Here is a 72,089-nt window from a genome sequence, read left to right as displayed (position 1 = left end):
TAAGCCTTATTAGGCTCTATTTTTGTGCCATTTTGGTGAGCTCCGGGACCATTGTGTTTGGGCCTCCTCACCACTGAAATCTTGAGGGATTTCAGTGGTGAGGATGGTGCCTTGAGGTCCTAAGAAGGAGAGGTCCACCCCCCTCTCCTTGTTGTCCTTAAAAAGGGCCATTTTTGTCTCATGTGTGAGCATCTAATTTAAGTGCATGTTGGCCATGTCTTAAGTGCTATTTGGTAGTATTTTGCCATGTATTACCTCTATTTTTAGTTGGTTTAGACACACCATGCATGCTTAGCATACTTGTCTTGTAATGCCATGTTTTGGCCTAAACATGCTTTAAGTGTTGACCCTTGTTTTAGCATGATTTTGGCCAAGCTTTGTTAAGCTTTTGTGTATGTTTTAGTGTGCTTTAGCTCTGTTTTCAGTTGCTTTGGTCATGCTTAACATATTTTGTATAGTCTCTTTGCATTCTAGCTTGTAGGCCTTGAATGTGTGATGTCATGAGCATGCTTTACTTGCTTTAATTAGTTGGTTTGGCACCTCTATTTTATGCAATTTCAGAGTTTGGTATGCTTCCCATGATCATCCCTTTTAAGTGTGCTTAAAAGTTGCCTTTTGGTGTTTAGGAATTGGATCATCAATGCATGCATGCTTGTATGTGCATTCGGCCCCATTTCCATAGTTTATGGCCACTGTTTTAGGCCTGTTTGAGGGCTGCCTAAATTAGTTTAAGTTTATCCTTCATGTGTTATAACATGCCTTGCATGCTCATTTTGCATACTTAGCCTCCATACCTAGGATGCATTGCATTGGCATGCATGTTTTACCTCTTGAGTTGAGTATGATAAAGGTGGAGCCCTGTAACAAGTCCGCAGGGGACCTCGCTACAGTTCAGACTCGATTTGTGTCACGGTTCTTAATCTGAACCAAAGAGTCCAAATCCGGCAAATCATTTTGAGAAACAGATTTTTGAAAAGAAGTGCCAAACATGGACTGATTTGCCAGATACAGAGTCGCCACCTAAATATTTTAAAATGAGAGAATTTAGGAAACCCTGACTCGGTGCCAAAGGCCACGCGTCCGTCATTACCAAAGTTGCCTCGGCTCGGGAGCTAGGGTACGATCAGGGAAGGTCAGCTATGAGCACCCCCTCTCGCCCGATCCGAAGATCGGCCTCTACTAACCGTGATATCCGTTTTTGAAAACTTTATGTGTTCTTATTCCATTTATTAGCCTAGAATTACTATGTTATGCGCACAGCACACAAGTATAGACTAGATTGCCTAATTTAGAAATAAACATTGCATATCCGTTTGTCTTGAAAAGCACTTTGGAATTTGCTATTCGCAAGTAGGCTAAAATGCGGATTTCAACGAGTTTTTCCAACTCAGACAATCCAACCTTCACCCACAGGCATTTAAACAGTTTATCACATAAGCATCTAGCCACATGGTAAGCATGCTGTGATGATAGCATTCACACTCATGCGAGATGCTAAAGCATAAATACTTACATCGTACACCGTGCCAAAACAATAAACTAGTTAGCCAACATGCATGGTCCTAGTTCATGTCAAATTGCCTAATGCAACACATACAGGATGCACTTAGAATAGGCTCGGCTAACCTAAGCATGGCATGTGAAATGCAGTCAATTGATGCACGTATTCAATTTGGAATTGAAATACAGATGCAGTTAGAATGATGCGCCGAGCCCGGTGCATGCAAGACAAATGTATGGATGCACGCATGCATAGCATAAGGTATGCTAATTTAAACATGACCTATTACTAACCATCAAAGCAGGTAAGTAAAAGGGAAGAAAGAAGTGGGGATTGGAAGACATGCACACATACGCACCCACACTTATTACAGATTCGCCCTCGCTCGGAGGGACCGAAAGAAAATTACAAATAATTAACCTACAAGCTAATTAAATATTACAGATTACCTAATTAGTTAACAAACTAACTAAGCTAGGAAAAACAGTAAATCGCCTCGAGAAAAGAGCTCAATGCAATGCGTGCTCGGGTCTTGCTCGGAAGTGCACCGCTATGCATAGGCTGCCTCTGTTTTCCCTGCTTTGCCCCTCTGGAGACTTCCAAAGTCTCAGAATTGCTTCCCTGGACATTGGGGGACATCACCGGCTGAGTAGGATTTCCACCGGCAGTGGTATGTGGTCACCGGCCATTTGTGAAGCTATCGGCATAGGGAGGATTGCCGGTCGGCACTTAGCACTGCCGGTCGGCAGAGAGTTCCTGCAGAACCTGCAATTGACAGCAACAGAGGGCAAGGCAGAGCATGGCAATGCAATTCAAGCAATGTATGCACCAATCATGTCCCTTATCATGTTAGTGACTCAAGGGGACATGCTTCTTGGTTCTCGGACCAACAATCGCGCATTTCCATGCGTGATGGCCCAAGGGACCAATCTATGCATGTTGATTTCAAAATGCAATGCAAACCAACAAACAAATGAGGAACTCAACCTCAATCATGGATAATCAAGAGGCAAAGCATGCAAGTATGCAACCTAAGCATGTTGGCTAGGCATGCAACATGGTAATGCAAACAAGCATACAAAGCATGTGACAACTATGCTAGTTACTCAAGCATGCAAGTATGCAAAGCATGCAACATGTTAAGTAAGCATGTCACAACATGCAAGAATGGACTTAGACTAATTTAGGCAGCCCTCAAACTAACCTAAAACAGTGGCCAAAGTGCTATGAAATGAGAGCTAAATGACATGCAAACATGCATGCACACAAGGACTAACACTTAAGCATTAAAGAGCAATTCTCAAGCACACTCAAGAGGGTACAAGCATGGACAAATGACATGCATTAAGCTCTGAAAATCATGCGAGAACATGGTGCCAAACCAAGCAAGCAAGATAGGCTAAACATGCAACAAATGGCCCAAGCATTCAAAGCAAACTAATGGAGTATTGAACTACACTTAACAGGACCAAACATGGCATGAATCAAATGACTAAAAACAGAATTTTAGCATATTAAGACAAGGCCTAAAGATCACTTAGATGGCATCCAAATGTCCTAAATTCAAAGGCATGCACAAATGCCAAAACATGGAGCATGCTACACAACCTTCCAAAGCTTCAAAGAGGCATCCAAGGCAAGCATACAAGCATGTTAAAGGGACTGAAATAACATGGCAAATGGTCCCAAATCACTAAATTAAGGCAATGATGCATGCTACACATTCACACACTTAAGGCCAACAAGCCGGAATGCAAAGGGGCTATACGAAGCATGCCAAAATCGACCCAAACAACTATGGACAGACCTTTAGCATGGCAAAATAAGCACAAAAGCTTCACAAAGCTAGACCTAAAACATGCTCGAACAATGGTTTACAACCTAAGGCATGTTAAGGCCTAAACATGGCATTACAAGGTAGGTATGCTAAGCGTGCATGGTGTACCAAAACCAATTAAAAACAGAGGCATATTATGACATAATAAGCACAAAAAAAAAACTAAGGCATGGTCAACATGAAGCTTAGCTAGGTGCTCCCTCAAGAAGCCAAAAATGGTCCTTTTCAAGGACAACAAGGAGAGGGGGTGGCCCTCTCCTCCCTAGGACCTCAAGGCACCATCCTCACCTCTGAAATCCCTCAAGATTTCAGTGGTGAGGAGGCCCAAACACCAAGGTCCCGGAGCTCACTCAAAATGGCTCAAAATGGAGCCTCTCAAGGTCTAAGAGGGGTCAAACACCTCCAAACCACAAAACACTCTAAACAAACTATTTAGAGGCCTATAAACAGAACTTTTTTATGTTATATACTAAGCTCAAAAACAGTTCAAAGATAGGAAAAAATACAATGCAAAAATGAGGAATAAAAGGGCAAGATTGTTACCCTTGTAGACTTTCTTCAAAAATGGTGGACCAGCTGGTTCTCCAAGCTCAAAACCACCCAAGAACACCAAGAACAACCTCTTAGAACCTCAGTAGCCAAGGGAAGGTGCAATACTATGTGTTTGTGTGCAATAGTAAGACACAAATGAACCTAGACACACACAAAGGCCAAATGAGAGAGAGGTATAGAGATAGAATGTGTATCAATCCTAACCCTAGAACTCGAAACCCTAATATGGCTGTCTAAAATCTCTCTAACCTAAACAAGGGAGAGGAGGGCTCCTCTTATAGAGCTTTTTGTCTTGTAAAGCTTACAAGACAAGCTTCTAAAGAGAGAGATCCCTCCATACACGTGTATGGAGGGGAGCCAAATGCAAGACAGCTGTATTAAAATATCTGCAAAAGCAGATGAACAGTAGTCGGCTGCTCAAAAATGTCATTTTGACAAAATTGACTGCCGACCGGCAACAAGGAATGCCGACCGACAATATACATTGCCGATGGCAACAAAACACCAGCCGGTGGCCTCTGGCCATGGCCGGTGATGTGTGGGGATGCCTCACAAGGCATTCCCTGCCCCTCCAAGGCAAAACACAAGTGTTTGGTGCAAAACACAAGTGTTTGGTGCAAAACCAGACACAAACAGTCGAGTTCAGAGATCCTGAGGCAAGGCGCGTAGCCGAGACCTCCGGGAACTCCAAACGAACACAAACATGGATGATCACCGGGTGTTCAAACGGTGACGTCCAAGTCTTGAGGACGGTAAAAAATGGGGTGTCTACAGTTGCCCCTCTTTGACAGAACTCGAAAGTCATAACAATGATGGGACTGAATGTCAAAGCCCAGAGACGACCCATTTTTGACAAGGCCGAAGACTTAGACAAACATGCAAGACAAACAAGGTATGCGCCCGAAGGCAGGGGCAAAATGCAAGACAATGCACAGAGCCGGACATGACTTATGATCATGCAAAGAAAACTGTGATGAAGCATACATGCGACAATTTTAAGCTAGCATACACCAAACTACACTACAATGCAGAAAGGATGTAAGAGAATTATGCAATTCTCAATACATCTCACTCGGAGGATACAATACCTGTGCGGTTCGTCTGGTTGCACCAGCTGCAAATGAACCGTACATACAATATCGTTCCTGTAAAGAAAACAACTCAACAAGTACGATGTTATTAGCAACATGCATGACAATGCAAAAATGGATGCAAAATGATATGCAATATATACAAAACTATGTATAAACAATGCAAATGAAGATGCAATGTAATTGAAACAATGAAAACTATATGCAAAGCAATTGAATCATGATCCAATCATGAGCGGTTCGAAACCACACCAATGTCAAATAGATTGATGGAGGTAACAAGTCCGTCTACCATAGAACGGTCAACTGAACTATGAGTAATGTAGACGGACGCAAGAACAAGTATTTGGGTGGGATTGACATAAGTGGGGAAACGACCCTCTGGGGAAAGGACAACGATCCTAATGCCGGATGCAAAAATTACACTACAATGCAATATATAACGAAAATGTTGGGGAAATGGAAATGGATATGGCACGCGGGCCAAACCAAATCTTGTCTAGGCAAGGCATGTACGCATACAAGCCACGTCTAACATAGAACGGTCCACTGAACTATGCTTCGACACGAGAAGTATGGGCGCATACCAGACCAAGCTCAACATGGAAAGGCGCAAGCCATAAATGGAAGGTGATGCAATGAATGCATGCCAATTACAATGCAATATCTACAAATATGCAATGGAATAGAAATGCAATATAATGGATATGGCCTGCGGGCCAAACCAAATCTTGCCTAGGAAAGGCATGTACGCATACAAGCCGCGGCTAACATAGAACGGTCCACTGAACTATGCTTTGACACGAGAAGTAAGGGCACATACCAAACCAAGCTCGACATGGAAAGGCGCAAGCCATAGATGGAAGGTGATGCGATGAATGCATGCGATCTACAATGCAATATGCACTATGTTCCAATGATGCATGACAATGCAACTATTTACGATGATGCATGACAATGCATGTTTTTTCTTTGAAATGCAAATGATGTATAAAATGCATGTTGCATGGAATGTGCGACAACACGCGGCTTTTGAGATGCACGTGAACTTGAAATACGCGACGACACGAGTCGCTTGAAATACATGTATAATGAAATTTACCGAAAGTCATTCGGGCACGACAAACACCGAAGGACTTTCACCTTCAGAGGATTTAGGGTCTCCTAGACCGTACAATACCTATGCGGTTTGTCTGGTTGCACCAGCTTCAAATGAACCGTACATACAATATCGTGCCTGCAAAGAAAACAAACTTAACAGGTACAATGAGATTAACAATATGCATATTAATGCATTTGAAAATGCGTGACAACGCAAAGCAAGTGGGAAGCATAACAATGCTGTGAAAGCACAGACATGTAAGTGGAGCGCGCGGTCTACGCAGGCAACGAAATTGATCATAAGCATGCGGTCTACGCAAGCAATGAAATTGAACATAAACATGCGGTCTACGCAAGCAATGAAATTGATCATAAACATGCGGTCTATGCAAGCAAAACATGCGGTCTACGCAAGTAGTGAAATTGATTGCAAACATGCGGTCTACGCAAGTAACGTAATTAATCATAAATGTGCGGTCTACGCAAGTAATGAATTGGTTATAAACATGCGGTCTATGCAAGCAAAACATGCGGTCTACGCAAGTAATGAATTTGAAAAATCATGCGGTCTACGCAAACAAAACATGCGGTCTACGCAAGTAATGAAATGATTACGAACATGTGGTCTACGCAAGCAAAACATGCGGTCTACGCAAGTAATGGAATTGATTATAAATATGCGGTCTACGCAAGCAAAACATGTGGTCTACGCAAGTAATGAAATGATTGCGAACATGCGGTCTACGCAAACAAAAATGCGGTCTACGCAAGTAATGAAATGATTGCGAACATGCGGTCTACGCAAGCAAAACATGCGGTCTACGCAAGTAATGGAATTGAACAATCATGCAGTCTACGCAAGCAAAACATGCGGTCTACGCAAGTAATGAAATGAACAAGCATGCGGTCTACGCAATCAGAACATGCGGTCTACACAAGTAATGAAATTGAATAATCATGCGGTCTACGCAAGTAAAACATGCGGTCTACGCAAGTAATGGAATTGAACAATTATGTGGTCTACGCAAGCAAAACATGCGGTCTACGCAAGTAATGAAATGAACAAGCATGCGGTCTACGCAATCAGAACATGCGGTCTACGCAAGTAATGAAATTTGAATAATCATGCGGTCTACGCAATCAGAACATGCGGTCTACGCAAGTAATGAAATTTGAATAAACATGCGGTCTACGCAGTCAGAACATGCGGTCTACGCAAGTAATGAAATTGAATAATCATGCGGTCTATGCAAACAAAACATGCGGTCTACGCAAGTAATGAAATTGAACAAATATGCAAAATGCAATGAGATGCGCAAAACCGCGCGATGCGTTCTAGACAACGCGAGTGCACAAGACAGTGCGATTGATATGCGATACGCATGGGGCAACTTTTGAGTTTTGTAAAAGCCAAAAGGATACGAAAAGGATACACCTTGCACGAATTCGAGTGCCACGCACAGAAGACACGACCCAAGGTCAAAACGGAGGCCGGTTGATCGTCGGAAATGCACTGTTTTGCACTGTTTTGAGCACTAAAGGCCCTGGACCCACACACAACTCAAACAAGGGTGTAGGAGGCTCCAAAATCATTGTAGGAGACCACCGGATGTCCACCGGCCATCAAAATGTATCACCGGCCGTCCACCGGCATTAAAAAAAATCCATCGGCAGAATTTTTTGCCGACCGGCAAAGAGTGTGGCCGACCGGCAAAAACTCCCTGTATCGGGGCAGTTTTGTCAATTGGCCACGGGTATTTTAAAATAGGGTTTCCAACCCTATTTTCTTCACCTCTCTTTGGTCGAAAAACCTTCCCCCTCCCCTCTAGGGCATTTTCCTCCCTCGATTCTCTCCTTTTCTTGCGTTCTAGCTCCCATTTCGTTGTTCGATTCGCGATCTCCTTCGCGTTTCAGACATTTTCAACCGAACGAAACTTTGTTTCGGTATTTCTTTCTTGATTTTCGCCACTCGAGGCTTGTTTCCCTCAAGTTTTCCTCGATACCCGTACCTTTTCCGTACTCCGATTTTTCCGACATTTTCTGACCCTCTCGGGGTTTGACTTTTTGTTGACTTTTCGCATTCTTGCCCGGTTTTTCATCTTTCGGTCATTTTCACATTCTCTTCGAGATGGCGGACGACCTTCCGTAGGGCGGGGCTCCTCCAGAGCACGAGATGGATCCCGAGGCCAAGCCCTTTCCACTTCATATCTGACCGTTCGATCCGGAGACCTACAGGCCTACGGTTCATGAGATGCTTCCTGACGGACTACGCCAGTTCAGGAGCTTTGATAGGCACGTGCCACCCGAGCTACTACTGCGTGAGCCTACCTCCCACCTGTCCTTCGGCGCTTCCGAGGTAACTTTCTCTCTCTGCTTTACTTTCTGCAATGTAGGATGCAAAACTGTCGTAGCTGGTTATGATCTTTAACTGCTTAATTCTGATATACTGTATACCGTAGTTGATCGTAAACACACGTGCAACTGATATCTGTTTGAGACTGACACATGCACACACGTTGTACTGATCCCGAATCACCCGAACACACGGCGCACATTGTATTTCACTACATACACACTGGTACCCGGTATCTGCTTGAGTCTGAAAACATGCACACATGCTATACCTGCCTTGAACCACCCAAACACGCTGACACATCACACGCTGTAGTTCACTGGCGAGCACACCGGCACCCGGTATCTGTTTGAATTTGTTAAAACTTGCACGCATGCTACATCTATATGCTTCTTAGAACTGCCTTTTGAATATTGCCTTGCAATTGTTGTTTTTGATTACAGGGGGATTCCCATACCATCTGCGGGTATGGGAACACCGGCACTCGGGACTGGTACCTCGAGCTGCCAGATGCAGTTCGTGACATCGTCGATGAGGCCGGCTTTGGCATCTTCTGCAGGGGGCTCTCTCGACTGACTACCTGCAGGCCCTTGCTCGCTACTCTAGCGGAGAGGTGGTGGGATACCACTGACTCCTTCCACTTCTCCGTCGCAGGGGACATGACGATGACCCCTTACGACTTCTCGATGCTTACTGGCATTGGGGTAGGGGTGATCCGATCCCCTTCGACACGGATATGGATGAGTGGGACGCTGCCCAGCTATACCTGCTTGGCACTCAGCCTCCTCTCGCTCGAGCGGGGTTCGTTAGGTACTCGTGGTTTGAGAGCCACTTCCGGATCCAGCCGGCCTTGGCAGAGGAGGCACAGATGTCCCCAGAGGAGGTGAACCAGTATACGCGGGGCTTTATCATGTTCCTCTTCAGGACGACTCTTTTCGCCGATCGGGCGAACACCGTGCCCTTATGCCTGTTGAGCGCGCTGGTGGACATCAGGCAGATCCGCCATTACGACTGGGGTGGCGCCGCTCTGGCCACTCTGTATGGTTATATGAGCTCTTCTTCCCGCCTCAGCGGACAGCTTCTTGGTGGCTACTGGCGAGCCTGGGAGGTACGTCTTCTTCCCTTTTTACATTTCTGCTTCCTGCTTTCTGTATTCTGCACACTGCACAGATACTGTACACTGCCCCACACTGACTGTACAATGCACACCCGGCACACATATACTCTACTTTACACTGACTGCACACTGCGCACACTGCACACTCTGCACAATACACTGCACAACACACGGTTCTGCTATTTTGCTTTATTCTGTATTTTGCCTTATCTGATAGTCATACTGATATCTATTCTGCAGTTGTGGGTGTATGCCTACTTTCCTAGGCTTGCCCCAGTACCTGATGAGGAGATCCCGTTCGGCGTCCCCTTCTCTCATCGCTTCGATGTGCGATGCGTGCGGAGACCACGGGAGTCTCTTACTTTCTTCCGCCGATACTTCGACACCATCACCGCAGCGGAGGTATGTTCAAATTTAAAGTTTATTTTTTGGCTTTGCTTCGCACCGTATGTTTTCAATAACGGTAGATGATAAACTGTATTTCATTTTCAGATCACCTGGCAACCCTGGGCTCCGTTGCCGGCCGTAGTGAGTGATCATTATGAGGGCTCAGGGGAGACTGCCCGTTGCCGGATCTTGTTGGAGGGCCCGGTCTGTCGGGCTTGGTACTTAGGCGAGCGCTTCTTGCGTCAAACCCTAGGTTTACCGGAGCAGATAGTGCCGGGTCCACCTCCTGGCCACATGAGAGATACAGAGAGGTTCACTGCCCGGGAGATGAGAGAGTACACCACCGGCTGGGGTGAGGAGCATCACAGAGGCGAGGGCGACTACACAGAGTACGTCCGGATCTACATCATGCGACCCTTGAGCGGTGGTCGCCGAGCTGAGGGGGGGAGGCCAGCGGCGCCGGCAGCTGGAGCGGGAGCTGGGGCTGGAGCGGGCACATCGAGGAGGGGTCGAGTGCATGGCAAGAGTGGAGCTCAGGGGGGACGGGGGACTGGCTGGCCCGCCCTGCCCACTGTACTGTCATATAGAGGGCAGGATGGGGCGACCTACCAGATCCCCTTTGCTCCACCCCCGGTTGGTCATGAGTTCGCCGGCATCCCCGACTTGCTTCCGGTATGTATTACTTCATTTTGCATCTTCCATTCGCATTTCATTTCAGTTTATTTGATATTCCGCAGAACACTGATGTATCTTATACTCTTGCAGGCGTCCTCCGGGTACACCCGGCAGTCCGTGGAGTTGAATACCTCCATGATGGGGATGCTGCAGCGGACCTTTGACCTCCTGGCCCTCTACAGTATTCCGGTATGTTCTTCTGACAATGGCCTCAAACCATTCATGCACTGCTTCACATAATCTGATGCACGACACAACACCTGATACACTGATCTCACAGCATCTGATACACTGCATACACTGCATTCTGCACTGTACTCTGCTCTGATATACTGCTCACGGCATTCACACACTGTACTCATACACTGCATTCTGCACTGATAAACTGCTCACGGTATTCACAAATTGTACACTGCATTCTGCACTGATACACTACTCATAGTATTATGATGTATTTGTCTTTTGTGCTTTTCAGCCTCCCTTCCAGATTCCTCCGGTGGGCGGTGCTCCAGCTGGGCCTTCTATTCTTGCTCGAGGAGGGCGTGGAGACACTGCACGTCCTCGTACCAGGGGAGGGCGTACTCATGTCGGGAGTAGTTCTCAGGCGCCGACCCCTGATGATGATGATGACGACGATGATGAGTCCGAGGCAGAGGCAGAGGCCGGGTCATCTGAGGAGGCTGGAGATGACTCAGACTCAGGCTCAGACGGCGATGCTGATGATGCTCCTGGACCTTCGTCCAGGAAGAGGGTGAGGGCAGACCCCCGGGCTCGAGACTACTGATGATGACCCAGATTGTTGTTTTTCTTCTTTTTTTTTGTACTTTTTCTTTTCTTTTTGTCTTTGCTGGTAGTTAGATTACCTTGTACTGCCGCAGGCAGATTTTTGTTTTCCTCAAAACTTTGTACTTGAAAAAAGATTATGAAATGAACAAACTTTTTGCTTAAAAAGTGTTACATTTACATATCTCATGTATTGCATCGCATCACATCATGTTACACCTCAATGTAAACGGAATTGATCTGTGGTCTGAATGTTGAACACTTGCATTGTAATAACAAGATAACCAAACCAAGTAACAGCAAAGCAACCCATACAAACCATTGCTTAACCTGAACACACGGTCCACATTCTGCTGAGGATTAATCTACATACAGCCCATAATCCAACACTTGGTTTATTCTGCACACGGCAAACTTTAAGCAAAACAGCCCAATCTGACAAGACGGCCTTCAAAGGCGAAACCGGCTAGGGTTGAAACATGCTCGGATGACCCCAAATTTTCCCTTCCTTCTTTTGGTTCGCCCAAATGTAGAGAATGGCACAGCACTCTGCGCATAAACGATTTTCGAAACTAAATAAGGGTTTTCAACCGGGGTATCGAGCCTACAACTGAACACAGCGGGAAAGACTCAACAAAGGTTCGTGACCTAAACACAACGAGACACGCTCGGGAAAGACCCAAAACAAAGGTTGAGGTAAACAACACAAAAGACACGACATACAGACGCGTTAAAGACGACGGGGGACCTCAGATCACGAGGAGCCAGTTTCTCTGGGTATTGTTTCCCACCCTTTTCTCATTTGTGATTCTCACATCACTCGACCCTCAGGCTCGGTTTTTCTCTCAAAACCCTTTGGCTCGCTTTTTCTCTCAACTTACACCTCTCTATTCTTTATTCTCTCATTTTCCGTCCCTCCCCAAGGTGATTAATGAGTGAATAGGAAGTTGCAGGTTCACGCCCGATGCCATTAGCTCACAGCTATTTCTTCTGGTGGGTAGAGTGCCCTCCTGGCAAGTATGTTCACGACGGGGGAAAGACAGAACGCCTGACTCAACTGTGCCCCTAGTTCATCATTTTGACCATTTTTTATTTTGGTTTTCTACTAAAACAGTTTTGATTAAGATGAGAGTCGGATTAATGTACTCGTTCGATTTTTGATTTGAAAACCATGCAAGTCAGGCTCTAAGCACTGAAAATTTTCCTTTTTGGGTCCAAGAAAATGGTCCAGTTTTGGAAAATGGAATAGTTTTCGAGAAAATAGTCAACCTCAGTAAATATTTTCAAAAACTATTTTTGCAAATAGTCAATGCTCAATGAGCATGGAGCTTACTCTTTGAGATGCGCAACCTCGGACCGGAGGCAATGGAAAATTGCCCCTGGCTTCAAGGATGCTGCACGGCAACGGAAAGTTGCCCCTGGTTTGAACGGCGACTCACGGCAACGGAAAGTTGCCCCTTGTTTGGATGATGCCGCAGCATATTGTGAACAGTCCTCACTAGTGATGATCATGACCGAACTTTCTCGGGTACAGAGAAGACGAAGATGGTCCAAACCAATATATGGACACAGTCACTTTGAAGGTGTTGGCGACTGGACTTTGGGATGAAATCGAAACCATTGTATGGACCGAGACGCTATGAAAGCGTTGGGGGCTGGACTTCAGGATGAAGTTGCCTACGTATCCCAAACATGGGAATCAAGCCTTACGTAGTTCCGGTTAAGGTACACTCGGGTATTTTAACCTTTACTTTTCAGGCTCTTACTTTTGCCAAGGTGCCCGATGCAGGTTTTCGACCTTGCGAGCTTCTTTTCATTTCCTTTTTTGTTCATTTATTTTTCTTTTCTTTTTCGCATTTTTTTTTTCTATTTTTTCTTTTCTTTTTTTGTATTTTTGTATTTTTCTTATTTTTCTCTTGCTCTAACTTTTGCCTGGGTCGCCCTTCCGGGTTTTCGGCCCAGTGAGCCTCTCAAAGGGTAAAAGTGTAACAAGTCCATACCAAATGGTCTTTGAAGTTGAAGCCTCTCTGTATCTAGGAGAACGGCTGTTGCAATGATTTGCAGAAGAATCCATCATGGCTGCTCCACGAGCTTCTTCTGGTGAGATCTACTCTTTTTGATTCGGCTTTGGTGCCTCTTGCTCGAGGGCTGCTTCAAAACTGGCCATACAGGCCTCCTCCGACAGTTGACCGTTGAATGTTTCGAATGAGTTCGAGGTTCAAAACAAAAGGTCGAATCTTGAGGCTGAGAGCGATCCTAGGCTGCACAATCTCAAGAGTGGTTCCACGCAGGTCTTCACAGGGCCGCGCAAAACATTTGTTTTTGAAAGTTTTTAAGAAAGCGACAAATCGCTCGCGCCGAAGATAGTGTGGAACCAATCTGGATCAAGCCAGGGTCCTTCCTAGTACTCACGCTGACAAGCATGGTTTCATTCGTTAAGGGCTTAGCATGCCTCTCTTTCTCTCAAGTTGATCAAAGTTTTGCAAAACCAGAGGAATTCTTTCCTCTTCGTTTTTATCACCGCAGTGTTCAAAAGGTTTTTGAAAAACTTAGGCTAATGCAATGAGTTTGGCGCGCAAGAGAGCAGGCGAGATGTACTGTCAGCCCATTCAAGTCCTCTGGCACAACTAACTTACACTGGAAGCAAGCATGAAAATGAGATAGCCACAATTGTTTCATTCAGATTTGTTGGTATAACTGGCCCCTCGGCAGAAACAGACTCAAAAAACAAAAACGGGTAATTACAAGACAAAACGGTGTTCGAGGCAACAACCCCGGAATCACCTGGTATTCTATACAAAGGGGACTGACTCGATACAACAAGAGAGACCCTCGGCAGAAACAGACTCAAAAAACAAAAACGGATAATTCGAATTGACCAAAACTCAAAGAACAAAAGTTGTATAGAATCAAATTTCCTAAACGACTAAGTGAACGAATTTAGTATAAACTAAGCAGGTTGAGAGAAAACTTGATAGAAGAACCTAGACAAAATTCAACCAAAAAAATCTGAAGTTGAAAATGAAAAGAAACTGCCCTAAGATGATTTTTTTTCAAAAAAGTTCAAAACACGAAAAGTGTTCAGAATAATGTTTTACTTCAGTTTATGCGAAATAAATAAAAATGAGCTCGCTTCGTGGGTTAAAACAGCATCTAAAATCTGCAATACTAAAATAAATAAAAAACTATTGTAACAAAGATCATTCGATTACAAGTTCTAATCGATCTTTATAGTAAAAAGTTAAAACACAAACGAGGTCTAGAATTACGTATACATACCTCTGCCAAATTTCGTAATTTATTGAGGTTGTTTACTATTTTTCAACATGTACAAATCAATACAATTCACACTATACCAATGAACTTATAATTAAATTCTTCATACCTTAACTCCACCACTTCGGCCCTTCACTTCTGGCCTACACATATATCCCATGTGCCTCCCGTATACCTAACATCACTCCGAAGCCAAACTTACACGGGGATATCCTCCCGAGTTTGATTCACACTCTCCAGATAGTTAGCATATACATACGCGCGTAAATCAAAACACTTGTCTACTCATGAGAACGAGACAACAATATATATATACATAATCTCTCATCTACTCATGAAAACAAACATAACAATGCCAAGCCTAAGGCATTTAAATAAATCTCATAATCCTCACTTTTTTTTTTATACACTCTTTCTCACCAACACTCAAATAAAACAACAATCCATGGAGTTGTGGTGGAGTACAAAGAATTTATCTATGGGTTCTAAGTTTATTTTAATTTCATATAACCATGAGCGTGATTACAACCATAAAAATAAATACATATAAAAACCCTAAACCTAACATACACAACAAATCAAAATAATTAAAATCAATCTATCATCTTGATGTAAATACAAAATCATACTAACATCAAATAAATAAAAATAACGAATTAAACATAAATCATGGGAAGTGGGTCTTGGACTCACAATATTTTTTTGAAGATCAAAGAATCACTTGGAGAATTAATGGAGCCACCAAAATAAAATCCTAACCCCCCTATTTTTTTTTTCTTCCTTTTCCTCCACCTACCGTCTCTCTTTTTCTTTTTTTCTATTTTTTTATATATTTTTTATTTTTTTTCTTTCTTTCTTTCTCTTCTTAACAACAGCCCCTGATCATAGTCTTTCTCTCTCTCTTTCGACTGCCACCTCTGTTTTTGTTTTTGTTTTGTTTTTTTTCAACACCTCTCTAAGTACTTATAACCTAATTGACATTTAGTATTATATTATATTTTATAAATACCACATAAGTAGAACATAAATAAATATGATATATATGTTTTATCAATATATAAAACACTTTTTTTTTAATAAAAAAATATAAATATATCAATATTCGAATTAATTACATAAAATTAACTATCACTTTAAATTAATTAAACGCCACATTAAATTCTCATGTAACCATACAATTAATAAAGCCAAAAATAAAATAATAATAGTAATAAATAAATAAATAAATAAATAAAAGTTTACGAAAAATTAGGGTCGCTACAATCTATTGATGAAAACGTTTGGCAATTTGTCATGTATGGGTGGACCGAGCCGACGATTACCATTGATGGAGTAACCTTCCCTAAACCAATTGATAAGTGGGACACAATCGATTACCAAAATAGTAGCTAGAATAGTAAAAATATCAATTCACTCTTTTGCACCATGACGCCTGAAGAGTTTAGTCGTATTTACAATTGCGAAGTCGCAAAAGAGGCTTGGGATATCTTACAAACTATTCATGAGGGCACTCCTTCGGTTAAATGCTCCAAACTTCAAAGGCTCACATCTAGTTTCGAAAACCTTTCAATGAAAAATAGTGAGACTTTTGATGAATTTTATGCGAAGTTGAGTGATATTGTAAATTCCAGCTTCAATTTAAGTGAAAAAAATACCGGAATTCAAGATTGTGGGAAAAAATTTGAGGTCCTTGCTCGATCGCTTCCAACCAAAAGTTACGGCTATTGAGGAGGCTCAAGATGTTGACAATCTGAAGCTGGATCATTTGGTTGGAAATCTCTAAACTTATGAGGCACATAGGAATTTCAAAAAGAAACAAAAAGATGATATTGCTTTGAGTAGTGCTCATAGAGTTGGAAAGGATTCTGATGAGGATTATGAGATTGATTCCAAGATTACGGAGGCATTCGTACAACAATTTAGAAAGTCTTTTATGAAAAAGAATCCTAATATTTCGGAATCAACTCATAAATCCAAAGGCAAAGATAAACTCAAAATTAATTCTATAACCAAGAAGGAGAAAGGAAAGATACAAGGGAAATATGAAAAAGTCCAATGTTATGAATGCCAAGGGTTTGGTCACTTTGCTTCAGAATTCCCTAATCAGTTGAGGAAGAAGAAAGCATTCACTATCACTTGGGATGATGAATCCAAGTTTGATAAAGATGAAAGTGACAATGAAGAACAAGGTGGAGAGGGGCATGAACAATTCCTTGCTTTCATGGCAGCTTCCGAAACTGAAGGACAAATAGAGTATCCGAAGAGGCCGATTGAGAGTGTCATAGATGATAAATCCTTGAGGAGTGATGATGAAGAGCTTGAACAAGCTTATGAAAAGTTGTATAAGGAATCTCTTAACTTATCTAAATTGAATGGCAAACTCACTATGAAACTCAAAGCATGTGAAATTGAGAATGTCAAACTAAAGAAAGAGATTTCTGAGGCTAGGAATGATGCCATCAAGATATCTAATGTTTGACAAGTCCTTTGTGCAAAACTCTTGACTTGTGAGACAGAGAAGAATGAGCTACAACAAATCTATGCAACGTATGAAGAAAAGATTGAAACTCTCCAGATGTCTCAAGTTGCCTTGGAAGAACTAATGATCGGAAGAGCTCAAGTGTGCTATGGCTACCATTGGTCTTTGGAACAAAGGATCAAAGACTTTGGACAGTATCATTGGCTCTCAACAAGTGCGTTATGACAAGAGTGACATTGGCTTTAGCGACAACAAAGAGCAAAAATCGAGAGCATCCACATCTCATGATACAGGAACTCAAGTGCATGGGGAGCACAAGATTTAACAAAAGGAAAGACTTCTCAATGTTCCTAGAGTTGGTAAGGTCACAGAAAAGAATGTACACCCTATTTTTGTTTGTCTTTATTGTGGTATGTATGGTCATATTCGCCCATTGTTATGAGTTGCATGGGAGAGTGTCTCATAGAGATGGAAGAAATTCCAACATCTCGTGGGATAGGAGAGATTTCATTCGTCGTAATGACGTTAAGGGTCATAATAGACCTTGCTATTTTGATTTGCTTGAGACCAAACATAGAGCGAGTTTGCATTTGCCTAGACCTAGGAATATTAAGTTGGAAACCAAGTCGAGATGGGTTCCCAATGAAGTTGAAGGGAACCACAACATCAAGACACCACCCAAGAACTGCAATTCTCATAACTTTGTTCATACTAAAGCGGTTTGGGTGAGAAAACTTGACTTGTGTCAATTTGTTTATTCGTTTTAGTTTTTGGATTTTTGTGTGTTTTTTCTTTTTGAGTCATTTAATGTGTGCCTGTTCATTTTCTGTCTTGCTTTGTTTTAAAAAAAATCCAAAAAGATTTTCTTAGTATGGTTTTGCAAGCTTGAAATTTTTGAGTAGTCATTGGTGCATATTGGAATTGATGAGAATATCCATTACATGTTAATATATGTGTGCTTTTTTGTGGTCATTACTTATTTTGGAGTGTTTGTACTTCGATTAGTATGTCTCATTCTGTACACACTCTTGGATTAGCAAATATCGGAGTCTTCCGCCTTAGTGATCATTTTTCTTTATGGACTTCTAGCATTGTATCTTTTGCTTTTCTAGAGAAATTGACCTATACTAGCATATCATGGGTGATGTTGAGCCTCTTAACCACCTTCCATCTTTTTGCATCTCTACAACTTTCCCCTATGTTCTTTGTAGTCCAGCTATGAGGAAAAGGCTACCTCAGAGTCACCAACCAGGCTATCCTTATTATATCTATGCTTCTCTGGTTCGGTTTCCATACTCTTGAGCATTTCAGCCGCCAATGAGTGTGCAAAAGAAAGGAAAAAATGTGCAAAAGAAAGAAAAGAAAAAAAATGTACAAAATAAAGAAAGAAAAAAAGGATTCATTGATTGAGGGGGAGCCTCCGCTTTTACTCACCAAATACCCTTGATTCCTAGTGGTTTGACTTTCCTTAGTTGTACTTAGATTCTCTTGCTGGAGGTCCAGCTTTCAGATCGCTACTAGGATTTGAATTTAGTGTTTGTCGAACTACAAGAGTCACAAACACACTTTTATCATGGGATCTATGCTTTTCATATAATGCATTAGTTTTTTGTATGAGGAATCTTCTAGAGGCTGTGCATATTATGTTTTCAAGTAATTGTGTTTCTTGGATAATCTTGTGTGTTTTAAGGTACAAATCTGAAATTCCTAACTTACTTTACCATATTATTTTTCTTCTTGTTCATTGTTTTTCAGTATTTGTGGTTGCTATTAGTGAGGGGAGTTTGGTTTGTAATTGCAAGGGTTTGTTTAGCATGCACTTAAATTGATTGGTTTCATAAGGGAGATTGACATTAATTGGTTGGTATATTGCTATCTACTGCTTGTTTATTGCTTACCTCTCACAGGTTATTAATTTTTACATCATCTTATCCTTGCTTGTGTGGTTTATGCTCTTGCTTTTGTTGATTAAGCTTCCTTTGACAATTCATGACAAAAAGGGGGAGAAGTTTGAGTGAAAATCAAAATGGTTTTTGAGCGTGTTTGCATGTTTTTTGAGCGTGTTTGCATGTTTCTTAGGATTGTCATCTATTCATGCTACATGTTCTTTAAATCTTCGATTGTCATCTATTCATGCTACATGTTACATGCGCATGTTCATAAAATCTCCAATTTACATGTATTCATATTTCCATCTCATGCTTCAAGATAATCTTATTGTATGTCTATTATTTTTTCATATACTTTTGTGGCACTAATAGTTGTTTTGGAGATTGTGGCACTAATAGCTATTTTGCAGATCATGATCTTGAGAAAGAAGTTTGCTTTTGTTGGTTATAATGGGTTGGGGTGATTAGGATTTTATTTGTTAGGTGTGTTTTGTCACGGTATTGCCAAAGAGGGAGATTGTTAGGTTTTTATTCTTAGCAATCCTGTTTGACAAAACTCCTTTCAGTTGTATTTTTATTCGATCTTTTATTTTAGCGAGGCTTTGAGTTTTAGATGCGAATCGAACCCGAATTGCTTGCAGAGATGTTTCAGAAGCTAATTGAACTCTATTCTTTCATGCTTGCCACTTCACTGACTATGTCGAGGATCGAACTGCCCGGTCAGCTCACGGGGGTCCATGGGGTAGCGTCCAGGCGAGGTCGAGGGGCAGTGCCCCTGAAGTAAAATGCAAAAATGCATTCGAAGGTACTTGTCCGCTCGAGCGACCGTTTGTGCGCTTAAGCGGAGAATGTTTGGTTCCAGAAGTTTGGCCTGTCTGCAAAAGTACTGGAAGTTGGGATTTTACACTTGAGTGAACTTTCCTGCGCTCGAGCTCCGCTCGAGCGGCCATTCCATTGCTCAAGCGGAGAGCACGATTCAGTTTTCTATAAATATGTGTTTCAGTCAGATTTTAGGATACAACTTCCAGATCTTTTTTGAGGGTTCTAGGCTTTTCCTCTAGGGCTATTTTGCTAGTTTTCTTTGATGTTTAATTGAGTATTTAACTCATGGTTTAAGAAGTATACATCAACGGATTGTTTGTTTAGTCTATACAAAAGAAAGAGTTGTTTCTCGGTGGATTCCGTGGAATTTGAGCCTGAAGCTTTGGTGGATTATGGAGTGACTCATCGTCGTGGATTCGATATCGACGTTATGGATTCAACGTTGGGCAAGACAATTCTAAGGTGAAGGCCGTGGTGGAAGAGGCATATAGGGGTCGGTTCAATTCGAGCGTGGATTCACTAGGTAATTTAGAGTACACTTGTGTAATTCCTTTTGTCTTCTTAGTGGATTATTTTGTGGCTTGGGCCCGTGGTTTTTTATCACAACTGTGTGAAAAATCTAGAAATCCCCTAGATATTGATTTGTGATCATGTATCAATTTTAGGCAGTAAATAACAATCCCAATCAAACAATCAAGACAAATCGACAAAACTGAAGGCACTCCAATTGTGGTTTTTCCATGTTAAAATTGTTGTGTCGATTTGTCTTAATTGTTTGATTGGGATTGTTATTTACTGCTTAAAATTGATACATAATCACAAATCAATATCTAGGGGATTTCTAGAATTTTCACTACCCACTCACAATTTTCTCTATAAATTATAACACAAGTTTTTATTTTTTATTTTTACAATTTTCATATTTACCTACCCACAATTTTCTTATCTTCTAAACTCTCTTTACCCACCCATAAGTTTTTCTATAATTTTCATATTCATCCACCTACAATGAACAATTTCACTAAAGCCGTCTTTAGTAGAGATTTTGATGAATTTTCATCATCTAATAATGATATAATGATGATGCAATTGTTAACAACACAACACCAAAGAATTCAAGCATTAACCCTAAACTAACCAACCAAACATATTGGTTCCACAAGTGGTCGTTGATACATTAATTGTGAAAGGGTCAAAGGTGACAGACAAATTTATAGAGATTACTTTGTAGATAATCTTGTCTACGCAAAAGAATACTTCCGAAGGCATTTTCAAATGGGGCGGTCATTATTTCTTAGTATCTTACATGATATTCAACAAGTCAATTAGTACTTCATCCAAACCCCTGATGCCACCGGTGCTTGTAACGCCCCAACTTCTAGGCTGTTAATAAATCATCTCAGCCTCAAATTTAAAATTCTAACTAATTAATGACCTTGAAAATACAAAATTGTCTCCAAATTAATTACACAAATGTCTCCAGAATATAACATATACAAGTCTCTAAAAACAATATATAGTAGTGAGCCCAAAAATCTCTAACTCAATAATCGCTTTAGAACTTCAAATCCAATCTCCACTAAATTTGCTCCACACTTGAAAAATAAATTAATTCGAGAAGTATACAATATGACAGGAATAACAAAGCTTGGATAAAGAATAAATTCACAGGGATCCAATAATCACACAAACGATTCAATTCGAGATACCAAACAATTTACCAAATTTCACAAACGAGTCACCTCGACATCTGATAATTTATCTAGGACCAAATACCCGGTCCTACTTAGTACATGACCAGTGGCCGGCCTCACCCCCCTCACCCAAGCACAACTGCTTATCCAGGCTATTGGTACAGAGCATATTGGCAAAGTCCACTCAATCCATGTACGAAGCATTTCCACGTCATTTAGCCAGACAGATCAACATTTCCAGCAACGAATAACTACATAGAGTTCATCAAATGACTAGAGTAATAAAACGAATCAACAATGAATAATTCCACAGAATTTATCAAATTATCAAATCATCAAGAGGAGTACAAATTGATGGTGATTAAAATAACACTGTTTGCAAAGAGATTTAAAGGAATCATATTGTATACCACCCAAATTACCTCAAATCAATTAACTCTGTCACCATAAATCTGAAATTGCTCCTTGGGTCTCAAAAATAACTCTGATCGTACGTTGATAAAATCTACAACTCTCATGTGCTATGGGGGTGTTTGGGACGAAAAGAAATAGCCTAATTTAGGCTAAAATTCACAAAAAGACAAAATAGGCTAAAATAGCTAATAAGACAAAATATCACATCAAACCCATAATCATTGCACTTTTTCTCTCACAAACATCACATCCAACTATAAAAAAATCCAATCATCTTCTCAAACACAAAAATTTTAGTCTACCAAAATAGCCAAAAATGAAAATAGCCTACTAAAATAGCAACTTCCCAAATGAAGCCTATATCACCATGGCGAAACAGAATTTCTAGATTCAAAATCACTTAAAGATTGAAATTAAAGGGACCACTTCAGATTTTTGTCGAGCTCGGTGTTCCTATGGTTCGTAGAGAATTTTCTCTAGTTTTCACAACATCTTTCAGAAATGGAATAGCTTTTCTAGATTTTTAGTTATTTAAGAAACACTTCAGCGATGTCCAAATTCGGCGACCGTGACGAAAATTTGATTTTCTTACAAACCGCTCACTCTTTTTCAATGAAAGCAATTTTCTTAAGGAAGATTTTGACATAAAATCGGGGTCCAGAAGATTTTTATACGTTTTTTTGGAATTTTTGCAAGTTGGCTGTAAAACAGACTTTTCTAGCACAGTTCTTGAAATAAGAACGTTGGTGAGAAAAGAGGTCAACTTGAGGAAATTTTCCACTTCTCATGTGATGAAAACATGATAAATAATATGTATTAAACTTAGAAATTGAAGGTGAAGGTGTGCCTTTTGAAATTTTGAGAGTTTGATATGGAAAAAGGTAGTCTTATACCGATTAAGAGAAATACAAGAAGGGTAGAATCAAGACTCAACTCCTTTCATTTTTAACACAAGAATACCATCAAAACACATCTGAAATGAATGTTTAAAACTTCTAAGAGCATGTAATTGAAAGGAAAAATAAGAGAGAATTGTGTTGTGGCTTACTTGAGGGTTGTTGGAATTGCTAGCAAACTTTTTGTTCCTCTCCTCTCTTCTACCAAGCTTACCCTCCTTCCTCTATTCTCTCTCAGCTGAATATAGTGTGTATGTGTGTGTTCTTGTGTGCAAAATGCTAGGGGAGAGGTTTCTTTTATAGGAAAATTGGTGCAAAAGGTCCATTTTGCCCATTGGTTGGAATTGAATTGGATATTTTGGATTTAGTTGGAATTCAATGGAATAGTGGAGGATTAGGGGCCCTAATTATGCAATTAATCATGATCTAGTTAGGATTTGGTTAGGATTGAACTTAGGTTAGAGGCATGGTTCCATGATTTGGGGGTACTAGCAAACTTTTTCCTTAATTTCATGGATATGGTTTGAAAAAGTGTATCCATTCCACTTCCCTAGGGTGGCTGGCCATGTGCTAGATTTGGGGAGATTTTTGTTGATTATATGTATATGAAGATATTTTGTGTACAAAATTATTTATTTGAGAAATGTACAAGTATATATATGTGTATATGTGTGTAATGGTTACTAGTTTGGGTCAAAATGTGATTCAAGAAAAATATGAGGGCTTAGGCCCAATTAAAGTATCTATTTCAAGTGTAGATTTAATAAATTAGTGTTAGGAAAAATAATTTAGTTTGTATTATCTTACTTTCAATTTAAAGGTGAATAATCAAATGAAAACTGTGAAAACTGGAAGTTAAGGTTTAGAGGGATTAATCTAAAATTTGAGAGTTAAATAATTAATATTAGAGTGTAAGAAATGATTTCTAAGCTTCCAGGGTCGATTAGGGTTTGTAGGTGTTCGTTCGTGATATATTTTCGATTCTAGGGTTTAATTTGCGAATAATCAACGAACTAAGGGTTTTACTATAATAACTCCAAATTTAGGGACCTAATAGGGTTTACTAAAGTTAGGAGTCTCACAGTGCTCCTGTCTACCCACTACTGCACTTCGGATCCTTCAATACGGCATACCTGCTGATGTCATGGACGAGTACATCAAAATTGGTGAAACTACTGCAATTGCCACCTTGAATTGTTTTACCAGAACGATTATTGCTATCTACGAAGGCATATGCTTAAGATCCCCAAATGAGGCAGATGTCACTAGACTATTGCAAGAGGGAGAGCAATGCGGGTTTTCTGAAATGTTAGGGAGTTTGGATTGCATACACTGGTGTTAGGATAAATGTCCAACCTCCCAGGCCAATGCTTACACTGGACATGTGCACAAACTAAGAGTTGTGCTCGAGGTAGTCGCCTCTTACAACTTGTGGATTTGGCATGCCCGACTCTCTTAATGATATTACTGTTCTTGACAAGTCGTCTTTATTTTCTTAATTAACTAAAGGACGTGCCCCTACTGCTAACTATACTATCAACAATCATTCGTATACCATGGGATATTATCTAGCTGATGGTATCTATCCTCTTTGGGCAATGATTGTCCAAACAATATCTTAATCTCAAGGTTTAAAGAGATAACTATTTGCGAGGATGAAAGAGGCATATCGGAAGGATGTCAAAAGGGCATTTGGAGTTCTCCAAACGGTTTAATATTGTTAGAGTTTCGGTGAAAGGTTGGAATGATGAGGATCTATACTACATCATGAAAACGTGCATTATTTTGCACAGTATGATCATTGAAGACGAGCATGATATTCTTGAAAATCAACGCAGTGCAACACTACTGCAAACAGATACCACTAATACCCCATGTCAAGTGTCACACGATCCAAACCAAGACTATGCTAAATTTATGTTCAATCACCAGAGGATTAGATCTAGTGAAACCCATAATGCAATTTGTAATGATCTAATTGAACACTTGTGGGTCCGTCATGGAGAGTTAGATTAAATTTGTATTTTATCTCTTCGCTTCCTTTAATGTCTTTTTATTTTAATAAAATTGTCTTCATTTAAATAAGTTTGTATTTATTCATAAAAATATTGACAAATTAAATAGATATTGAAAACTAAATTACATTACAAAAGCAAAATTACATTGGAACATAAAAACTAAAAATTATATTGAAAAATAAATAACATTGCAAAATGAAAAATACATTGTCTCTCAATTATTCATCAAAAGGTAGGGGAAGACAATAATTTGGGTTGCTCACATGTATGAACCACTTTGCGAAAATCTGATTCTTGCGCATTATATAATAAGCTTTCATTTGAGGGTCCATATTAGAAATGTCTGCAATCATTATGGAATGTTCTTCCTTTTTCATCTCAAGTTCTTTTATCTCTTGCAATGTTTGAATCCTTTTATCTTCTCTTTTAGCTTTTTTTATTTCATTCTCAGTAAGGTGTTGGTTAAATCTTTCCAACAAATTGTTAAGTTTGTGAAGCTTTAACGACCTGACTTTTCCGAAGTATTTTTTTGCAGATTTCTTACATATAGGTCTTTTACCTCTTACAGAGACACAACCATCACTAACACTTGGATTGTTACCAACACTTGAATTGTTACCTTCACTTGGGTTGCTATTGTTTTCAAGAGAAATGCAGTTATCTATAGAGGAATCGAGGACTGAATCGGTAAATGGTGTATGTGTCCTTGACTTGACTACGTTCATAGGAGCTACATCTTGCTACTTGATATTGTTTTGCAACACTTCAAAATGTTTTTTTTTTTCATCTTGATGGTATAAAAGTTTTGCTGAATTATCTATATAAATAAAATATTAAATTATATAATCAGTTAATTTTTATATGATACAAAATAAAAAAAACTAACATAATAAATTAAGATGAAATCTTACTATATCAACTTGAGACATCCCACTTGGGTGTAGATTTTTGACTTGCGCTAAACACTTACGAAATTTGTTGGAACGTTTCATGATTATACCCTATCGAGATTAGATAGACACTTGTGTTCTTGACTGATCATTTTGAAGCAAGCAATAATTTTCGTAAATTCTCCTCCAAAAGTGAGCATACGATTGCAAATTGCCAACAATTGAGTCTTTAGAAATGTGACACCAAGATTTACAAATTGCCGCATCTTCATCAATGGTGAATGATTTTCCTGTCTTTGTTTTTGATGAACCTTCCATAGTGATTGTGTTAACAAACTAAAAACAAAAATGTAATTTGGAAGGTTTGTTGTGAAATGAAATTGAGATAAAGAGAGAAGAAAAAGAAAAATGTAATTTAAAATGTTTGCTGTGAAATGAACTGATATTGAGGGTTTTTATTTATAGAAATTCAAAAAATGAATGTTTGTAGGTAATAGCCGTTGAGACCAAAACGAAAAAAAATAATAAAATACGACTACTTATTTGTAGCTGTTGTTCTATAACTTTTTTCTTTTTTTTTAATTTCTTTTTTTTTTTAAAAAAAGAGCACAACGTCACTTTTTCATTTCCAAGACACCATCATTACCATTCACCTACCCACAATCCAACAGTTGAGATCAACTATCTAGAAGCATTCCCTTTATGCATTCCAAGACAACATCCCCTTTCTCTCTTGTATCCAAACCAGTCGGCTGTTGAGAGCTTCTGTGTGTGTGTGTGGGGGGGGGGTGTTCTATCTTCATCCACAGCAAAGGCAACCCCGCAACCCCGTTTCTCTTCATCTTCATTATCAGAAACCCCTTTATATGTATCTTCATTTTGATCATCACTACCACCAGTGGCGGTCACCAAAACCAGTCCTTCATCTCTCTCTCTCTCTCTCTGATTTCCATTACCATCACCAGTGTCAATCACCCATCGCCGATCGCGAAGTTCGATGGAACACCACTGTTTAGAACACCACCGATCGCAAAGTTTGATGACACAAGCCCTAGAGGTTAATGGAGGTTCAGATGAAAAACAAGTTCATCAATCATATTGGAATCCAGGTATTTATCTTCTAAATTCGTTTTAGAGATTTATATAAATTTGTGAAATTTGGGTTTGATTTGTTCTAAATTCATTATGGAATTTGTGATTTGTTCTTGACTAAAATTTGTAAAATTTGTGAAACTAGTTTTTGAATGATCATTTTGAAATTGTGGATAAATTTGTGTTTGGGAATTCTATTTTTTTTTTCTTCTCAATTTTGGTGAACTTTGCAAAAATAAACGAATGGTGAACATTCTGTGATAAAAAATGGTGAATTTTGCCAAAAGAAAAAAAAAAAAAAAAACCAAAGATTTTGGGAGGTTTTTCTGGTGAATTGATTCTGTTTTTTCAACTGATTTGGAGCCAAAAATCTATTGGTCTTTGATGATGTGGCATGTTTGGTACCTGCTATTCTTCCTGTCAAATTTGACAACAGAAATAGCATATGTTATATTTGGTAAAAAGAATAACAAGCCATTGGAGACCCCTTTTTTGTCACTCTTACCAAATTATAATTTTAGCAACTCTTTTGGCAACTCCATTGGTGATGCTCTTAGGTGCAAGATTCCCAATATTTTTAATTTTTTTTTTCTTCATACAAATGATTTTCTGAAACTTTTTTGCCTCATCAAAACTCTTCTGAGATAATGGGAATCCATTAAACAAGGTCAAGAGCTACAAAAATTAAAAGGTAGAACAGACTCATTCTATTCACAAGTTTCACTCTTCTCAACGCATTTGGTGGGGAATGTATTAAAAAATGTATAGCCAAAAAAAAAAAAATAACTTTTAAATTAAAATATATTAAAAATTTATCTAGCTTAATGAAAATGCTCTTATAATAATAATGTCCGACCATGGTGGTATGTTTATATCACGGGATGTGATCCATTTTATTTATTTATTTATTTTTAATGTAACATTTGATTTATTTGATTGGATCAGGGATGATGGAATTACGACAAGGCTTGATGATTCGCTAAGTCCGTTTATGATTTATAAGGGATGGATTATGATTTAGACCCACAGAGGCAAGTTAAAACTCAATTATAGAATGTGTCGTGTTGGGAAAGACTGTTTCAAGTCAAGTCAGCTCGGCCTGCTCACAAGCTATATTATACAATATATATACAATATATTATACAATATATTGTATATTATACAATATATTATACAATAATAAGTTATATATTATACAATATATATTTTTAAATAAATTAAAGAGCCACATACAATATATATTTATATTTTTTGTTTTTATTTTTATTAGCATAAATTATTTATTACTAAATTATGTAAAAAATTATTTATAAAATGTGAACTACAAGTCTTGTTTGAATAGGTTAAAGAGACACACAAATATAACTAAATTAATTATAACTTTTTTTAAAATACGAAAAAAATATTTATATTAAACAACATCTGGGCTATGTGGCTGGATTTGAAATTTTTTATTTTGTTTTTGGATGGATTCAGAAATAAAGCATAAGCCTAATCTGGAGGGGCAAAGTTTGGTAAATGTGTTTGATTGGAAGGATTAAAGTATGGGATTAGGATTATTAATCCGTGGGCCCAACCATCCTATGTTTGTTTTGACATTTGGTTTAGGACTATTAATCCAATGGATAATTAATCCAACAAATTTGTAGGATAATTAGTAATGGGGTAGGGGTGGGATAGTTAATACCACACTAATTTTATAGGATTATTAATACCTCACTATTAGTATTGTGAATCAAACATGACCAGGGTGTGTTTGTTTTGAAGAATTAGGGTGTGAGATTGGACTATTAGTCCCACCGGACTAATAGTCTATTGTTTGTTTGAAAAATTTTGCTCCTCAGTCCCACAAATATGGGATTATCCTATTCCATGGGGGGTGAGATAGAAACCATGTGATAACTCATCCCATGGGATTAGACAATGAAATTACATTTTTGCCCTATAGTATTTAATTATGTATTATGTTTAGTAAAATTCAAAAAAATTTAAATGTCTCAATTTGAAAATAAAATAATTTTATTTAATTTTTATTTTTGTTTTATTTATTTAATTTTTTAAAATATTTTTTACAGATATTTCATTGATGTTTTATTTTAAAATTTTGTTTATATTTTATTTAATTTCATTATTTAAATTTTAATAAATGTTTTATTTTATTTCATTATTTAATTATTATTATTATTTAAAATAAATTTATTTAAAATTTTAATTAAAAAATAACATATATTTTTATTTATATTTAATTTATTTAATTTTTAAAAATAAATTTATTTAATTGTGCAAAAAATAAAATAAAATAAATTTTTATTTAATCTAGCTCAAAATAATTAAAATATTAAAGCTATGTTTAATATTGCTATTACTTAGTAAATAATTGAAAATCATAAAATAGTCATTTGAGCATTTATCATTCTCCATAATATCCCAAACAAACATTGGATAACTAAAAGTAGTCCAATCCAGACATCTAATCCCATAACTAAACAAACATAGGATACAAATTCAGTCTAACCAAATAGTCTCGGGATAATGTATTCCAAGACTAATAGTCCGATGGATTACAATCCCCCGTATCCAGTTCATCCAAACAAACGCACCCTAAATGTTAGTAAGTAGTATATGGGCCGGCTTGAACCCATTCAAGCATGGTTGGCTGAAAATTTTAAATTAAAAGTATTTCAAAATAGAAAATAACTTTAAACATTTTTGTTATTACCTAATTAAGAATATTTTACATCAGCCGTTTAATTAGAGGCAAATTGATTTACCATTCATAGAGCTATTGGCAAATGGAGCCAAAGTTGAAATACAATTACAAAGACAAATATAACCTTATCTTCAACTTTTATTCTTTTCCAAATCAATATATATATATATATATATATAGTTGTGTGTGCAATTCAAATAAATAAAAAAAAATACTAATATCACAATATGTAGCGGCATATGTATACAATTCAAATAAATAAAAGCAATAAATAATAATAACAATAAAAAAGCAAAGACACATATTACATGTCACTCAAGTGGTAAGAGTTTCTTTATTAAATTAAAGATGTTGGTTAATAATTTTTCTCCTCCATGACTCCCCAACCACCTCTCACTCTCAAATAATTATTCAAATTCACATTTTCTAATTTAAAAAATAAAAAAATAAAAAATAAAAAATACAAATTTGGGTTAAATTTTATAAGAATTTTTTTTCTAAGTGGGTCCTTTTTTAAGTCCAAATCTAGCGGGTCAAAGTGGCCGTTTTGCGCGTGCTTATGAGTTGGCATGCAATATACTTGGCATAAAAAAGTAATTCACCAAAACACAGCCATACATTTCTTTGCTCAATTTAGTGGGGCTTCCAAGCTTAAGCTTGAGCATGTCATGGCTAGTACTCTTATGTTGTTTGAGCATTCTCAACTCTGGCTTTACTGCTACCACATCCAGTTCCTGGCTAATGGGGAACGAGACAGACTGGCTTTCATTATTGGCAATCAAGGCCAAAATAATTGAGGATCCATTGCATGTTTTGAGCTCCTGGAATGATTCCATCCACTTCTGCCAATGGCAGGGCGTTTTGTGCGGCCGTAGGCATCAGAGGGTCATTGCCTTGGACTTACAGTCCCAAGAACTGGTGGGATCAATATCACCACACCTCGGGAATTTTAGCTTTTTGAGGAAATTACTACTTCAGAACAATAGCTTTGGCAATGAAATTCCCTCGGAAATTGGCCGTTTGCCAAGGCTGCAGATTTTGCAGCTGAACAACAATTCAATTGGTGGCCGAATTCCAGTAAATATATCTTGTTGCACTAACCTCATTGAAATCGATTTTTCTTAGAATGGGCTGGTAGGAGAAGTTCCTGTGGAGCTCGGATCCTTGTCGAAGCTCGTGATAGTAATTATAGAGGCCAACAATCTTACAGGGAGTATCTCTCCTTTCACGAATTTGTCATCTCTTCGCGGACTGTCTTTATTTGATAACAAATTTCATGGCAGCTCGGACTCAGCGTGAACATGTTGTCTGGCGCCATTCCTCCTTCTCTCTTCAACCACTCTTCTCTCACAATGTTTGATGTCTGTACTAACCAAATACAGGGAAGTCTTCCATGGGACATGGGCATCACTCTTCCCAATCTTGAAATCTTCATCATTGGTTTTAACCAATTTACAGGATCAATTCCGGTTTCAATATCGAATACATCTAAACTACATTACCTAGAAATGCCTCAAAACAAACTTACTGGAAGGGTTCCTAATTTATCGAGGCTGCAAAACCTTGAGTGGCTAAGCATTTCCGACAACCAGCTTGAATCCGAGGAAGATGATGACTTGAACTTTATATCTTCTTTGATCAATGCCACCAATTTACAGGTTTTGGCCGTGAATTATAACATGTTTTACTTCAAGTTGCCAGAATCTATCGGTAATCTCTCGAGTAATCTTCAAAATTTGTATCTAGACCACAATCAGATATTTGGAAGCATTCCATCTGGGATTCTAAACCTTGTTGGCTTGCAGAGTTTATCTACGCAGCTTAACCAACTCTGTAACAACCATCACTCTACTCTAGTCATGCTTGCATATGTTACATGATCTTGTCTTGATATGTTGCATTTTTGCAAACCTTGATTTGTTTTGCTTAAGTGCTTTTTGCATGTTTTGTACCTTGCTTGGTGTGAGTTTAGCCAAGGTCATCTTCAGTCTAGAATTATCTTGGAACCACTTTGGTTGACCTCCACCTTCACCAAGGCATGTTGGCCGGGATGTCATCATCTAGGTCGAGGTGTTCATCACCAAGGCCGAGATATGTACTATCTAGGCAGAGATGTTATCTTTGTACCTAGTGATCTTGTTCCTGGATTGGTATGTCCTAGATCGAGGTGTGGCACATCTAGGCCGAGGAGTGGCACAGCTTAGTCATGTGTTGTCCTTCCTAGCCGAGATCATTGTACTTGCTGAAGCTCTGTCCTTAGCCCAGATTGTTACTTGCCGGAGTACCCTTGCCGTCTTGCTTGTTGAACACACTTTGTCATAGTCTTGTCTTTTCACTCAGTCACCTTTTTCAGTAGAGCCAACCAGCCGTTGCCACGTGTCCGAGCTGAGTGTTAAATCAGCCGGCAGAGAGAGAAATGTATCATTTGTTGTATGTCTTTGTTCTTGAGGAGAGAGAAGCTCTAGAAGAGGGAGAAGGAGTTCTTAGAGGAGGAATAGATTTTCCAAGCTTGATCTTCACATCTTCAGCCATTAGATTCGTGTCTTGAGGTTAGAATCTTAATCTACTTTCGTTGTTCTTATTGATCATCTAGCTACATTGCATGATCGAACCTGATTTGCAAACCATGCATCGATTTAAAGTTTGGTTTTGGAAAGAGAAAGTGATATTCATGTGTTCTTGAATAGAAGCCTTGTTTGATCCGAAAGCTTGCATCGGGATTCATGTTTTCGTGTTTGTTTTCATAAAATCTTCGAGTATGGGTACCCAGGTCCATGTTTTTGAATTCATAGCATGAAATCTCAGATTTTGTAATAACAAGTTTTGCTTTTTGCACTCATGTTCTTCAAGAAAGGGAAACCCAAATTTTTCCGACTTCATTCCCTTGAATGCGGCCCTTGGGACCACACCTCGGCAGGGAGGTGTGAGACCTCGGCCAAGACCTGGTTGGTGCCCATTATGTTTTCCCGAGATGAGGAACAGTGTTTTGTTTTGGTTCGACTTAGTTTTGAAGTAATGCCGAGATCATTTGCATTCATGTAAAGCTTGTTTGTTAGTGTATTCAATGAGATTTGTTATGTGCTTGTAGGCCTTGGATCCTTGCTTGTAACCCCGACGTTTGAAGAACTATGCGAGTGGTATTTTTAATAAAGCTATGTTATAAAGTTTTGAAAAGTATTTGTTAAGCATGAATGATATCCCTATTTTGTGTATCAAGTGTTAGTCTTGTTTTGGATAACAACCTTTGAAAGTCCGTACGTGCTAGGGGACTATAAGCATTTGTAGCATAACCTTTGAATGTCCGTACGTTCTAGGGGACTATAAGCATTTGTAGCACAACCTTTGAAAGTCCGTACGCACTAGGGCACTATAAGCATTTGTAGCACTACCTTTGTTAACGTCACCCCTTGAAACTTGAAAGCCGTGAAAGACTTTGATTGATGAAACTTGAAAGATTTGTTAGATGAACTTGATTCCTCCCTTGTTGGTTACAAGCTATGATTATGTATTGTTTTGTTAAAGATCTCGGATATCATGCATGCAAACCCTTTATTACTTGTACCATTCACTGAGTATCCAAGCTCACCCTCTCTATATATATGTAGGTGATGAGCAAGACGGCGGTGACGCCTAGATGTGCTTTGCAACTTGTTTTGGACTCGCATTTTGTAGCATCTTGAAGATTATGCTTCTTAGCTTGTAATTCATTGTGTTCTGTATATGGTGGCTTGAGAAGACTTTTGGTCAAGATGTATCTTGTATTTCATTTCATTGTATCCAAGTTGTAAGACCTTGTTAAGATGTATGATATTCCATTCAATCTATGCACAGCTCTTATGGACTAATTAGATTTAAATTTATTGGTTCCGCACATGTTAGCCCCATATGTATACTCTGATCGTGTGTGAATCCTTGTAAGTTTGCCTTTGGTAATCTCGGATTACTGGCCATCATGACACCATTCTACTAGGGGCGGAATGGGGTCGTGACAGATTGGTATCAGAGCACAAGTTTCCTGTAGTACGTTACTCACACACTTCGAGTCCTAAAGAGCACAAGATTTCCCTTAGAATTGATGTTAGGATTGCATCATAATACTTGCTACTTGACAATATGTGCATCATCTCGACGTGACTGTTTGTTATTTGCATGCATATTATTTGATCGTTCTGTTTTAAAGTCACATTTTGCATACTCTTAGCATCATGAGGAGGGGTAGACCACCAGTTGGCCGAGATCATCCTGAAGACAGATTGGACAGATTAGAGAGATTGGTCGAAGGTTTGGTCCGTGAGTTGAGACAACCTAGGCCATAAGACACTAGTACTACTTCTACCCAGGTCGAGCAGACAAATGGCCGACATGCTGTTCCACCCCCACCTCCTCCAGCGCCGCAAGTGCCTCCACAACAAGCTTTATATAGGGACAGCACCATAGCCCTGATCGAGAGTTTAAGAAAATGAAACCACCGAGATTCTCTGGGGGTATTGAACCGATGAAAGCCGAAGCATGGGTTTTGGAAATGGAGAAGCTATTTGAGATTTTTCCCAGCACCGACGCCCAGAAGGTGTCATTAGCAGCATTCACGTTGGACGATGACGCATGAAGATGGTGGATGATGACCAGGAAAGGTAACCCAGGTTTGACTTGGGCTAGATTTTTGGAATTGTTCTACAACAAGCATTTTCCCCTTAGTGTCCGAGATTGCAAGACCACAAAATTCCAGACTCTGACACAAGGCAACAAGACAGTGGCAGAATATGACCGTGCTTTTACCGAGTTGGCGAGATATGCGCCTTACATGGTCGATGATGAATATAGAAAAGCCAGGAAGTTCGAAAGCAGGCTTCGTGGGCTGATACAAGATCGAGTTAACAAGATCAACATGCCGACCTACGCCAGAGTATTGGATAAGGCCATCCTTTAATTTGACCTGATACCAGAATTCAGGAGAGAGCCAAACGAAGAGACAGAACTATGACACTCGTCGAGTTCCGTTTAACACCAAGAAGAAAGCGAATGTGGGTAGCTCTAGCAACTCGAACCAGGAAGGTAATGCTAAGCCGACGTGTGCAAGTTGTGGGAAACCGCATTCCGGAGTTTGCCGTTGGCCATCAGGAGCCTGTTTCGAATGTGGCGAAATGGGTCATCGCGTGAAAGACTATCCGAAGACAATGACTGATGATGGTAAGAAGAATGGGAATTCCTCGGGCTCTGCACAGAGAAATAACATCGGGAGGCCCCAGACGAGACAGGGCAGAGTTTTTGCATTGGTACCAGGAGACACTCAGAATGCTGAGACAATCGTGTCAGGTATACTCCCAATATGCTCTCAAGATGCATACATATTGATTGATTCGGGCTCTACACATTCATTCGTATCTGTTAAATTTGTCGAGAAGTTAAATAGAGAACAAGAACCCCTTGATTATGTGTTATATGTGTCTACTCCAACTGGGAGAACTATGATTGTTGCATCCATTTATAGGGCATGTGTTGTTGTGATTGAGGGTGTAGAATTATTAGTTGATTTGATGCCATTGAACATAACTCATTTTGATGTCATTTTGGGAATTGATTGGTTAATAGAAAATCATGCATCCATAAATTGCGTTTCTAAGAGTGTCACACTGAAACCCCCAAACCAAGCCGAGGTTATTTTCCAGGGTAAATGAGTAGTATCCCCACCTTACTTAATCTCATCCATGAAAGCCTATAAGTTGATCCAAAAGGGGTGTCAAGGTTATTTGTGTAGTATACTAAGTGAATTGAATGGAAATGTTGAGTTAGCCGACCTCCCAGTGGTTAGAGAATTCCCCGATGTCTTTCCAAATGACTTGCCTGGCCACTTAGTCGATAGAGAAATAGAATTTTCCGTTGACATCATGTCGGGAACGCAACCTATCTCCAAAACACCCTATAGAATGGCCCCAGCTGAAGTTAAGGAACTGAAACTACAATTACAAGAATTGTTGGATAAGGGATTCATTAGGCCGAGCACTTCACCATGGGGAGCACCCGTTCTATTTGTTAAGAAGAAGGATGGCACACTTCGCCTTTGCATTGATTACAGAGAGCTTAACAAGGTGACCATTAAGAATAAGTACCCGTTGCCTAGGATTGATGATTTGCTTGATCAACTACAAGGAGCACGAGTCTTTTCAAAAATTGACCTTAGGTCGGGCTACCATCAGCTTAAGGTTAAAGCCGAGGATGTTGAGAAGACTGCTTTTCGGACAAGGTATGGTCACTATGAATTCCTGGTAATGCCTTTTGGAGTGACTAATGCACCTGCAGCATTCATGGATTTGATGAACAGAGTCTTTAAGCCGTATCTAGATGAGTTCGTGGTTGTTTTTATTGACGACATATTGATCTATTCCAAGAGTACAAATGAGCACGAGAATCATTTGAGACTTGCCCTACAAATCTTGAGAGACAGAAAGTTGTATGCTAAGTTGAGCAAGTGTGAGTTCTGGCTTTTCAGCATTTCATTTTTGGGGCATGTAATTAATGAGGAGGGTATCTCAGTTGATCCCAGCAAGATTGAAACCGTTGTGAATTGGCCGACGCCGACCAATGTGTCTGAGGTTTGTAGTTTTCTAGGTTTGGCAGGTTATTACAGAAAGTTCGTGAAGGATTTCTCAAGGATTGCAAGTCCATTGACACAACTAACTAAGAAGGGAACGGCGTATGAATGGACCGATGATAGAGAGTTAGCTTTCCAAGGATTAAAGACGAGGTTAGTCACAGCACCAGTTCTTGTCCTACCATCAGGTAATGAGGAATTTCAGATCTATAGTGATGCTTCACATAAGGGTTTGGGTTGTGTATTAATGGAAGGCGGTAAGGTTATAGCGTACGCATCTCGTCAGTTGAAACCTCACGAAAAGAATTATTCTACCCATGATCTAGAACTAGCAGCCGTGGTCTTTGCTTTGAAGATTTGGCGTCATTACTTGTATGGGGCTTCTTGCCAAGTTTTCACAGATCATCAGAGTTTAAAGTATTTATTCACTCAGAAGGAGTTAAATTTGAGACAGAGAGGATGTCTTGAGTTATTGAAAGACTACGACATGCAAATTCAGTATCACCCAGGTAAAGCAAACTCAGTAGCCGATGCATTGAGCAGAAAATCAGTTCGAAGTCTGGCATGCTTAGCCATGATTTCAGTGGAGCCGACCGTTATAGAGGAAGTGAAGGCCAAACAAATGGAAGACGGATTCTTCAAGAAAGTTGCCGATGAGATTCTCATTAAGCCGAGGTCAGGGTACACTATTGAAAATCAGGTACTTAAGTTTGAAGGAAGATTGTGCGTGGCCGACATTCCAGAGTTGAAAAGGAAGATTCTGCAGGAATCTCATGGTTCCAGATTTGCTGTTCATCCAGGGAACAGTAAGATGATGTGAAACAAACTTTTTGGTGGCCGAATACGAAAAGAGAAATAGCCGAATTCGTATCCCAGTGTTTACATTGTCAACAAGTGAAAGCAGAATACCAGAGGCCAGCAGGACTACTTCGACCTTTGCCGATTCCTGAGTGGAAATGAGAACACATCTCCATGGACTTTGTGGTCGGTTTGCCGAGGACACAAAAAGGCATGGATTCAATTTGGGTTATTGTTGACAGATTAACTAAGTCAACACACTTCTTGCCTGTTCAGACTACATTCAATGCTGACCGACTTGCTATACTGTATGTGAATGAGATTGTGAGACTTCATGGAGTACCGATGTCCATTGTGTCAGACCGAGATCCGAAGTTTGTTTCTAGGTTTTGGCAAAGTTTACAAAGAGCTTTGGGAACCGAGTTGAAGTTTAGCACAACTTTTCATCCCCAGACCGATGGACAAACAGAAAGAACAATTCAGACACTCGAAGATATGCTCAGACTATGTGTGTTAGATTTCAAGGGAAGTTGGGAAGTACATCTACCGTTAGTAGAATTCGCTTACAACAACAGTTATCAAGCTAGCATTGGCATGGCGCCGTACAAAGCTTTGTATGGAAGGAAGTGCAGATCGCCGATATGTTGGACTGAAGTGGGAGATAAAGCTTTGATTGGTCCTAAGCTAGTTCAAGTTACAACCGAGAAGATTAAGCTCATTCGACAAAGGATCAAAACTGCTCAGAGTCGACAGAAGAGTTATGCCGACTAGAGAAGAAGGGAGTTGGAATTTGAAGTTGGGGATCATGTATTCCTGAAGGTTTCACCAATGAAAGGAGTTTCCAGATTTGGGAAGAAAGGTAAGTTAGCACCTCGTTACATCGGGCCGTTTGAAATACTTGAGAAAGTTAACCAAGCTGCCTATAGACTTGCTTTACCACCAAAACTAAGTTAAGTCCACAATGTGTTCCACATTTCGATGTTGACGAAGTATATTCGGGATCCACTGCATGTAATTGATTATACCGGGATTATGGTTAATGACGATTTCGGCTACGAGGAGAAGCTGATGACAGACAAGTGAAACAGTTGAGGAACAAATCTATACCAATGGTGAAAATTGAATGGAAAGAGCATTACGGCAAGGATGCTACATGGGAAATGGAAGAAGAAATGAAAATCCGTCATCCAGGGTTATTTGTAGAGCAAGGTAATTTAAGTTTGGGGACCAAACTTCTTTAAGGAGGGTAGGATGTAACAACCCTCACTCTACTCTAGTCATGCTTGCATATGTTACATGATCTTGTCTTGATATGTTGCATTTTTGCAAACCTTGATTTGTTTTGTTTAAGTGTTTCTTACATGTTTTGTACCTTGCTTGATGTGAGTTTAGCCGAGGTCATCTTCAGTCTAGAATTATCTTGGAACCACTTTGGTTGACCTCCACCTTCACCAAGGCATCTTGGCCGGGATGTCATCATCTAGGCCGAGGTGTTCATCACCAAGGCCGAGATATGTACTATCTAGGCAGAGATGTTACCTTTGCACCTAGTGATCTTGTTCCTGGATTGGTATGACCTAGACCGAGATGTGGCACATCTAGGCCGAGGAGTGGCACAGCTTAGTCAAGTGTTGTCCTTCCTAGCCGAGATCATTGTACTTGCTGAAGCTCTGTTCTTAGCCAAGATTGTTACTCGCCAGAGTACCCTTGCCGTCTTGCTTGTTGAACACACTTTGTCATAGTCTTGTCTTTTCACTCAGTCACCTTTTTCAGTAGAGCCAACCAGCCGTTGCCACGTGTCCGAGCTGAGTGTTAAATCAGCCGGCAGAGAGAGAAATGTATCATTTGTTGTATGTCTTTGTTCTTGAGGAGAGAGAAGCTCTAGAAGAGGGAGAAGGAGTTCTTAGAGGAGGAATAGATTTTCCAAGCTTGATCTTCACATCTTCAGCCGTTAGATTCGTGTCTTGAGGTTAGAATCTTAATCTACTCTCGTTGTTCTTATTGATCATCTAGCTGCATTGCATGATTGAACCTGATTTGCAAACCATGCATAGATTTAAAGTTTAGTTTTGGAAAGAGAAAGTGATATTCATGTGTTCTTGAATAGAAGCCTTGTTTGATCCGAAAGCTTGCATCGGGATTCATGTTTTTGTGTTTGTTTTCATAAAATCTTCGAGTATGGGTACCCAGGTCCATGTTTTTGAATTCATAGCATGAAATCTCAGATTTTGTAAGAACAAGTTATGCTTTTTGCACTCATGTTCTTCAAGAAAGGGAAACCCAGATTTTCCCGACTTCATTCCCTTGAATGCGGCCCTCGGGACCACACCTCAGCAGGGAGGTGTGGGACCTCGGCCAAGACCTGGTTGGTGCCCATTATGTTTTCCCGAGATGAGGAACAGTGTTTTGTTTTGGTTCGACTTAGTTTTGAAGTAATGCCGAGATCATTTGCATTCATGTAAAGCTTGTTTGTTAGTGCATTCAATGAGATTTGTTATGTGCTTGTAGGCCTTGGATCCTTGCTTGTAACCCCGACGTTTGAAGAACTATGCGAGTGGTATTTTTAATAATGGTATGTTATAAAGTTTTGATAAAGCTTTGCTTTGTTTTGAAAAGTATTTGTTAAGCATGAATGATATCTCTATTTTGTGTATCAAGTGTTAGTCTTGTTTTGGATAACAACCTTTGAAAGTCCGTACGTGCTAGGGGACTATAAGCATTTGTAGTACAACCTTTGAAAGTCCATACGTGCTAGGGGACTATAAGCATTTGTAGCACAACCTTTGAAAGTCCGTACGCGCTAGGGGACTATAAGCATTTGTAGCACAACCTTTGTTAACGTCACCCTTTGAAACTTGAAAGCTTTGAAAGACTTTGATTGATGAAACTTGAAAGATTTGTTAGATGAACTTGATTCCTCCCTTGTTGGTTACAAGCTATGATTATGTATTGTTTTGTTAAAGATCTCGGATATCATGCATGCCAACCCTTTATTATTTGTACCATTCACTGAGTATCCAAGCTCACCCTCTCTCTATATATGTAGGTGATGAGCAGGACGACAGTGACGCCTAGATGTGCTTTGCAACTTGTTTTGGACTCGCATTTTGTAGCATCTTGAAGATTATGCTTCTTAGCTTGTAATTCATTGTGTTCTGTATATGGTGGCTTGAGAAGCCTTTTGGTCAAGATGTATCTTGTATTTCATTTCATTGTATCCAAGTTGTAAGACCTTGTTAAGATGTATGACATTCCATTCGATCTATGCACAGCTCTTATGGACTAATTAGATTTAAATTTATTGGTTCCGCACATGTTAGCCCCATATGTATACTCTGATCGTGTGTGAATCCTTGTAAGTTGGCCTTTGGTAATCTCGGATTACTGGCCATCATGACACCATTCTACTAGGGGCGGAATGGGGTCGTGGCAAACTCACTGGTACTATTCCAAGTGAGATTGGAAAGCTTCAAAATCTACACAAATTGAATCTCGATGACAATTCATTGTCTGGTAACATTCCATCTTCCCTAGGAAATCTGGGTTTGTTAATTAAACTTGCTTTAGGACTAAATAATTCTCAAGGAAACATTCCTCCGAGCCTAGGGAATTGTAGTAATTTGCAAAATCTGTTTCTTTCTCAAAACAACCTTAACGGTACCATACCAAAACAAGTTGTTTTTATCTCATCCTTGTATATATATCCCAAAACCAATTGAGTGGTTCTCTTCCCATGGAAGTTGCAAAGTTGATAAACCTTGGTTACTTGGATGTCTCTAAGAACCTATTATCAGGTGAAATTTCGAGCACTCTGGGTAGCTGCACAAGCCTGGAAACGCTACGTTTGGGGAACAACTTTTTCAACGGAGCCATTCCTTCTTTGAATTTCTTGAGAGGCCTTAGTGAGTTGGATCTCGTGAATAATAGCTTGTCTGGTGAAATTCCAGTGTACTTGAAGAGCTTTATTTTATTGCAAAATTTGAATTTGTCTTTTAATAATTTTGAAGGTGTAGTACCAACACAAGGTGCATTTTGTAAAGCAAGTAAAATATCAGTAGTGGGAAACAATAAGCTCTGTGGGGGGATAGCTGAATTGAAGCTACCTAAATGCAACTTCAAAGAGGATGAAAATAGGAGATCAAATAGTGCCTTAACTGTAGCACTCTCTATACCCTTTGGGCTTCTAGGACTAGCTCTCGTGGGGTGTGTTCTTTATCTTTGCCAGTTCAGAAATAGAAGAAAATATACTCCTTCAAATTCATCAAAAAATTCACTCTTGAGGGTGTCTTACCAAACTCTTGTTAAAGCCACTGATGGCTTTTCATCTTTCAATTTAATCAGTGTTGGTAGTTTCGGGTCTGTGTACAAAGGTGTTATTGATGGAATAATTGTCGCTGTGAAGGTACTTAATCTTTTGCAACATGGAGCTTTGAAGAGTTTTCTATTCGAATGTGAGGCACTAAGAAACATCAGACATCGGAATCTTGTCAAGTTGATAACGACATGTTCGACGATAGATTATCAGGGTCATGACTTCAAGGCCCTGGTTTATGAGTTCATGGTCAATGGGAGTCTTGAAGAGTGGTTACACCCAAATTGCAATGAAGATTTGTCAAATGAAGAGCTTAAGAAGCTAAACCTTCTTCAAAGACTAAATATTATCACTGATGTTGTTTGTGCCTTGAATTATCTTCACAACCATGCCCAATCCCCAATAGTCCACAGCGATCTTAAGCCAAGCAACATTCTTCTGGACAAAGATATGACAGGGCATGTTGGTGATTTTGGGTTAGCAAAATTCCTTGCAGACCATGCCACCCATGACTTGTTTGTAAACGAAACAAGCTCTGTTGGCATAAGGGAAACAATAGGTTATACTGCTCCAGGTGAATATGCTTTGATTTATTCTTAATTGTTTCGTGCACCAAAAAGTGTAAAGAAAATTGCATGTGTGATTTGGGCAACGCATTATTTTTTTAATACACAGTTCTTTAACCTTTTCTATTTATGAAACATTTCTGTCTTTTATATCCAATATTTTGTTTTGCCCTTTACAAATGCATTTTGCTTGCAGAATACGGTATGGGAAGTGAGGTCTCGACATACGGTGATATATACAGTTTTGGTATCCTTGTGTTAGAAATGTTTACTGGGAAGAGACGCACCGATGAAATATTTAAAGATGGTTTAAGGCTCCATAGCTTTGTCAAAGAGGCTTTGCCTGGTAGTGTATCAGAAATTTCAGACCCAATACTTTTTCAGACCGAAGGAGAAGAAGAAGAAAACTTCATAAGGAGTGAAAAGATTGTGGAGTGCTTGAGTTTGATACTTGAAATTGGAGTCAATTGTTCTTCAGATTTTCCTAGAGAAAGAATGGAGATTAATCTAAATTGCATTTCATCAAAGACACTCTTTTAGGATCTGAAATACATTGAAAGAGATAATTTATGGAGTAATCAATTGGAATGTAATACTTTTGTCTTAATAATCTCTTTTCTGGAAGAGATTACATGTTTAATAACATCCTTACTTTCACATTGGTTGAGCCAACTGTACATTTGGGAAGTAGAAAGTAATGACCTATTCAGAAAGGGAGAGGTTACAATGTGCACTTGCACATTGTAGAAAAAGTAATACTTTTGTGAGAAAAGTTCTATATTTTGTGAGATGAAAGTTATAATTTTTGTGATTGAAAATTATGAATTTTAAAGTTACGATTATGTATAACTAAAGTGTACTTTATGTGAGAGAAGTTCAACATTTTGTGAGAATAAAAAAAGTTATATTTTTTGTGAAGAAAAAAAATTATATTTTTTGTGACAAAAGTTATTCATTTTGTGAGAGAAGTTATGCTTTTTGTATAAGATGTTTATCATATGCACCCAACAAGTGGTGCACATTGCAGACTTTCCCATTCAAAAAAAAGTGTTAGAATTTGAAATGTGTAAATATGATTTATTTTGAGTGTGATTCAATTACACCAAATTTAAAACTACACAACGAATTCAAAATTTATATATGCTTTAATTATTTCTTTTTAGTACATAACGTGGGTGTTTGGGAAGTTGTTATTTTAGTTTTTGGCTATTTTAGTATGCTGAAATTTTTGTGTTTGGAAAGATGATTGGGTTTTTTTGTAGTTGGATGTGATATTTGTGAGAGAAAAAGTGAAATGATTATGGGTTTGATATGACATTTTGTCTAAGAAGTGCTGGAAATTTTTATTTATTAGATAAAGCCAACCTTCAGTTTCTCTCTCTTGAATGAGTGACCCAATGAATCGCAACACAAACTCAGTTACGAAATCCCAAGAGGAAGAAGATCATTTGATCAGAAGCACTAAAAAGATCAAAAGCCAAGAAGATACAGGTGAAGCAGGCATGGATATTGCTGAAATCCCTAGCTTGTCCTCTCACCAATTAATCGAGCATGAATCGCAAGCCACTGTAAACCATCCTCTGATAACGGAGGGCCAGAAGTTAAAATCATTCAAGGAAGCTCTAGCAGCTCCCAAAAATAATGATTTCTACTTTGATGAGACCATGGATCAAATTTTGATAGATGAGGAAGATGACGAGGGAGACACCACATCCATGAAGGAAATCTTCCCCAGACTCACCAGGGTATCCCACAGGTACAACTTCCTAAGAAATTTCTAGAGCAGATTCGAAAACCTTGGACTAATATTCTAATAGTCCGACTTTTGGGTAAAAGCATCGGATACAAACTGCTTTGCATAAGAGTTAAAATATTATGGGGCCTACAAGATGAATTCAATGCCATAGATCTAGGCAACAATTATTTCTTATTCAAATTCTCATCCATGGATGACTGTGCTAAAGTTTATTCAGGAGACCGTGGGTCATTATGGACCACTACCTAACAGTGCGCAAATGGGAGCCTGACTTTATGGCGTCGGAAGCCTTTGAAACCTCTATCGCTGTGTGGGTTAGGTTTCCGGAGCTTCCGATAGAATATTTTCAAGAGAAGGTGCTCTATGCAATAGCCAGACAGATTGGGAAACCCCTAAAAATTTATATGACCACAGCCATGGCTACCAAAGGTCGCTTTGCTCGGGTGTGCATTGAAGTGGATCTGAGCAAACCATTATGTCCCATATTCATATTAGGTAAGAAAAGTTACAATATAGAATATGAATCCATCTATTCATTCTGCTTTTACTGTGGCAGGGTCGATCATCACAAAGAACTGTGCAAATATCAAGCGGCAAATCAAAAACCACAAGAGGTCCACCGGAGCAGGCCGCCTGTGGAGGAACGACAACTAGCCGTTACAGGGAATACAGATCAAATGACAACAACTACAACGACTACTTCTGGTACCAACGGTAACCTGCAACATACAAACAGAGAAGACGATACATATGGACCTTGGATGATGGTCACTAAGAGATCTCGGAAGGTCATTGTAGACGAACCCGAACGTCCCGGCTTCGCACGCGAAGGCGCGAAATCATTTTGTTCATTAGCTACTACAGTTCAGACTCAATGTCACGGTTCTGAATCTAATCTTGCAAAGTGCAAGGCAAGATTGATAAATCACCAAAGAGTCCATATCTGGCAAATCGTTTTGAAAAATTGATTTTAATAAAGAAGTGCCAAACATGGACTGCTTTGCTAGATACAGAGTCGCCACCTAAATATTTTATTTTGGAAAATTTAGGAAACCCTGACCCGTGCCTAAGGCCACGTGTCCGTCATCACTAAAGTTGCCTCGGCTCGGGAACTTGGGTACGAGAGGGGAAGGTTATGCAATGAGCACCCCCGCTCGCTCGATCAAAGGATCGGCCTTTACTAACATGATATGTTGTTTTTGAAAACACATGTGTTCTTATTCCTGTTTATTAGCTAACCTTACTACGTGATGTGCACAACATACAAGTATAGACTAGATCGCCTAAATTAGAACAAAACATCTCATGTTTGTTTGTTTGAAAATGGTTTGAAGGTGCTACTCGCAAGTAGGCTAAGTCATGGATTTTGCCACCCTCAAGTGGGCTTAGAAAACATGATTTTGCCACTTCAAGTGGGCTTAAAACTCGCAATCAATGAATTGTTCCAATTCAAGCAATCCAGCCTTCACCCACATGCATTCAGGCAGTTATATCAATTAAGCAGTTAGCCTCATGGCAAGCATGCTATCATGACAGTTACTTACATACATGCAAGATGCTAAAGCATAAAAGCTTACCTAGTACTCCGAGCCAAAACAATAGCTTGTTAGTAATCAATGTATGATCCTAGCTATGTTAATAATGCCTAATACAACACATGCAAAAATACAACTAAGATAGGCTCGACTATTCTAAGATGGCATATGGATGCAACTTGATAACATGTATTCAAATAGGAATTAAATACAATGCAGTTTGTATGATGCACCGAGCCCGGTGCATGCAAGACAGATGAATGAATGCAAACATGCTAACATAAGGATGCTAATTGAAATATGCCCTAGAACTAACCATCGTAAGCGATTAAGTAAAAGGGAGAAAGACGTGGGGTTGGAAGACATTCACACACTCACGCACACTTATTACAAAAGTTGGCCCTCTCAACAGAGGGTCCGAATAAATCAACTAACTAGCTACGCTAAGCTAAGAAACTAATCTAATTATCTAATTAGACTAATTAATACATAATCAAATTGAATAACTAGCTAACACTAAGCTAATTATTACGACACGTTAACTAATTAACAAATTAACTAGTTTAATTACAAATTTAAAAGCTAACTAATCAAGGAAAGCTAATTGCAAATTACAAAGCCTTAGCTTAGTTCTAAGAGTTCGAAGATGCATGCTCGATCGCCTCGCTCGGAAATCCGTTACCATGCCTCATGTTGCCTCTGTTTGCACTGTTTTAGACTTCTGAAAGTTGTGCCAATCTCCAAAACACTTCTGATCCACCTCATGGACATGTTGAGAGGTCATCGGCCAAGAGGTATGGCCATCGGCCAAAAGGATGACGGTCATCAACCAATTTTGAGGCTATCGGCCAATTATTGCTAGCCGATCGGCACACTAGATAGCCGATCGGCCATGTCTTCCTGCAAACTCTCATTTTTGCTGCAATAAAGCACAAACAAAGGCATGGCAATGTATTTGCAAGAAAATATGTGTGCAACTACACCCCTTATCATGTTTAAGGCTCAAAGGTGTGTAGTGCTCGGCTCTCGAGCCATCAATCACGTATTTCAATGCATGATGGCCAAAGAGGCCGAGTTGCACAAATCAATGCCAAATGAATGCACAAAAACACATAAATCCCTTCACCTTTATCATGCATGATCAAGAGGGTCGGGGACCGAGAATTGAGGCACGTTTCATCACTTCAAGTATGAAACGTCCCTCCTTCCTCGTGTTTGGACTAATGCCCTATCCAAACACAATGCAATGCAAGGTATGCCAAGCACAATGTAAATGACAAGCATGCAAACAACATTCCATGCAACAACATGCAACAATGTCATGCAATGCAACTAGCATGCAACAACATGCAATGCACCAAGTAATGCAACAACACTTTATCTAATCAACATGCAAAACATCATGAACATGCAACAACATGCAAGTAAGAATGTCATAAGCATGCAAATGTCATGCAACTCAAGCATGCAAGCATGATACAATATAACAACATTGAAACAACATGCTCAATGGACTTAAACCAAAAGTGGACAGATCTCAATCATGCCCAAATCAGTGGCCATAACACTCTTAAAAGATGGCATAAAAGGCTAGAAAATGCATGCTCATGCAATGGCCCATCAACTAGGCACAAGAGCACAACTCTCAGAAGTGCTCAAGGAGTGACAAATGTGGAAGTGTGACAACACTATAAGCTCTAAAATAAAGTAAGAAATGATGCCAAATCATTCAAACAACATAAGCATGGCATGTTAGAAGGCTCAAATCATGAAACTAACATAGGCACTTGCACTATAGCTATGCAAAACATGAACCATATGGCCAAGACACCTCAAAACAGTCCTAGAGCATGTCAAATCAAGGCTAAAACATGCATGGACTAGAGCCAAAACAAGATAGCATAAAGGGCATGAAGCATGGAGTATGCAAGGCCAATAAGGAAGGTTACACTACACCTATCAAAATCAAGCATGAGTTGGCTTTACCAACAAAAATCAGAGTTATATTATGGAAAAATAACACCAAAAATGCATTGATATGGTGGCCCAAAAGCTTAGGCAAGATGGCATGCATATAGGCTCATACTTAAGGCATAAAGAACCAACTCCTTAAAGACAATTAAAGAGTGATAAACATGAGAATATGGCAAAGATATAAGCTCTGAAATTCCATGCGAACTGATGGCAAGGCATGCAAACATCACAAGTATAGCATGGTAGGGGCCTCAAAACTCAAGGCTAGTCAATGCATTTGCACCATAGCTATACAAAACATGAGTCATATGACTAGGAAGCCCAAAAAAGTCCTAAAGCATGTCAAAATAATGCTAAAACATGTATGGAGTATAGCCAAAATAAGCTAGCATGATTGGCCAAAAAATCAAGCATGTTAGACTAGTAAGCATGGATTACACTACAAGTGTATAAAGCATGCAAGAGGTGAGTCCACCAATCAAAATCATAGTTATAACATGTCAAAATAACACCAAAAACATGCTTGAACTAAGCTAATTCAAACCACAAAAGCATGCTACTTTGTAAGGCTAACAAGGCTAGCAAAGAGGATTAACACTACAAGTGCAATAAGCATGAGGTGACCAAGACAGCCAAAAACAGAGTTATGGAAGGTCTGATAAGTCACAAAAATGAGCCTAAACAAAGCCATAAAGAAGTAAAAACACATGCTCATTTGGTTGGCCATCAACATTAGCAAGCAAGACAAGAGGAGAGGGGACCACCCTCTCCTATTTGGGCCTTCAAAACTGGGTTTTTACCACTGAAAATTCTCTAGATTTCAGTGGTTCTAAGGCCAAAAATAAGTTGTTTGAAATGTTTGAAAGTTAGCTCACATGGCCTTACAAGCCAAGCAGCAAAATGGAGGACAATCCCCTAGCCAACCAAGGCACAAACCAAGACTTTTAGGACTGAAAAATAGAGGAAAAATAGAGGCTTTTGTAGTTCAACACCACCCCAAAAAAATAGCCCCAAAGTAGTTGAAAACTATGGCAAAGCTAGTATGCAAAACAAGCTAAAAGGGGTGAGTGATTACCTTTGGAGCACAACAGCAAAATGGCCTCTTTCTTGGCTCAAATGACCTTCTATCAGCCCAAAAAATAAGCTCCAAGGTACCTCAGCCCATAGATATGCAACCTTGATGAAGGATGCCTAGGCAAACTAGAAGTATTTCTCTATTTCTATGCACTTCTATGCACAAAAGGGTAAAAGAGAGAGCAAACTAGAGAGAGAGAGGCAGAGATTTAGCTCTGGAAATTGTAGAGAGAGAGGAGTTTTTAGTGAGAGAAGCTCTCAAACTTGTTCAAGAAGTTCTAACCCTAAAAAAATATGAGATATAGGTTCATATATAGCAATTCAAGAGCTTTTGGTTGAAAATATCTGAGTTGGGACAGCTGGAGCTTGCTGGAAACAGTTGGAGATGAAATATCTTCCAAAAATCTGAATTTGTATCACTCTTGGCCGATCGTCCATATTTAGTGCCAATCTGCTACTTGTGATGGTCGATCTGCTACTTTTTTGGCCGACTGCACATATTTGTGGCCGATAGCAAATTCTGCTCTGCAGGTCCAACTTCAAACGGGCATAACTCCTTCATATGGACTCCTTTTCAGGTCATTATTGTGTCCAAACTGAAGCCCCGAAATTAAGCTTTCCAATGGTGGTAGCCTTGCATCAAAATTACAACTATGAAAAAAGTTATGCTTGTTTTGGTGAAGCCGCTCAGTTTCGATCCTACCCGGATTGATGCCCAACTTCAACCAACCATATCATCCCCATTCGGACTTGGCTTAGGAGATTCTTGAGTGTAAAATGAAGCCCTAGAAGTCGGCTTTCCAACGGTGGTGGCCTCATAGCTTAAATCCAAGTGCATAGACAGATAAGCCTGATTTATCGAGGACCGCTCGACTCTCTCTTAGCGATTCATACCCAACTTCTTCCTCAGCTAGGTTTCTTCCCTCTTCTCCTATTTTCTTCAAATCCAAACCCCTAAACAAGGTGTTTTGAAATATTTTTCAAAGATTTCAACTCTTTTTCATTCATTTCCACTTTGTCCTTGCTCAGTTTACCGAAAAGCGCAACATTTGACAAAATACGAGCCTCGAAACATCGTAGAAACTTCTTTTCAAAAATATTTTGAAAGAGAGGGTTTTAAGGTCTAAAAACCATTCAAAATAGCTTTGGTCCAAAATGGGGTGTGAGGTTAGGATTTGACTCTCCTCTTGCCAAAGAAATCGAACCTTTGCCTTGCACATCTTTCATTACCAAGTAAACCATCAGTAGCGCCGAAGTCTTAAGAGTGGTCAAAAATGGAGTGTCTACAGTCATAATTCATAGAAAGGCGCAAACATCTAGGTCAAGCCCAAACACAAATAGGTTCACAGAATTAGGTAAAGGAGTCCAACAAGAAGAGGCCCACGGTAAAGGGAAGAAAACTACAAGATTGGGCTTAGATAATGAAGCATCTAACCCTCACTTTCAAACCCAAGTTGGGTCAAGCAAGACCAAAACAGCTAATCCACAAGCTCTCAACCCACAACAATCTGACATGAATAAAAAACAAATCCATAGCCAACCAGAGCAGTCTCCACCTAAAGCTAATGAAAATAAAGACAAGGACTCTCTGTTCCAGGCAACCTGTAGTCAACAGCCTAGTGTTCAGCCGACTACCAACCTCAGTCCTTTGGGAAAGGAAATTGAAAACCCAGAAATATCAATGGCTGAATCACCTAGGGAAGTACCTTCAAACCAAACATCTCACCCACCTTCATCAGATCTCTTACCTAGAAGCAGAGATGGACTCTCAACTCCCAAACACAGAAAACTGCCTGATTCAGGAATTCATCATGAAGACCGAAGAGATCCCACGGTCAGAGGTCTTAATACACAGGATGGAGAATCACCCTATGAGCCTAATGTTAGATCAAGGGAGAGAAGCAATTCACCTCGTGACTACGGTATGGTGGATCGAACAACTACGACTGAGAATAGAGCCAAACTGGTCATCCAGAGTGGAGTCATCAACTCACTTAGTTCAGATGGCATCAATGAGATCAAGGGACCAAGATCATAGAAGGATCAGAAGCATCCTCACAAGTTTGGCTACTGACCCCCTCCCTGATTACCCTGTTATGAATTCTCTCAATATGATGTTTTGGAACTGTCGAGGGGCAGGTAACAATGCCTTTAAACGCAACATGAGGGAGCTTCTCAGCACTCACAAACCAGCTATACTAACACTCATGGAAACTAATATCCCTTACAGTGCTATGGGCAATTTCTTTAATAACTTGGGGTTCACTGCTCCAACCATAGTGGACCCAATAGGAAGAGCAGGAGGAATCTGGCTACTATGGGACACTGACCAAGTCAACATCAGAGCATCTCATGCTACCAATCAAGTTATCCAAGCTACCATACACAAGGAGGACTATGAGGAATGGATCCTATCAGCTGTATATGCTAGCCCAAACTCATCTCAAAGGAAGGAACTATGGGTCAACCTTGAAGAGACTGCCAAAACCATGGAAAAACCTTGGCTAGTTGCAGGGGACTTTAACGACTTCACTAACCAAAATGAAAGGAGGAGTTATTCTTAAACTTACAACCATAGCAGAGCTAAAAAATTCACAGAGAGAATCAACAATTGCAACCTCATTGACCTCGGGAGTGTCGGCCCCAGATTCACATGGACAAACAATAGTAAAGGCTTGGCTAACACCTTGGAGCGGCTGGACAGAGCCATGAGCAATGACAAATGGAGAGCCCTTTTTCTAGAAGGCACTGTGAGGAGACTACCCTGCACCTACTCTGACCACTCTCTACTGGTTGTACTTACCCAAGGTATGCACTTCTCTAATCCTAAAAACAGGCCTTTTAGATTCGAAGCTGCATGGCTTTGTCACCGGAATTTTTTTGATGTTGTCTTGAATTCTTGGGCTAACATGAACTCTAATCTCATGGAAGCTATCAAAGAGTTTACCAATAATGTGCAAACTTGGAATAAGAAGTCTTTGGTAATGTCTACAGAAGGAAAAGATCTCTCTCAGCTTGCATAGAAGGCATCCAAAAATCCCAAACCCATAACTATTCCCATAATCTTTTCCTGCTTGAACAAGATCTCATCAAACAATATAATTCCACTCTTTTGCAGGAAGAACTCATCTGGCTTCAAAAATCTAGAGTCAAGTGGATCACCTTGGGTGATAAAAATACCAAATTTTTCCACATATCCACCCTTAACAAGCGCAGGAAATTGAAAATCAATTTGCTTAAGAATGATACTGGTAACTGGCTTGTTAATTCTGATGAAATCAAAAATCATATCCTTCATCATTTTAGGGAGAGTTATTTAACCCAGGGGGGAGTATTATTCTGGATAATTGGAGGAATATCAATAACACCTGGTTTACTGGAGAGGACAATAAGAGCCTACAAGCTCCCATTTCCAATCATAAGATTTGGCTAGCCATTAAAAACATAAAAGCCTTCAAAGCGCCTGGGTCTGATGGCTTACAAGCTATTTTTTATCACCAAAATTGGAGCACAATGGGCCCCTCTATGTGTAATTTTATCAAATATTGTTTTTCTACCAATACCATTCCCAAAGAGATCAATGAAACTCTAATTGTTCTGATTCCAAAACTGGACAATGCTGAAAACATTAAGCAATTTAGGCCCATAAGCCTGTGCGATGTGACTTACAAGACTATCACCAAACTCATTGTCAACAAAATTAGACCTTTGCTTCTTGATCTCATTAGCCCCAACCAAAGTAGCTTCATCCCTAGTAGAACTACCACTGACAATATTATCATAACTCAAGAAATTATTCACACCCTCAAGAATAAGAAGGGCAAGTCTGGTGGTATGGTGCTTAAGATTGACCTTGAGAAAGCTTATGATCGTATATCCTGGAATTTTATTCACCACACACTTAAGGAATTTAACTTGAACCCTAATTGGATTAATCTCATCATGAATTGTGTTACTTCTGTTAATTATTCTACCCTTTGGAATGGTGAGCGTCTTCCTAGCATTAATATTGGAAGGGGTCTCAGACAAGGGGACCCCTTATCCCTTTACTTGCTTGTGCTTTGCATGGAGAACCATTCTAACATGATTAGACTCAAAACCCAGAAGGAGTTTGGAAAGGTCTTAAGGCTGCCAACCATAGCACCCCCATCTCTCATCTCTTTTTTGTTGATGACCTTATATTATTTGCTAAAGCTAACAGAAGGAACTGTGATTGCATCATGGAAGTTTTGACTGAATTCTGTGATATTTCTGGACAAAAAATTAATCTTCATAAATCAAAATTGTTTGTTTCCCCTAACGTTCCCAGGCGTGAGGCTCTTCCCCTTAGCTACCAATGTGGTATACCTCTTACTAATAATCTTGGAAAATATCTAGGTACCCCTCTTCTTCATAGCAGACTTAACAGAAACCATGTTAAAGACATCATTGCTAAACTTACTAACAGGTTGTCTGGTTGGAAAGTTAGAAATCTTTCTCTGGCTGACAGGATTACTCTTGTGAAATCAGTTACTTCAGCTATGGAAATTCCTAGAAATATTTGTGACAAAATAGATAATTTAAATAGGAACTTCATTTGGGGCAGTACTGACACTGTCAAAAAAGTCCATCTTGTGAATTGGAATCAAGTTTGCAAAAGTAAGAAAAAGGGTGGGTTGGGCATCAGGAAAACTAGAGAGCAGAACTCTGTTTTAATTTCTAAACTAGGCTGGAAAATTGCTAGCAATGCTAAGAACCTTTGGTGTAATGTACTCAAATCTAAATATCTTCAGCATCATTCCATTTCCAACTGGCCCATAAAAAGAAATGCATCTCATAATTGGAAGAGTATAATTAAAAACAAGGAGGCCTTAGAGGCTAATATCAAATGGAATGTAGAGAATGGGGAGAACATTGCACTCTGGACTGATTGGTGGTGTGGCACTCAACCTTTGTGTAACACTAATTAAAGCTCTAATATTGACTATAACACAACAGTTAGTTCCATCCTTAATGAAGAAGGGAATTGGGATCTGTCCCCAATCCAGCACCTCATCTCACAACAAGACAAGGATAACATCCTTAGTATCTATAGACCAGGATTTGTGACTTTCATGGACACTTTAACTTGGTAAGGAACCACAAATGGTAATTTCTCTACATCTGCAGCCTACAATGCTCTTACTAAACAAGATGAAGATGAAGTTGATTGGCACTGGATATGGCAAATGAAAGCCCCTCAAAAGCTTAAAACCTTCCTTTGGTTAACCACGCATGGTAGACTTCTTACAAACCAGATGAGACTCACAAGAAAACTTACTGATTCTGATATCTGCCATAGATGCCAAACTCATAGAGAAGACATGATACATTTGCTTAGAGGTTGCCCCAAAGCTAAAGCCATATGGCTTCAGCTGAAATGTCTCCATTAGTGGATCACAGAAGACAACAAGTCACTAGCTGAATGGCTCAAATCCAACCTGAAATGTAAGGGAAAGGTGGCTGATCTCTAATGGCAAACAACTTTCTTAACAGCCATCTGGAACATATGTAAAGGTAAGAATAAGGAGGTGTTTGACAAGCAAATTCTACCTGCCCATGTCAGTACAGCAAGAATCGTCCAATATGCCAAAGAAATACAGGAAGCATTTCAAAACCCCCTTCATCCTAATTACTCAGAACCAAGACTAATTAATTGGTCTGCTCTTTTTGCAGGGAAACTAAAACTAAACACAGATGGAAGCTCTAAAGGTGATCCAGGTCGGTCCGGTTATGGAGGAGTGTTGAGGGATGAAGCAGGTACCTGGCTGTGGGGCTACCATGGATACCTAGGAAACTGCACAAGCTTGGAAGCAGAACTTTGGGGACTTTACAGAGGCCTCACAATCATCATGGAAAAAAGACTGGCCAACATAGAGCTGGACATAGATTCCCAGCTTGCCATGAAGCTAATTCAGGATGGAGCTGAAAGTTCATCCCCCTATAGAGCACTGATTGAGGACGCCAATTTCATGTTGAAGAGATGCAAGTGTAGCATCAAATATATCCCAAGAGAAGCAAATCAATGTGCAGATGCACTTGCCAACATTGGAGTCAACCAATCTGAGCACCTGGTGTTCCTTGATGACCCTCCTAGCTCTATCTCTTCTCTTCTGATTGCAAACATAGTTTTTTCTAGTGTAGCTAGGGCCTGATGGCCTTTGTTTGATTATTTGTTTGTACTTAAACTCTGCTACTTTGTTCTCATTTTCACTTGAATCAAAAAAAAGATATGACATTTTGTCTTATTAGCTATTTTAGCTTATTTTGTTTTTTTGTTTTTTGTGAATTTTAGTCTAAACCAGGCTAAAATTTGTCTTCCCAAACACATCAATCATGCACAATTTATTTTATTTTCCTTAGTATGTGTCTTGTATCATTTTGGTCATTGATATTTTAAATGTGGAAATTTGATTTCCAATCTATTAATTTTGTAGAAAATGGTTCCTACTCCGTTTCCATTTAAAATTGATAATGGAAGTAAGGACATTTTCATCAAATTACATTTAAATATCAGCAAAACAAGAAAAAAAAATTTCAAAATGTGTGATTAGTTTCATTTTTCTCCCCAATGTTTTGAATTGTGTCAATTTAATCCATAACTTATTTAGTGTCATAGGTGATTTGATAAAAATGTCCTCACTTCCATTATCAATTATAGGAAAAAACAAACGTAAAGACTATTTAGTAACAAAATTAATAAATTGAAGATTAAATTGAAACATTTAAACTAGTAGAGATTATTTGTGCAAAACATAAGAGTGTAGACACCTCGTTTTTGACCACCCTTAAGACTTCGGCGCTACTGATTGTTTACTTGGTGATGAAAGTTGTGCTGTGCAAATGTTCGATTTCTTTGGCAAGGAGAGAGTCAAATCCCAACCTTACATCCCCTTTTTTTTTGGACTAAAACTATTTTGACCAAAGATTTTCGACCTTAAAACCCTCTCTTTCAAAATAGTTTTTGAACAAGTTCATACGATGTTCCGACGCTTGCATTTTGTTAAATGTTGCGTTTTTCGGTAAACCGAGCAAGGACAAAGTGGAAATGAATGAAAGAGAGGTGAAATCTTTGAAAAATCATCCAAAACATCTTGTTTAGAGGTTTGGATTTGAAAAAAATTAGAGAAGAGGGAAGAAACCTAGTTGGGGAGGAAGATGGGCATGAACCGTTAAGAGAGACAGTCGAGCAGCCCTCGCTAAATCAGGCATATCCGTTTGTACACTTGGATTTCAGTTATGAGGCCACACCATTGGAAATAAGACTTCTGGGGCTTCATCATTTTGCACTCAAGAATCTCCTAAAGCCGAGTTCGGATGGGGGAGATATGGTTGGTTAAAATTAGACATCAATCCGATTGAGCCGAAAATGAGAATTCTTCACTAAAAGAAGGATATCTCTTATCGCACTCGGAATTTTGAGGTGAGGCTTCTACCATTGGAAATATTACTTCCGGGGCTTTAATTTAGACATAAGAATGACCTGCAAAGAAGTCCCGACGAAGGAGATATGCCCGTTTGAAGTTGGACCTGCAGAGCAGATTTTTCTGCCCGCCACTGGTGAAGAGTGCCGGCCATTGATGATGAGTGGTGGCCACAAATGATCCTATGCCGGCCATCAGTGATGGCCGGCCGGCCACTGATGTCAAAACTCAGATTTTTTGCAGATATTTACCTCCAACTGTTCCCATATTGCTCCAGCTGCCCTGTATTAAGATATCTTGACCTAAAGGTCATATATTGCTATATATGGAAGCCATTCTCAATGGTTATAGGAGGTTAGCAATTTTGGGAGCCTCTCTCTCTAAAATCTCTCTCTCTCTACAAAATTTTTAGAGCAAAATTTCTGTCTCTCTCTCTCTCTAGAATCCTCTCTCTTGCTATTTTGTTCTTGAAAGTGGGAATTCTCTACACATTTGCATACAACCCCTTTACCAAACGGGACCACCTTGGGGCTGAGGCATCTTGGGACCTATTTTGGGCTGTTGAAGTGTTATTTGAGCCAAGAAAGTGGTTGTTTAAGTGCTGTTCTTCAAAGGTATAAGTCTTACCTCTTTTAAGCACTTTACAGATAGTTGTTTTGCCATCTTTTTGTGCTCTTTTGAGCCTAGTTTTCAACTACAAAAAGTTCTAATTTTTGGGCCTAAACATGTTGGTTTAAAGCCATTTTGTGCTAAGGGGTTGTATCCTCCTTCTTGTTGCCTATGTGTATGTGCCTTTGCATCATCTCTTAGCATGTAAAAGTCAAACTTTTTGGGCCTTTAAACCACTGAAATTCAGAGTTATTTCAGTGGTAAAAAGTGTGTTTTGAAGTCCAAAAATGGAGGGGTTAGCCTCCCCTCCTTGTATGTCTCTTTCATGCCTAGTTAGCATTGCATAGTAGCATGTTTTTGTGGCTTGTCTTAGCTTATTTTCAGCATATTTTTGCCTCTGATTTGGCATGTTTTAGGACTGTTTTGGGCTGGTTTGGTCCTTTGATTCTTGCTTTGTATGCTTGTAGTGTAATGGTGCTTAAGGGTCTAGTTTGTGCTATGTGTTAGCCTTTCATTCTAGCCTTTTTTTAGCTTACTTCAAGCATGTTTTAGAACTTTTAAACTATTTTAGAACTATTTTAAAGTGTTTGTGCCTTTGGGGCCTTGTATTGTATAGCTATAGTGTAATGCCTTTACTAGCTTTTTTGTTTTGAGGCCTCTAGCATGCTTTGCTTGTGTTGTTTGCATGCCATAACATCATTTAGCATGTGATTTTAGAGCATATTCCTCTATTAACCTCTCACATATATCACTCTTTAATTGCTTTTGAGAGTTGTGCCTTATACCTTGCTTGTGAGCCATTTTGTGCGCATGATTGTCTTGCCTTTTAAGCTTCAATCTTAGCATGATTTAGCTCATGTTTTGTCATGCTTTAACTTTGTTTTGAGTTGGTTTGGCCCTTTGAGGTTTGTGTTGTAAGGTTGTGGTACAACCCCTTTCATTAGCTTAATGAGTTAAGCCTTTAAACATGCATTATATGGATTGTTTGCACGATTTTAAGTCATTTAGCATATTATTTCAGTGCTGAAATATATGTCATTGCACTGCATTGTTTCAATCTTTCATTCGCTTTGGAAGTGGTCTTAAGCCCCTTATTGGCTTGAGCATGAAATTGAGGCATTCATGCCTAATGGTTTTAATCTTCCCTTGAGGGTTTCTACTAACCAACAGCATGAGACCTCTTTCATGCTCAAGGCACTTGTGGCTTAGGCCATCTTTCCAATTAGAGGACTTTCACATTGGACTTTACCGGTTAAAGAATGGCTCGGTAATGTAAAATGTGTAAACAAGAATTGATCAAAGTAAAACTTGTGCAAGATAAGCATGTGTGTTGCATTGCATGTGTTTGGATCAAACGTTAATCCAAACACGAGAAATGTGAGATGTTTTGTACTCATAGTGATGAAATGTGTCACATTGCATGGTCTTCATTGCCTTTGATCTCTCATGATAAGGTAATGGACTTGTGTCTTTGTTTTTGTGCATTTATTGAATTTGTGCAAGTTGGATCCGTGGCCCTTATGCATTGAAAACGCTTATTGGTGGCTTTAGACCCAATGGTGCCACTCTTTTGATGTTTTGAGATGATAAGGAGTGGCATAGTATAAACATGTCTCTGGAAAACCCTCTATTTTTCTCTGTTTTGTGCTCTGTTGCAGTTTGCTGTTTCAGCACACCAGTAGCTGGCAGTGCCTCACTGGTGGCCGGCAGTGCTTCACCCTTGGCCGGCAGAGGCACACTATTGGCCGGCAGGTGGCTGGCAGCCACCATTCATGGCCGGCAGGCCACTGGTGCATTCCTTAGAGGTGAATTGGTAAAATGGTGCAACATGTTCTTGGAGAAACCCTGTAAACAGAGCCTCTCAAGAGCAAACTGGAGAGCTTTTCGGGACGAAAACCGAGTGCATGCATGTTTATCTTTCAAGTAGAGCTGAGGTAGCATGATTTAATGCTTTACTTGTTAGTTAGAATGGTTTTGTAATTTAATTTAATTAATTAGTGTGCTAATTAGTTAAGTGTTGTAATAATTAAGTAGCTTAGTTTAGCTATTTCTTTATTGGTTTGTAATAAGTAGTCTAATTAGTTTAATTAGCTTAGTTTATATTAGCTTAGCTTATTTATTCGGACCCTCCTTCAAAAGGGCTCAATGTTGTAATAAGCGTGCGTCTGTGTGCATGTCTTCCAACCCGACGTCTTTTTTCCTTTTATTTAACCGCTTTCGATGGTTAGATTAGGACATATTTTGATTAGCATACCTTATGCTTACATGTGTGCATCATTCATTTGTCTTGCATGCACCGAGGCTCGGCGTATCATTCAAACTGCATTGTATTTCAATACTTGTTTGAATACGTGTATCAAGTGTTGCATTCATATGCCATCTTAGATAGCCGAGCCTACTTAGTTGCATTTTGCATGTGTTGCATTAGGCATCTTAACATTGTTAGGATCATGCATATTTCTAACTAGCTTCTGTTTTGGCTTGGAGTACACTGTAAGCATTTACGCTTTAGCATACTTGCATGAGTGTGAGTGTTGCCATGACAACATGCTTGTTATGAGGCTATTTGCTTACTTGATGAACTGCATGAATGCCTGTGAATGAAGGCTTTATTACTTGAATTGGAACAATTCATCAAATGTGAGTTTTAAGCCCACTTTGCGAAGTGGCAAATCATGTTTTCAGCCCACTTGAGGGTGGCACTTTCAAACCATTTTCGAAAACAAACATGAGTTGTTTTGCTCCAATTCTTGCGATTTAGTCTATACTTGTATGTTGTGCGCATCATATAGTAAGTTAGCTAAATAACCGGAACAAGAACACATGTGTTTATAAAACGACATATCATGTTAGTAGAGGCCGATCCTTTGATCGGGCGAGCGGGGGTGCTCATTTCAGGACCTTCCTCTCTCGTACCCAAGTTCCCGAGCCGAGGCAACTTTGGTGATGACGGACACGTGGCCTTTTGCACGAGTCAGGGTTTCCTAAATTTCCCAAAAACAAAATATTTAGGTGGCAACTCTGTAATCTGGCAAAGCAGTCCATGTTTGGCTCTTTTTCATTCAAAATTGATTTTCCAAAACCAACTGCCAAATTTGGATTCTTTGGTGTTTATCAGTCTCACATTGCACTTTGTGAGATTAGATTTAGAATCGTGATAGGAGTCCGAACTGTATGAAGACCAATTCGCGCCTTCTTCGAAAGGGGGGGCACGCGAAGAAAGTCAGGTCCACAAAGAGACACACTAAAGTATTGGAAATGAGCTTCGGTGCATTTTTGGGGTTAATTACACTTATGATTCTATATATATATATATTAGGCTAAATTACATTCATATCACTTTAGTTTTCGTAATTTTAATTTAAATAATTTGATCTATATATTTTTAATTTTGTTACAAATGTGATTTCTTCACCATTTACTATAAAAATTTGAAGTTAAAAAAACCATGTGTAAAACTAGTGTGACCAAAGATCGATAAGTTTTTTTGAAATTTCACTTTAATCTATCTAATTTTATACATGAATTATTTTTATTTTTTTTTCTATTCAAATGTTAATAACACATGACAGATGGATCACATTACAATAAAATTCAAAGTGTAGATATTAAATTATTCAAATTAAAATTATGATGACCAAAGTAATTTTCAAAATAAAGGAACCGATATAATTTATTTATTTATTTATTTTTAAACTACAATTCTATTTTGATTTATTCACCGCAGTCACCGTCACAACATCCAACCATTGTCGACCATCATTCAGCCACTATTCTCCACCGTTCTACCGCTATCATGACTGTAATCCAGATCTGATTTAGTTATCATTGAACCACAACAATCGTTAAACGGCCATATTGCCACCATTGCATTACCATCAGATCTCATCAAACCAAAAATGGGTAAAATTACATGATTTGTTCCCTTTAATTTGAGTAAAATTTTACTTTGATCTTGCCATTACATTTTCTTAATATTTTAAATGAAAAAAAAGTTCCATCCAAAAACTAAAAAAACATAATGCAATTAAAAATATATAGTATATTTATAGGGTTCATTGAGGTAGTTATAGTTTTGCATGTCCAAAATTCTTACGGGACAATACTGTGACAAAATTGAAAATATAAAATATAAATTATTCAAATTAAAATTACGGAAATTAAAGTCATTCTTGTTTTAAACTTTAGATATTAATAGTATGGGTAAATTATACTTTGTACCTCTGCACTTTACACTAAATATCACTTTAGTTCCTACACATGAAATCATGACAGTCAATCTCCTATACTTCTAGTTAAATCCCACTTTGGTCCCTACATATGAGATCATGATAGTCAACCCCCTACACGTTTATTCAAATCCCACTTTGGTTTCTACATAAGTGTCAATGTCTCTCTTCTATAACTTCATTTTTAAATCTTTAATAAAATCCAGTCATGTGACAAAAATGTGACTACGAAATGAGGATAAGAGAGAAAAATCATATTTCCCATCAATACACTTTGTCCTACGTGATAAGCGCATGAGAGTTATATAATATTATATATATATATATATATATATATATGTTTGTATAGTAAAAATTGGGATGAAAAGACAAGAAAGTAGATGTTGGCTGCATATTATGTATAAGCCAATCACAGCTTAACACGTGGTTCGTAAAGGGTAATCTCGGGAGTTAATGCAGGTCTCTAATCAATAATAGACACATAGTAGTTCATATTGGTATTGATGGATATGCGTAGCACTCCAGCAATTAGAAGACACAAGATGACGTAGCCCAACAGTTACTCAAAACTTCAAATTCAAATTTATGAGGGAAGCCTAACTGAAAGAATGGCGTAGTGGAAGCGAAATTGTGCAAGGCCATGACCAAAGATCGTGGAAGTACATTTCGACGGTTAGAAGCCCACTTTGACAATTACCATTCGGAAGTATAAATAGAAGAGAAGGCCCCGGAATGAAGGACCCAGGCTCAGATTAAGAAACCAGTTTGTTTACTTCATTTTTCTTTCCAGTTTTACATTTCCAGTTTTTCACATTTCCAGCACTTCAATTTTTGTACTACACTTCATTTCCTAAGAGTAGTTTTCAAGTAGTTTGCCGCTGTGAACGTCGTTAAGGTTGGGTCATTGTAATTTCATTATAAGTTTTCATTTTTTTAATGAAATTGTTCTATATCTATTTGCTAGTTTCTCCTAAAAGCCACCAGTAAAAGTCCTCTTCATTGAGGCTGAAAGAACTTCAACACAATCACCTGATAAATTTTGTAAGGACTTATTGATCCTTGCTGACATGTTTAAAATTACATAATTAACCTTCGAAAGCCAAAAAAGCCAACATATATTTTTGGCACGCCTAGTGGGACTAAGTTTAAAATGGCCAGATGTAGGAGACAAGAAGAAAATGAACACTTGGAAGAGGGTGTTGAAGGAGAGGTAGAAACATCTAATCCAAAGGATAATGTAATATCACATCCTATGGAAGAACCTATGTCATCACATCTTATGGTCGAACAGACTAGCACTTCGGAACATACAACACATGTCCAAAACATTGGACAAGGCCATGGAACTGGACCTTCCATTATTCCTTCTACCCAGCCAACGAATCCATGGGGAGGTTTGGTAGATGCTATGAGACAACAAGTATACAATGGAAAGATGGGTAACATCTTTTTTCGGTCGAATGAACTCTCATCAGCCAACTGTGATAAGACAAGACGAAGAAAACATAGATGTTCATTAGCAAAGATTGGCTCGAGATAAACAACTTATGCAAAATAATAGAAAAAATAATGGTTAGACTAGCAGTCAAAATCATAAGAGGGCATCACCTGTACCTCAGTCATGGTATGAAGCTCCTTTGAGACCAATGGCAAATCAAAATGTAACCATTACATAGCAGCGAAACCATACAAATTGGTGGGTTTGGACCAGCACAAGGGAATGGCATGAGGATGTTTTCAAATTCGACGTTTGAGACCATGCTTAGCACAAGGGTGTTCATGAATCCTATGTTTGAATTTACACCAGGGGGGTTGGAAGGATTTCATGTGGTTGGAAGAGAAACAACACATGTTCCTCCTCTTATAGTGCCTTTCGCAGGGCCTTTCGCAGGACAGGCTCCAAGAGGTCAGCCATACCCTCACCAGCAACCAGTACAGTAGGGATAGCCGGCCCTAAATGTACCTCCATATGGACCAAGAGAACCTCAAGCACATGGAATTTCTCCAAACCCTGTGTTTGCCCCTTCAGTAGTGGTCCAACAAGCACAAAATATGGTCCCTAGGGCCCAAATTGTTGATATTGTTAGAGAAATGTGTGGACCTATGGCTTGGGGGGATCAAACTTCTGTATATAGAAAACCATACCCAAAGTGGGTGCATAGGGAACATGAATACCCAAGGGGTTTTAGAATACTCAATTTTGCTCTCTTTTATGGAAATGGAAATCAGTCAATAATGGAACACATTGCCAGATTTATAGGCCAATGCAGTGAATTCGCCAATAATGACTATATGAAACTATGACTTTTTCCAAATTCTCTAACTGGGGCAGCCTTTGTGTGGTATACAAACCTTACACCTGGCTCTATCCAAACTTGGCAACAAATGAAGAAAGTATTTCATGCCTAGTTTTTTCAAATAGAACCTGAAGTTTCTATGGAAGACTTGGCACGGTTGAGCAAAAGGCTAGATGAGAAGGCTGCTCAGTTCATTGCCAGATTCAAAAGGGCATGAAACAGGTGTAGGGTCATATTACCTGAGCCTGAATTTGTAAGATTGGCTCAGAATGGGTTAGAATTTAGGCTTCGTAAGAAGTTCGATTCATCTGAGTTTCGAGATTTAGTAGAATTAACCTACAAAGTGGCTAGATATGAAACTTTACTCGAAGAAGAAGAAGAAAATCAAAATAATGCTTTATGTAAGACTTATTATAAGGATCCTAATTTTGAAATTGATGCAGCAGAGATCATAGGAAAAGAACTTATGACTTCTAAAGCATCAATTCAGAGGGACACTACAATTAACCAATAGTTTAATAAGAAAGACCTTCATAGGAAATATTCTTTTGACATAACAACGACAGATGACAGTTTTGATCATTTGCTTGCAGCACATTTCTTAAAGTTACACAAAGGAGTTAAAATCCCAACTTTTGAAGAACTTAAAGGGAAATTATACTGCAAATGGCATAATTCTTGGTCATATTCAACTAAAAGCTACATTGTTTTCGAGACAGGATCCAAGAATAGATTCGAAAGGAAATGTTGAAATTTCCAACCAAGACTGAAAAAGCCATGGGAATCAACACTAACCCATTTTTAGAAATAGGAGTGGCAGAAGCCAATATTGGCATACCAAATTTCCAGAACCTTTCCTTGAAGGAATTGGAAGAAATTAGTGTGCAGATGCATGTTGCTAGCCAGGCTGCCTTCAGAAAGGACACAAGAAATTCACCAGCCAGTGGATAGAGCTTTGCGGGCCAAATGGATGCTCTAGTGAAGAAACATTGGATGATGATTCCCTCAAAGCAGCTGTGATGCAAATGATGTGTCCCAGATGTAGGTTGAGATACAAATGGCAAAGGGAACTCCTAATTGATGGGAAACAATATTACAAAGATGTGCAGAAGAATAGAAGGCCAGCCAGCACGCACAACAGGCCATACCTAGTTGGTTCTAGACAGCCTCCATCCCTGGTTGGCCCTCTAAACACCAAGATGCAATCAAAGCGTAAGAGGCCTCTTCATGAAACCAGACCACCCAATTACTATAGGGTGAACAACCAACTTGAAAGAAGGCCTGAATTTGGTGCAAGCTATGGGACCAGAACTAATGATTGGTCCCCAAGGACTGTTTCAAAGACTACTTTGAAGACAGGGATAACAAACCTAGCAGCTAAAGCAGTGAGCTCATGGGTAGCTAGGGTTCCAAATTGGTTTGTCATGCAGAACAAACCTAAGGTGATGCCTACCCAGAGGATAACCTTTGGGGATAAGGGGAAGATGATCAAACCCCCTTTGGTGGCTCCAAATAATTGGGTGTTGCTTAGAGACCTAACGACAAGGGAACCAGACATGATTCTTGTGATCTCTAGGTTACAAAGAAGGAAGATCTAACAAAGGTACACCCAATACGAAAGGAATCTAAAAAAAATGGAGAAGGTACTTCCTTGGCCCCGTTAAAAGGCCAGACAGAAGAATGAGAAGGTTTGAAGCTGAGTCCAAAGATTAGCCAGCAGGGAACAATTGAACAAAGTGCATGCTGAACTAAGAGCCAAGAAGAGATCCAGTCTAGTAGGCCTCCACAAGGCCTTGATGAAAAGTGATGATGAGACAGATGAAGGAATTGAGTTAGGCTAAGAAAAGGCATTAGGTGAAGATGACATGTTTGAAGCTTTCATGGCTAAGCAAACCTTCATGGTTGACAAGCTAGCAGAGATAGATTAGACTGCTTCGAGGGAGCCTATTAGCATGGAGGCACCAGAATGTAGCATGGAGGATGCTTCCCAAGCATCAGAGCAAACCAATATAGAAGGGGAGCAAGCACAGCTAGTAGTACAATTTGGCTCATTCCCCCCCAGTAATAGTTAATATTGTTTATGTGCTGCCTCAAGAATTTTAAGCTGAGGAGGAAAACTAAGAGGGTCAAGAGGATGATCCCATTCCAGTTTCTAGTGAGGATTCACAAACCAGCATGGGTCAAGGTGAATCTGAAGTAGCCAAGCCCATGGAAACTAATGAGGAGAGTGAGGAGGTGAGCATTAACTTCTCTTACCCCTTCGAATATGCTACAATATCCATGACCCAGCATGTTAAGCCTCTGTACATCAAGGCTTACTTCGATGGAGAACAATTGAACAGAGTGTTGGTGGACAATGGGGCAGTAGTGAACCTACTTCGTAGATCCTCTTTGAAGAAGTTGGGGAAAAGAAATCTCAGGTTGATCCCGACAAGCACAACCATTGCAGGTTTTGTTGGGGATAAACAGATGGCTCAAGGTATTCTGCCTATCAACCTAAGTGTGGGAACCAGAGATTGCATGACAACATTCTTTGTTATAGATAGCAATGCCAAGTATAATGCTTTGCTTGGCAGGGATTGGATCTACACAAACAAATGCGTGCCTTATTCTTTACATCAAAAGATTATGATAGCATTATGCAATGGGGAAACAGAGGAGATCAATGCAAATCCACAATCCTTTTTTGCTTGTGTAGATTTTGTAGAGACAAAGCTATACACTGATGGGGTAGTACCACTTAGTGTATTGAAAAAGTCTGATGTAACAGCCGAAGTGACGGTTGATGAGGAAGTAGCACACTTGAAGCATCTAGTGCAAAAGAGTGCTAATGAAGTGTTCATCACCAAAGACGACAATGATGCCTGGTTGTAGACAAAAGGATCAAGACCAAGAAGCCAAACCATTGGCTTTAATCAAATTTTCAGCATTGGACCTAAAGGCAATAGTCTAGAATGTGCAGGAAAGGGAGAGAGAAGCCATGATGATTGGCTGTATTTAGGAGGAACAAAAGTCTAGATCTTTGGTTCTTGGTAAGTACTGTGCATTGGATAGTGAAATGGAAGTCCAGGAAATACAGGAAGAATAAGTTTTGTGGACAGACTTTGTCTATGAAGAAGAGGCTAAGGATGTTGAACCAGAAAGGGTTGCTTCAAAAGTAGAGTAAGTCAAAGAGGGAGCATCAATGAGTGCTCAAGTGCAAGATCCCTTAGAAGAAGTCAACCTAGGTGAAGGTTCAGTGTAGTAGCCTACCTACATTAGTGCTTGGTTAGATCTTATCCAGTTGTTGGTTGTCCTAAAACAATATAAGGATTTTTTTGCTTGGTCTTACAATGAGATGCCTGGACTGGACAGGTCATTTGTGGTACATAAGCTCCCAATGAAGCCTAATTTCAAGCCACACAAGCAGAAACCAAGGGGGATGAGCCCTGAAGTGGTTCAAAAGGTAAAAGAGGAAGTTCTTAGGCTCCTTAAAGTAGCTTTCATCAGAACAACCAGGTATGTTGAATGGTTGTCCAATGTTGTGCCTGTGGTAAAAAAGAATGGCAAGATGATGGTATGCATTGATTTTAGAAACCTAAACTTAGCAACTACAAAAGATGAGTACGCCATGCCTATTGTTGATTTATTGGTAGATAGTTCAGCAGGTCATAGGATTTTGTCCATGATGGATAGGCATTCTGGTTATAACTAGATTTGCATTGCAGAGGAGGATGTCCACAAGACAGCTTTCAGATGTCTTGGAAACATTGGCACCTTCGAATGGGTTAAAATGCCATTTGGTCTAAAGAATGCTGGGGCAACATATCAGAGGGCAATGAATACTATCTTTCATGATCTCATTCGAGGATACTTAGAATGTTACATCGATGATATTGTTGTGAAATCCCAGTCTCTAGAGGAGCACCTGGTCCACTTGATGGCAGTCTTTGAGAGAATGAGAAAGTTCAAGTTGAAACTTAATCCTCTCAAATGTGCTTTTGGTGTATGAGCTAGAAACTTTTTGGGGTATGTAGTATACAAGAAGGGAATACAGATTGATCAGAACAAAGACAAGGCCATCATTGAGGCCAAACCTCCATCAAGAAGAAGGCACATGGAGTGTAGAGCTGGGAAGTGGACGTATCATCTGAATTGGCTCTACACTCATTGACACTTCAGTATGGATCTTCTTTTTTCCTTCTGAGGCTGCCTTTAAGGGCCCTTCATCTATAGGCAAAGAAAAAGAAGCCAGGGTCAAAGGGGGAGGAAATGAATGATTACTACTACATATCATAAAGGGAAAAAATGAAGAGAAAGTGTTAATTTTATTCTAAGTCTTGGAGAAAAGGAACTTATGAAAAGGGACTAAGAAAAATTACTAGTTTCAGAGGTTATGGTGGTGATGGTTGGAAAGCTACGACGGGTATAATGCTCAGCGGTCTATTTTTTCCTGGCAGCCTCCTTTTGTATTGTTTCAGCAGCAGTAGCTTCTTTTCTTTGCATTTGTTGTTGCCTCATTTTCTCCAACCTCTAGACGACAATAAGCTCATTGGATTGCTCTTTCTCCACTGCTTTGACAGCTGCTTCATAAGCAGGATCCTTGGTAAAATTAGAAGGAGAGACTGTCATTTTCTGCCTCTTTTTAAGGGGTGTTTCTTTTTCCTTTCCTGCTTCCTTCTCTTCTATAGGAACTTCAGGGGCCTCTTCTTTAGGGTCAAGTAAATGTCTTTTTTTCTTTTGTTGTTGTTGCTTGCCCTTAAGAATAGCTAGAGCTTCAGTCCTCTTGGGAGATTCCTCTTGTAAAGGTCTTGCACCAAGTAAAGTGGCCCTGGTGACTCTAGGAAGAGGAGATGAGGCGACAACAGCAATAGGGGTTGAGGAAGCAAGAGCAGTGAAGGCAGTGATAGTGGTCCTAGCCTCCTTGGGCTTGGCTGAAGAAGGCACATCTAACCCTACTAGTAGATCTTTGGAGGGGATTGCTAGGTGCACATCCATATTGGTTGTCTACCAATTTTGAAATCTTTTCAAAGCTATGCCATGAGGGATGAATGGAATAAATACAAACTCACTCAGATCTTGTAATGGTTTAAATGTTGCTTAATCCAGCTTGGCTTTGGGTACTTTCAGATCTCTGATTGTAAGATTTGTATTGGAGAGACTGCAGAGAGGGATAGGAATTCCCTAAGTAAGACCAAATTGCCTAGTAAATTGGGCAGGACAATAAACCTTGGAGATACACTTATAGGCTCGAGGGTTTAAAATACCAATAAAAAGCTCCATTGGCAACAGGATGGAGGCCCATATATCTTTATGTATAGGCCTGGAGCATTTCTTATCAGCCAAAAATGTCCACAACCAGTTTGGTCTTTTGTTGGCTTTGAAGGGACAGAAGAAGGTAGAAGGAGGAGAAATTGGGAGTTGATGGACAAAAGTGAAGTAGGCGGCAAAGCTAGAGGGGTAAAAGGAAACCCTGGCATATTTTTCTCCATAAGTGGTGGGGTTTTGCATTAAGATTTTCAAACACTTGGAGTGTAAATCAATGAAATATGCAAAAAGCCAGAGCTTTAGTACCCAAAGGGGCCTCCTTGATTAACATCCAGGGATTTCTCACAGAATTGGGAACATGCCCTATAAACATGGCCTAAAATGTAAGGAGCCAAGGCTATCTTCTTCTTCGAAGTAAGAGCCTTGGCAAGGGAAGCAAACTCAGGCATAATCCGCTGAGATGATGTGCAAAAAAGGAACTTACATAACCAGTAAGAAATAAACAAAAAAGAACTCTCGATCATTCACAAGACCTTCTTTCTTATTCTCAGCTTTTACAAAATCACTGAAGGAAGAGTTCAAGGATGGAATGGTAAAACTGACTGGAGGGTCTGGATAACCAGGAGTGAAGGGAGTACCATTTGGCAAAAGCCCTAAGATATGGCAGATATGAAGAACAGTAGGGGCCATCATACCACATCGAAACTAGAAAAAATTGAAAGCTGAGTTCCAAAAGCAAAGTATAACAGGTATTAAAAAATGATCTTTAGGAATGGGGAACCTGGATAATCGAAGGGCATCAAGAAGGCAGAGTTCTTGGAGGCCCCATGTTCTGATAGAAATGACTCGATCATACCATTACTCCTATTTAGGTCTCATTGTGGGCCAGCAGCGATAAGGTCGGTTCATCGTCCAGTTCGCTCAGTCAAGGCCTCCTTCATAGAGAAGGTAGTGGTCCTCTAAACGAGGATATAAAGCCGAAAGCTAAGCAGGGGCTTCCCTGACGATGGGTCCGAGGACACATTCTTCCTGAGTGGTATGGCGAGGGATAAAGAGACGCCCATCCATTGCACTCGGTCCACCAGCTTTGAATTTAGTTATCTCCTCATCAATACATCTTTTCAAAGCCATAGACGGGCTTACGCGCTCAACAACTAGCACTTTCAGGGAGAAAGATGCCATTAGTGAGAAGTTGAAGGAAAGGCAAGAAAAGTGAGGGTAAGAAGGCAAGGATTCAAAGTCGACAGCAATGAAGGGTGAGAAATATTGGACAAATGAGTAGGTTAAAAAGCGAGAAAAAGAGGTTTTTAAACCTTTTTGTCCAAAAAGTTACCCAATCAGCCTAAGTGGGTCAAATAGATCCAAAATAGTTACTTAGTTGTTTTGGACCTATGTGGGATTAAAATCTTTATTTTAAAACATAAGGGGGTCCTGAAAATACAACATAGGGTGACTCTTTCAAGAGCAAGTTTTGGAGGGAAGTATATTTCAAACATTCAGCTTGGCTTTGAAAACATGTGGTTGGCTTCGAAGCCAATTTCTTCCCAACGACTTTAAAACTTATGCCTTAAACTCAAATATAGTTAGGGCTTGCTTTCTTCGAAGGTTTTGAAAGTGTATTTCTAGGTTGTCTTTATAATGTAAGTTCCTTCGAAAATTTTGAAGTACTCATCTTGCTTAATTTCTTGAATTTGGAGATAAATAAGCACTTCAAAGCCAGTACTTGGACAATTAATGTGAAAGATGTCAAAAACCAGGAGTCTTTTCTGTTAAGGCAAACCCTTGTGAAGGCAAATATTGTTACTCTTAAGGGAGATCCTATACTTCAAAGAACTTAAACTTGGCTTTGAAACAAGATTGGTTAATTTGAAGCTGTTATTTACACAAACTACATTAACCATGCAATTGGAGTATGAAAGCACAGGACATGTATTGTCGTTCTTAAAAGAAATTTAATGCTTTGAAAACACTTAAACCAGACTTCGAAGCAAAATTGGATTAATTCAAAGCTGTTTTTTACCTATGTTATATGAAAAGTACAGAGTAAGGTCACATCAATCATACAATCATGTAATTGGAATATAAAACCAGATCATGCAAAAATAAGAATTGAAGAAGCCGATTTTATTAATATATAAAATACTTACACTAGGAGGGCCTATTTGGCTACAAAAATCAATTTCATAATAATAAGGAATAGAAAAGGTAACAAGTTCATTAAATTTGGTCCAATAGTGCTCTATGAACTTGTGTTCTTTCTTTATTCTATCCTCAATTCTTTCCAGGCTAGTTTTTTGCAACTGATGTTCTCTTATTTGGTGAAAAACTGCTCAACCTTCACTTCAAACTCAGTCTCCTTCAGACTCTGTTCCATCTTATCCATATCTGCATCATCCCAGTATGCTGAGTCTTTATTCTTGAAGGCATTATATTCTTCAAGAAGGTTCTCTGCTTCATACTGAGTATGAATTTGAATGACAACAATTTCATCCAAAGAGTCACTAGTGGCCTAGGAGATTTAATGCCAGTTGAGTAGAAGAGGAAGCCTAAAGCTCTGTCTAGGCTAAGGGGTGAAGAATGTGGCTTTGAGACACAATGTCACAAGCCAATAGAAAATTCTTGTGAAGAATGTCATCTCCAAGAACTTTGAAAGGCAAATGACAGAAGGCAGCAAGTAAAAGCTAGGCTTTGTATCGCTAAAATGAAGTTGGAGTCACTGGAGGTTGATAGGGAGAGAAATACTGACCCTCGAAGAGTGTAAGTGTAATAACCCGACCCTCGCATATGATTCTGATATATTTTCAGTCCCTATTTTGTGCTTTCAAATGCTTACTGTGAAATTCTATAAGAAATTGAGATTACTTAAGTGAATCCTATGATTATGGCGTTATATCTGTCTAATAAGGAAAACATCTGTTACAATTATAATGTTTGAACCAGAAATTGGAAGCCTTAGAGGCTTAATTACCATAAATTGATTTTACATTTGAAGTCAGCATGATTTTTAGTTCTTAACAAGATTTTCTATGAAATTTTGAATAGGAATGATTAAACTGATTGATTTTCGTCTTATTCACTTTTCTTTTATATATGTAAATATACATGCTCTTTAACCATTGACTTGGGACTTCATCTCATAAAATATCTTGAGAAAGAGGGAAGGGAAGAATTTGAGAAGAGGAGTTCTTCAAGCTAGAAGATTGTAGGATTGAGAGCTCCAAGTATGTGACTTTTATTTGAATCCATTGATGATCATGTAACCTAGGGTGTGTGTTGGTTAATTGAGAGGTGTTAGCATGGGATTGATTTGGGGTTAAGTTAGGTTATAGGGAGTAGAAGTTTATTTTATCTCTTATCTTGGTATTCATTATCATTCTATTCCTTACCTTCACATAATTGAACTCATTGATGACTTTGAAGGATTGGGTATATATTTGGTAATTATAGGGAAAGGATTCAAAGTGTCCAACTTGTGTTTATGAATTGTGTTTATGAATTCTGAGGAATTGAATAATCAATTCATGTTGAAACGGGTACATGTTTGAAGCCTTAAATGGGCTATTCTATCTTTTAAAGCATGTTACATCAATTAAGAAACTTATTTCAAGCCTTAGAAAAGCTTACCAAAAGTTGGGATTTATGAGAAATTTGGACTAGAAATTGAGGCAAATCGCCGCACGTGCGGGGGTCATGGCCGTACGTGCGTGAACCCTAGCCGCATGTGCGGGAGTCATGGCCGCACGTGCGGGAAGTGAGGAATTTTGGCACTTCAGCTACTGTCTAAAAAGCACATGCGGGGCATCACGGCCGCACGTGCAAGGGTATTTGCCGCACGTGTGGGGCTCACAGCCGCACGTGCGGCCCATGCTGAGAAAAACTGTTTGCTCCGTTTTGTGTGTTGGACCCTCGGATATTTTTAGAATTTGTATTTTATGCCTATTAATGTGTGTAAAATTCAGTTGAAGTGAAATGAATCCAGAAATGATTCAACAAAGAGAATGAACTAATTTGCAAGTTATGAATGTGTGCAAGACACACTCCGGGAGGAACTAGCACGTGGTCACAACACTGTGAGTAGTAGTAC

At 39.3% G+C, this 72,089-nt stretch overlaps 2 protein-coding genes across 2 annotated transcripts; both read left to right on the top strand.

The window, feature by feature from the left end:
- Positions 1–30,878: 30,878 nt before the first annotated feature.
- On the top strand, positions 30,879–31,402 carry LOC145793854 (protein STRUBBELIG-RECEPTOR FAMILY 7-like). The gene is made up of 2 exons (XM_082876751.1): positions 30,879–31,287; positions 31,383–31,402. The coding sequence occupies exons 1-2, from the start codon at positions 30,879–30,881 to the stop codon at positions 31,400–31,402; spliced, it is 429 nt and encodes a 142-aa protein (XP_082732877.1).
- Positions 31,403–64,933: 33,531 nt separating this feature from the next.
- LOC145793806 (uncharacterized) lies at positions 64,934–66,452 on the top strand. Its single transcript, XM_082876696.1, has 2 exons — positions 64,934–65,625; positions 66,113–66,452. The coding sequence occupies exons 1-2, from the start codon at positions 64,934–64,936 to the stop codon at positions 66,450–66,452; spliced, it is 1,032 nt and encodes a 343-aa protein (XP_082732822.1).
- The last annotated feature ends 5,637 nt before the right edge of the window (positions 66,453–72,089 follow it).

The sequence above is a fragment of the Camellia sinensis genome, chromosome 1, assembly GCF_055761805.1.
Source record: "Camellia sinensis isolate YWXY chromosome 1, ASM5576180v1, whole genome shotgun sequence".
Taxonomy (NCBI): domain Eukaryota; kingdom Viridiplantae; phylum Streptophyta; class Magnoliopsida; order Ericales; family Theaceae; genus Camellia; species Camellia sinensis.
Note: the sequence above shows the minus strand (reverse complement) of the source record. Positions and strands in the feature narration are given on the sequence as shown.

What these genes read in the sequence shown, in the direction of transcription:
- LOC145793806 (XM_082876696.1), top strand. Translation starts at nt 64,934, where the DNA reads ATGGGTCAAGGTGAATCTGAAGTAGCCAAGCCCATGGAAACTAATGAG. An exon ending in AAAGACGACAATGATGCCTG is followed by an intron (nt 65,626 to 66,112) that starts GTTGTAGACAAA and finishes TGGACTGGACAG; the next exon opens with GTCATTTGTGGTACATAAGC.
- LOC145793854 (XM_082876751.1), top strand. Translation starts at nt 30,879, where the DNA reads ATGTTGTCTGGCGCCATTCCTCCTTCTCTCTTCAACCACTCTTCTCTC. An exon ending in CAAGTTGCCAGAATCTATCG is followed by an intron (nt 31,288 to 31,382) that starts GTAATCTCTCGA and finishes GTTGGCTTGCAG; the next exon opens with AGTTTATCTACGCAGCTTAA.